This window comes from Kogia breviceps, chromosome 5 (assembly GCF_026419965.1).
Source record: "Kogia breviceps isolate mKogBre1 chromosome 5, mKogBre1 haplotype 1, whole genome shotgun sequence".
In the NCBI taxonomy this organism is placed as follows: domain Eukaryota; kingdom Metazoa; phylum Chordata; class Mammalia; order Artiodactyla; family Physeteridae; genus Kogia; species Kogia breviceps.
In genome coordinates, this window is record NC_081314.1 from 94,181,745 (window position 1) to 94,253,833 (window position 72,089).

At 40.2% G+C, this 72,089-nt stretch overlaps 1 protein-coding gene across 1 annotated transcript; it reads left to right on the plus strand.

Annotated features, from left to right (window-relative positions):
* Positions 1-23,005: 23,005 nt before the first annotated feature.
* Positions 23,006-28,545, plus strand: LOC131756862 (inosine-5'-monophosphate dehydrogenase 1-like). Its single transcript, XM_059063942.2, is given in 5 exon segments — positions 23,006-23,041; positions 24,974-24,977; positions 27,100-27,510; positions 27,513-28,382; positions 28,385-28,545. Coding segments are annotated over 5 exon segments (1,482 nt in total).
* The last annotated feature ends 43,544 nt before the right edge of the window (positions 28,546-72,089 follow it).

The window sequence follows — 72,089 nt, forward strand, 5'->3', positions numbered from 1 at the left end:
ACATTATCAAGATGGAACATAATAGTCAAAAAAGTACTTTGAGAGGAACCTTAAAGATGGCGGAGGAGTAAGAGGTGGAGATCACCTTCCTTCTCACAAATACATCAAAAATATATCTACAGGGGGCTTCCCTGGTGGAGCAGTGGTTGAGAGTCTGCCTGCTGATGCAGGGGACACAGGTTCATGCCCTGGTCTGGGAAGATTCCACATGCCGCAGAGCGGCTGGGCCCATCCGCCATGGCTGCTGAGCCTGCGCGTCCGGAGCCTGTGCTCCACAATGGGAGAGGCCACAACAGTGAGAGGCCCGCATACTGCAAAAAAAAACAAAACAACAACAACAATATATATATATATATATATATATATATATATATATATATATATATATATATATACACACACATGTGGAACATCCCCTACAGAACACATACTGAACTCTGGCAGAAGACCTCAGACTTCCCAAACGGCAAGAAACTCCCCACGTACCTGTGTAGGGCAAAAGAAAAAAGGAAAAACAGAGACAAAAGAATAGGGAAAGGATCTGCCCCTCTGGTAGGGAGCTGTGAGGGAGGAAAAGTTTCCACACACTAGGAAGCCCCTTCAATGGCAGAGACAGGGTGTGGGCAGCGGGGAAGCTTCAGAGCCACAGAGGAGAGCACAGGAACAGGGGTGTGAAGGGCAAAGAGGAGAGATTCCCGCAGAGAGGATCAGTGCCAACCAGCACTCACCAGCCCGAGAGACTTGTCTGCTCACCCGCTGGGGCGGGCGGGGTCTGGGAGTTGAGGCTCTGGCTTCGGAGGTCAGATCCCAGGGAGAGGACTGGGATTGGCTGTGTGAACACAGCCTGAAGGGGGCTAGTGCACCACAGCTAGCAGGGAGGGAGTCCAGATAAAAGTCTGGACCTGCAGAAGAGGCAAGAGACCATTGTTTCAGAGTGCGCAAGGATAGGGGATTAAGAGCACTGCCTAAACGAGCTCCAGAGATGGGAGCGAGCCTCAGCTATCAATGCAGACACCAGAGATGGGCATGAGAGGCCAAGGCTGCTAATGCAGCCATCAGGAAGCCTGTGTGCAAGCACAAGTCACTATCCACACCTCCCCTCCCAGGAGCCTGTGCAGCCTGCCACTGCCAGGGTCCTGTGATCCAGGGACAACTTCCTGGGAGAATGCACGGCGCACCTCAGGCTGGTGCAACATCACGCCAGCCTCTGCCGCCACAGGCTCACCCCCCATACCGTACCCTTCCCTCCCCCGGTCTGAGTGAGCCAGAGCCCCCGAATCAGCTGCTCCTTTAACCCCATCTTGTCTGAGCAAAGAAGAGATGCCCTCGGGCGACCTACATATAGAGGTGGGGCCAAGTCCAAAGCTGAACCCCAAGAGCTGTGCAAACAAAGAAGAGAAAGAGAAATACCTGGCAGTAGCCTCATCAGCAGCAGATTAAATCTCCACAATCACCTTGATGTACCCTGAAACTGTGGGATACCTGAATAGACAAGGAATCATCCCAAAATTGAGGCAGTAGACTTTGGGAGCAACTGTAGACTTGGGGTTTGCTTTCTGGATCTAATTTGTTTCTGGTTTTATGTTTATTTTAGTTTAGTATTTAGAGCTTATTATCATTGGTAGATTTGTTTATTGATTTGGTTGCTTGCTTCCTATTCTTTTTAATATATATATATTTTTCCTTTTTCTCTTTTTCTCTGTATGTATATGCTTCTTTGTCTGATTTTGTCTATATAGCCCTGCTTTTACCATTTGTCCTAGTGTTCTGTCTGTCCTTATTTATGTTCATTTTGTAAAACTTTCAGCTCTTGTTATCATTGGTGGATTTTTTTTTGGTTTGGTTATTCTTTCTCTTTTTTTATTACATTTTTATTTTTAATAATTTTTTTTAATTTTAATTTTTTTTCTTTCATTCTTTCTCTTTTTATCTCCATTTTATTCTGAGCTGAGTTGTTGACCGGGTCTTAGTGCTCTGGCCAGCTGTCAGGCATGGGCCTCTGAGGTGGGAGAGCCGAGTTCAGGACGTTGGTCCACAAGAGACCTCCCAGCCCCATGTTATACCAAACAGCGAAAGCTCTCACAGAGATCTCTATCTCAATTCTAAAACCCAGCTTCACTCAACAACCAGCAACCTACAATGCTGGACACCCTATGCCAAACAACTAGCAAGACAGGAACACAACCCCACCCATTACCAGAGATGCTGCCTAAAATCATAATAAGGTCACAGACACTGCAAAACACACCACCAGAGACGGTCCTGCACACCAGAAAGACAAGATCCAGTCTCAACCACCAGAACACAGGCACCAGTCCCCTCCAACAGGAAGCCTACACAACACACTGAACCAACCTTACCCACTGGGGGTAGACACCAAAAACAACAGGAACTACAAACCTGCAGCCAGCAAAAAGGAAACACTAAACACAATAAGTTAAGCAAAATAAGAAGACAGAGAAACACACAGCAGATGAAGGAGCAAGGTAAAAATCCACCACAATAAACAAATGAAGAGGAAATAGGCAGTCTACCTGAAAAAGAATTCAGAGTAATGATAGTAAAGATGATCCAAAATCTTGGAAATAGAATGGACAAAATAGAAGAAATGTTTGACAAGGACCTAGAAGAAATAAAGAGGAAGCAAAAAATGATGAGCAACACAATAAAATAAATTAAAAATTCTCTACAAGAAAACAATAGCAGAATAACTGAGGCAGAAAAATGGATAAGTGACCTGGAATATAAAATAGTGGAAATAACTACCACAGAGCTGATTAAAGAAAAAAGAATAAAAAGATTTGAGGACAGTCTCAGATACCTCTGGGACAACATTGAATGCACCAGCAGTCGAATTATAGGGGTTCCAGAAGAAGAAGAGAAAAAAGAAAGGTTCTGAGAAAATATTTGAAGAGATTATAGTTGAAAACTTCCCTAATATGGGAAAGGAAATAGTCAATCAAGTCCAGGAAGCACAGAGAGTCCCAAACAAGATAAACCTAAGGAGAAACATGCCAAGACACATATTAATCAAACTATCAAAAATTAAATACAAAGAAAAAATATTAAAGCAGCAAGGGAAAAACAACAAATAACATACAAGGGAATCCCCATAAGGTAAACAGCTGATCTTTCAGCAGAAGCTCTGCAAGCCAGAAAGCAGTGTCAGGACATATTTAAAGTGATGAAAGGGAAAATTCTACAACCAAGATTACTCTACCCAGCAAGGATGTCATTCAGATTTGATGGAGCAATTAAAACCCTTACAGACAAGCAAAAGCTAAGAGAATTCAGCATCACCAAACCAGCTTTACAACAAATGCTAAAGGAACTTCTCTAGGCAGGAAACACAGAGAAGGAAAAGACCTACAATAACAAACCCAAAACAATTAAGAAAACGGTAATAGGAACAAACATATTGATAACTACCTTAAATGCACATGGATTAAGTGCTCCAACCAAAAGACATAGACTAGCTGAATGCATACAAAAACAAGACCCATATATATGCTGTCTAAAAGGGACCCCCTTCAGACCTAGGGACACATACAGACTGAAAGTGAGGGGATGGAAAAAGATACTGCATGCAAATGGAAACCAAAAGAAAGCTGGAGTAGCAATTCTCTATCAGACAAAATAGACTGTAAAATAAAGGCTGTTACAAGAGAGTAAGAAGGACTAAAGGCAAATGCTAACAAACATAAAAGGGGAAATCGACAGTAACACAATCATAGTAGGGGACTTTAACACCCCACTTTCACCAATGGACAGATCATCCAAAAGGAAAATAAATAAGGAAATACAAGCTTTAAATGATACATTAAACAAGATGGGCTTAATTGATATTTATAGGACATTCCTTCCAATAACAACAGAATACACTTTCTTCTCAAGTGCTCATGGAACATTCTCCAGGATAGGTCATATCTTGGGTCACAAAGCAAGCCTGAGTAAATTTAAGAAAATTGAAATCATATCGAGTATCTTGCCTGACCACAATGCTATAAGACTAGATATCTATTACAGAAAAAGAATATGTTAAAAATACAAACACATGGAGGAAACAATACACTACTAAATAACCAAGATATCATGGAAGAAATAAAAGAGGAAATCAAAAAATACATAGAAACTAATGGCAATGAAAACACGATGACCCAAAAACTATGGGATGCAGCAAAAGCAGTTCTAAGAGGGAAGTTTATAGCAATAAATCCTACCTCAAGAAACAAGAAATATCTCAAGTAAACAACCTAACCTTACACCTAAAACAAGTAGAGAAAGAAGAACAAAACAACCCAAAGTTAGTAGAAGGAAAGAAATCATAAAGATCAGATCAGAAATAAATGAAAAAGACATGAAGGAAAAAAGAGCAAAGATCAAAAAAACTAAAACCTTGTCCTTTGAGAAGATAAACAAAATTGATAAACCATTAGCCAGACTTAACAAAAAACAAAAAGGGAGAAGACTCAAATAAATAGAATTAGTAATGAAAAAAGAGAAGTAACAAGTGACACTTCAGAAATACAAGGATCATGAGAGACTACTCCAAGCAACTATATGCCAATAAAATGGACAACCTGGAAGAAATGGACAAATAATTAGAAAAGCACAACCTTCTGAGACTGAACCAAGAAGAAATAGAAAATATAAACAGACCAATCACAAGCACTGAAATTGAGACTGTGAATAAAAATCTTGCAACAAACAAAAGTCCAGGACCAGATGACTTCACAGGCGAATTTTATCAAATATTTAGAGAAGATCTAACACCTATCCTTCTCAACCTCTTCCAAAATATAACAGAGGGAGGAATACTCCCAAACTCATTTTGCGAGGCCACCATCACCCTGATACCAAAACCAGACAAAGATATCACAATAAAGAAAACTACAGGCCAATATCACTGATGAACATAGATGCAAAAATCTTAAACAAAATACTAGCAAACAGAATCCAACAGCACATTAAAAGGATCATACACCATGATCAACTGGAGTTTATCCCAGGAATGCAAGGATTCTTCAATATATGCAAATCAATCAATGTGATACAACTTATCAACAAATTGAAGGATAAAAACCATATGATCATCTCAACAAATTCAGAAAAAGCTTTCAAGAAAATTCAACACCAATTTATGATAAAAACCCTCCAGAAAGTAGGCATAGAGGGAACTTACCTCAACATAATAAAGGTCATATATGACAAACCCACAGCCAGCATTGTTCTCAATGTTGAAAAACTGTAACCGTTTCCTCTAAGATCAGCAACAAGACAAGGTTGTCCACTCTCACCACTATTCAACATAGTTTTGGAAGTTTTAGCCACAGCAATCAGAGAAGAAAAAGAAATAAAAAGAATCCAAATCAGAAAAGAAGTAAAGCTGTCACTGTTTGCAGATGACATGATACTATACATAGAGAATCCTAAGATGTCACCAGAAAACTACTAGAGCTAATCAATGAATTTGGTAAAGTAGCAGGATACAAAATTAATGCACAGAAATCTCTTGCATTCCTATACACTAATGATGAACACTCTGAAAGAGAAATTAAGGAAACACTCCCATTTACCATTGCATCAAAAAGAATAAAATACCTAGGAATAAACCTACCTAAGGAGACAAAAGACTTGTATGCAGAAAATTATAAGACACTGATGAAAGAAATTAAAGAGGATACAAAAAGATGGAGAGATATATCATGTTCTTGGATTGGAAGAATCAACACTGTTAAAATGACTATACTCCCCAAAGGAAACTACAGATTCAGTGCAATCCCTATCAAACTACCAAGGGCATTTTTCACAGAACTAGGACAAAACATTTCACAATTTGAATGGAAACACAAAAGACCCCAAATAGCCAATGCAATCTTGAGAAAGAAAAACAGAGCTGGAGCAATCAGGCTCCCAGACTTCAGACTATACTGCAAAGCTACATAATCAAGACAGTATGGTACTGGCACAAAAATAGAAATATTGATCAATGGAACAGGATAGAAAGCCCAGAGATAAACCCACGCACATATGGTTATCTTATCTTTGATAAAGGAGGCAAGAAAATACAATGGAGAAAGACAGCCTCTTCAAAAAGTGGTGCTGGGGAAACTGGACAGCTACATGTAAAAGAATGAAATTAGAACAGTCCCTAACACCATACACAAAAATAAACTCAAAATGGTTTAAAGACCTAAATGTAAGGCCAGACACTATCAAACTCTTAGAGGAAAACATAGGCAGAACACTATATGACATAAATCACAGCAAGATCCTTTTTGACCCAACTCCTAGAGAAATGGAAATAAAAACAAAAATAAACAAATGGGACCTAATGAAACGTAAAAGCTTTTGTACAGCAAAGGAAAATAAACAAGATGAAAAGACAACCCTCAGAATGGGAGAACATATTTGCAAACAAAGCAACTGACAAAGGATTAATCTCCAAAATATATAAGCATCTCATGCAGCTCAATATTCAAAAAACAAACAACCCAATCCAAAAATGGGCAGAAGACCTAAGTACACATTTCTCCAAAGAATATATACAGATTGCCAACAGACACATAAATGGATGCTCAATATCACTGATCATTAGAGAAATGCAAATCAAAACTACAATGAGGTATCACCTCACATGGGTCAGAATGGCCGTCATCAAAAAATCTACAAACAACAAATGTGGGAGAGGGTGTGAAGAAAAGGGAACCATCTTGCATTGTTGATGGGAATGTAAATTGTTACAGCCACTATGGAGAACAGTATAGAGGTTCCTTCAAAAACTAAAAATAGTTTTAACCATATGACCCAGTAATCCCACTACTGGGCATATACCCAGAGAAAACCATAATTCCAAAAGACACATGCAGCCCAATGTTCATTGCAGCACCATTTACAATAGCCACATCAGGGAAGCAACCTAAACGCCCATCGACAAATGAATGGATAAAGAAGATGTAGCACATATATACAATGGAATATTACTCAGCCATAAAAAGGAATGAAATTGGGTCATTTGTAGATATGTGGATGAATCTAGAGACCATCATACAGAGTGAAGTAAATCAGAAAGAGAAAAACATATATTGTATATTAATGCATATATGTGGAACCTAGAAAAATGGTACAGATGAACTGGTTTGCAGGGCAGAAATTGAGACACAGTTGTAGAGAACAATCATATGGACACCAAGTGTGGAAAGTGGTGGGGGGTTGGGGTGGTGGTATGATGAATTGGGAGATTGAGATTGACTTATATACACTAATATATATATACAATGGATAACTAATAAGAACCTGCTGTATAAAAAAATAAATAAAATTTTTAAAAACCCAGGCAGACTCCAAGTATAATATTCATAATCTCATTACATTCACTATAAAGATAAACAGATTGTTAAGAAACTATTTCTTCCTTGAGGGATTCTGGTGGGGGTGGGAGGTAAGGGAGACAGACAGAAATACAAATAATTGCAGCAGCTTTGTAAATGGTAGAATAGAGATGGTTTAAAACTCTAGGGGAGACAAGAAAAACCATCTGGTGCCTGGGAAGGCACATCTGAATAAAGTCAGATGGATTGGAGTCTACCAAGTCAGCATGATTTGGAGGGGAGAGAAGGGAGAGAAGGTCAATCTAGGGAGAGCTAAAAGCATTGTGAAAAAAAAAATCTACAAACAATAAATGCTGGAGAGGGTGTGGAGGAAAGGGAACCCTCTTACACTGTTGGTGGGAATGTAAATTGATACTGCCACTATGGAGAACAGTACAGAGGTTCCTTGAAAAACTAAAAATAGAACTACCTTACGACCCAGCAATCCCACTGCTGGGCATATAACCAGAGAAAACCATAATTCAAAAAGAGTCATGTGTCACAATGTTCGTTGCAGCACTATTTACAATAGCCAGGACATGGAAGCAACCTAAGTGTCCATCGACAGATGAATGGATAAAGAAGATGTGGCACATATATACAATGGAATATTACTCAGCCATAAAAAGAAATGAAATTGAGTTATTTGCAGTGAGGTGGATGGACCTAGAGACTGTCATACAGAGTGAAGTAAGTCAGAAAGAGAAAAACAAATATGGTATGCTAACACATATATATGGAATCAAAAAAAATAGTTCTTAAGAACCTAGGGGCAGGACTGGAATAAAGAAGCAGATGTAGAGAATGGACCTGAGGACGCAACAAGGGGGTTAGGGTAAACTGGGACGAAGTGAGAGAGTAGCATTGACATATATACACTACCAAATATAAGTAGATAGCTAGTGGGAAGCAGCCGCGTGGCACAGGAGGATCAGCTCAGTGCTTTGTGTCTACCTAGAGGGATGGGATAGGGAGGGTAGGAGAGAGACGCAAGAGCGGGGAGAAATGGGGATAAATGTATATGTATAGCTGATTCACTTTGTTATACAGCAGAAACTAACATACCATTGTAAAGCAATTATACTCCAATAAAGATGTTAAAAAAAAAAAAAGAAAAGCAAGGGAATGGTATAACAAAAGTTATATAGTGTGTGCCTGTGGAAAGACAGGGGCTGTGATGGGAGGGGATACAGGAGGATTTCAATCACAGGCTCTGATCTGTTTCTTAACTTGGGTGGAGGTCTTCAGGGGTCAATTTTCTTCTTCTTCTTTAAATTGTATGTGTGTTTGTGTGTGTGTGTGTGTGTGTGTGTGTAGCCTCCATACTCTTTGACATATTTTACAATATAACATATATAGCAATACACAGTGATGTACAGTATATAATAAAATGTTTCCATACAAACTTTGCTTCATTTAAAGTTGTCAGAGTGAATGAAATGGGAAGATATTTGACATTTGATCTTCTTTTTCCCTTCCTAAATGAAAAACCAAACCTATAATAGTAAACACCTAATTTATTGGAGTATGTTTTACTCTTACACAACTTCCAGAAAATTGAAAAGGCATTTATCACCCCAGTTTCCTGCAGTGTACATTACTGAACTGTTTCTTTTTTGCGGTGTTGTAGCAAAAAGTATTTAAATATTGACATTTGCATTTTGATTATGTCTGACAGGCAGCTTTATACTGATAGTTCAAGTGGTTGCATTTTTTTTTCTGCAACTTCCAATATTATTAAATTTTATGGCTGTCGGCCTGCTTCGAAAGAGAGCATTTTGTCAGTAAATCTTTTGGATTTGCTCTATGTGAAATCAGGAGGACAGGGGAAGGGCTGAAGGAGAGATAATAAATGAAAATACTTAGTATAAGTTTCATGCACTAATCACCACTCAATAAATGGTAGCTACTAATACTATCAATTTCATTACTTTAGGGAAATAAACATCTTATTCCGGGAGACCAGCAATGGGCCTGATTAAGTCTGCAGTGTTAGGGCTGGAGAGAAAGGGACAATTTTGCCAGCAGTAGTCTCTTCAAGTCTTTTAGAAAGGACAATCTGATTCAGTCTTTGAATTTAACCTCTAATTCTCAATGAATAGAAAAAATTGAGAGTAACTTTCCTGGGTAATAAAAAGGAGTTGTTTTTTAAGTACAAATGACAAGAGTGGTGACTGAAAGCTAAAAAATATCTATATACTAATTATGTATTTGCTACGTACCATAACCTTGGGAGGCACTTAGCGTTATTGAGGCACTACGTAATTGTCTTTAAAGGGAAACATAAAAGCTACTCAACCTCATGCATTACATGATTGATTTTTTTACCAATACCCAGAAAAAACAGTTTCTAGTCTGAAGCTATTGGGTAAGTCTACTTAAATGTTAAAATAGTAGCCTTGCTTGCTGTTCCATTCTTGACAAAAGCTAACTGTTATTAACAAATAGCATTACCTAAAATTTTAGAGGTAGATTTGTTATAATTTTAAAATGGTTTTAAACCAGGGAAAATCTAAAGTCTTCAAGTGAGAAAATTAGGGAATATGTTGAAAATTGATCATAAATTCATTTATGTTTTACTTATATATGTTTTAATCTGAGAAAAATGAATATCAAAAGTTATTTCTTTCCCTTAAAAATTTTGCTAAGTGGTAGGCTTGGCAAAAAAAAAAAAAAAAGTGAAAAAGACAGTCCCAACTCTTAAAATGTTTATAACCTGATAGCATATTTAGCAGTAAATTTACATTTTCACATAGTTATGTGATGTTTTACAAATTTGTTTTTGAAAATTCAGGTAGTCAGTTTGGAAATATCTGTTTTCCCTGAATAATAAAGTGCTGAATTATAAAATGTAGGTCCATCTTATTGTGTGACACTTGCCTACGATGTTCAGTGTGTAACTCTTGATTTTAAAATGACACTGTACTCTCATTCCTAAAGCCTAATCAAGTGATCAGAATGTTTTTTGTAAAAGAACAAATAGAATAAGAAATTGCATTGGTAACAGCAAAGGTGGAAACACATAACACAGCCTAGAAACATGGTCATGGAAACATGAGTTTTAAACAATTCTTCCTGGGAATTAAAAATGGAGTCAACTCATAGAAATCACATAAGTAAGTAATTATTTGTACCAAAGGCCATAGAAAGTATTGATTTTATCGAGCTTTATATGAAATGTGGGCACTAGTTTCTTTAGAACTCAATTGTCATAACCTGACTCTCCAGAGTTCTGTCTTAGACCATACATTAAATTTCAAATTGAACAAATGCCAAACACTGAGTTTCAAATGTGGAAGAGGAGCAAGAGGTGGGGGACAGGAGAGGGAAGACGGGCTTAGGAAGGAGCAGAGAGTCCAGGTAATAATGACCAAGAGAATTTGTGTTCATTTCAGCTATCAGCTCACCACTAACAGAAGTCTAGCTCAACCTATAACATTTCCAATCTACAAAGTATAACATAGAAATATAGTTTATAAGGAAACCTGGTCGCTGGGTAGTTTGTTCTTATATATGGCTTCATAGAGGGATGCATTAAGTACCAACATAAATACTGACCAGTTTACAAACTGCTGCTAATTTAGTATAGATTCCAATGTCACTCTGTATATCCTAAAGTATATTAATTAGTAAATTGCAGTGGGATTCATGTGAAAATATTCATTTTTCTCTCAATAAATACTACATTAGAATTAGCCTACAATACCAGAAAATTCCTCGCAATTCTAATTAAGGCATATTAGATATGCATGAATTAACATTGGCATGATAAAAGCCAAATAAATTAATAACTATCGACCACTAATATATGAAGAGACAGCAGAAAAATTGAAAAAGATTAAAATACACTTTGGGAAGAGGCAGTTCCCACACTGTTTATTCAACCATGGAGAGCTGAGTTGTTTTTCCTCATATTTTTGAGATTCACATAAATTTATATCATCCATATGTTTAACAGCTCACCATCAGCTAATGTTTGTTTCTTCTCTACTTGATTTTCCTTTATTCTTTTTGAAATTGAAGCTTGAGACATACCGAAGTCTGGATGTAAACCCTTCAAAAATATTTTTTTAATTATTATATCTCTAGGAGCATAAATAACTCTCCCATGATGATTATTTGCCAGTGTTAAAGTGTATTTGTCAATAGTGGTATTAAAAACAAAACCAGAAAACACATAAAAAGGCTCTGTTGATATTAGAAACAGTCCTGGGGGTGAGTGGAAGATATAAAGTGAACATTTGAATATCAAATAAGGTTTCATGACAGAGAGTATATCTACAAATAAATTTTAGGCCTTAGAAAGCAATAAATATTGCACTTAAGATTCCCAACATGAGCTTCAAAGACAATTTTGCTTTTGGTTGGATGCAGTCTCCACACATACAAAGTGCCAGTGAACTTCCTGAAAAAGGTTGATCCAAGGAACGACCTATATTTGTTTTTGCACATGGAAGTAAAAACACACGTTTTTAAAATATACCATTTTATTGGCAATTTTTTGCCAACAGCAAGAATATGAATGTGTTTAAGCACGCTCACTGAGTATAATTCATACTAGGAATTAGCTTAAATCTCAAGATCCATGAAAGAGATGTTTTTAAGCTCCAATCTCCTCAATTCTCTAATGGCATTTGTAATAAAGCTGTTATCATGCTTTTAAGTTGCAATTATTGCTATAAGATATATACTTATTGATTGATCTTGATAATTAAGGGGCACTAAACCACCTATGAAACACTCACAGAGCTGACCTGGTTCAGAGTTGTTTAAGTTATTTATACTATAGGCTGCACAAAAGAAGATACCACGTTTACAAATATGTGCACCCAAACTAGGGCCACTGATTGGGACTTATAAAAAGTAATTATCCCTACCCAGACTATTATGCACAAATCTAGTATCTCTTAGCACTGTTAATAAAATACTAGTTCATTTTAAATTCCTACTTATATATTTCATTGTAAATACAAATGCTCAAATTTTTTCTTCTCTGATGCAATGTTTATGAGTCTAGTGATAGAACTTTGCAAGAGCCATGTGCCCATGGCTAACTACAAATTTTGGAATATAAAAGTAGATTCTATCAAAAGTTTGTCCTTTGGACAGACTCAGCAAAATGTTCAATTTGTAAACTTCTCATCGTATAAATTACTGAAAAGGTGACACACAGTTAACATTACATGGTGGCAGAAATTCTAAAAATGATTTTCAAAATATAAGAACGTAACTGGGCAGAATTGCCTATAAGTCTTATAAAAAGTCATTAGCTTGCTGCCACTTTCAGTGTTACCTTAATAAACTAACAGTTTCCTTGTGATCACATGCTTACATGTTTATGTGCTGGAGCAAACTCACACCAACCATAGAGAAGCTTGAAATGTACCTTCCCTTTTTTAAAAAAAATTAATTTATTTACTTATTTATTTTTGGCTGCACTGGGTCTTTGTTGCTGAGCATGGGCTTTCTCTAGTTGTGGCGAGCAGGGGCTACTCTTCATTGTGGTGCACGGGCTTCTCATTGCGGTGGCTTCTCTTGTTGCGGAGCACAGGCTCTAGGCATGCGGGCTTCAGTAGTTGTAGCACACAGGGCTCAGTGGTTGTGGCTCATGGGCTCCAGAGTGCGGGCTCTGCTGTGGCACATGGGCCCAGCTGCTCTGCAGCATGTGGGATCTTCCCAGACCAGGGTTTGAACCAGTGTCCCCTGCTTCGGCAGGCAGACTCTCAATCACTGTGCCACCAGGGAAGCCCTACCTTCCTTTTAAAGCAAACAAAAGGTGGCTTTCCAGGAGTTCTGAGTGATCACAGCACACTCCCCAGAACACACACACACACCTTTCTGAATGACTTGAACAGCAAAACACCCCTTCCTCCACCGTAAGTCCTACTTGTGGCTAAGAAGCTTTAAATCCCATGACCCCCTTTCTACATGCGACTTCATGCAGTAAGGGCCTGTATGAAGCTGCACCATCATTTGGTCTAAGCAAGCTGGACCTTTAGGTCACACTGCATGAGTTTAAGTCACCACTCTGCTATTTATTGGCTGCATAATCTTTGATACGTCACTTCATCTCCCTGAACCTCAGTTTCCTCTCTCTACAAAAATATATAACTTTAACTATCTCATAAATATGCTATGAGAATTACATAACCTTAAACATGAAAAATTCTTGGCACTAGGTAAATGATAAATAAATGCTAATTATTGCCTTTTCTCCCTCTCTGTATGTATGTGCATATAAATACTATTGTTAAAATATGTATGTTTATTTAAATATGAATTTATATATTTATATATCTGTATACATGTATGGATATGATACACATGTATAGATATGATACACAGACATATGTGCATACATGTATATATGTATATATATGTGTATATATATATATATATATATATATATATATATATACATATATATATAGTATATCAGTGATCAACAAACTTTTCTGTAAAGAGCCAGATTGTAACTAGTTTAGGATTTGAGGGCTACGCATTCTTCATGGCACCTACTCAACTCGGCTACTGTTGTGCAAAGGCAACCATAGATAAAACATAAGCAAAGGAGCTTGGTTGTGTTGCAATAAAACTTTATTTACAAAAATAGGTGGAGACTAGATTTGGCTGATAGATTGCAAACCCCAATACAGACAATATGTGTAGTGCGGATGCTGCATATATTGTGCATGTACTTATGGGTATACAGATAGATAGATAGATACAGATTAAATATGCTTTTTCTAAAATTTGATTTAGTATATTTTTATGGGATTGTTGGATATCTATATGTTTGTGTGAGAGGGTCTTGTGAATATTTCCCCAAATGAACCTTGGAGAAATGTGTCTGAGTATTTTACTTATAATGGAAATTTCTTTCACAAAGCACAAGTTCTCTGCTACATAATATGCCAAGTACAAATATTTTTTATAGTCCTCTGAAGATGCAAAATTTCCCCACATTGGTAATGATAATAAAATGTGAGTAATAATCATAACATAAGTTTTTAGCATGTACTATATGCTAGGTGCTGTATTAAGACTGATTTACATTACATAGATGCTAACACCTACAGTGCAACTAGACACTATCCCAATTTTATAACAGGAAATAACAGCTACTCCAACTAAAAATTGATGCAAGGAGCAGTTCTGTTTTCTGTTTACACAGTCACAGGGTTTTAAAGCTCTAAAATACTTAGCTTATTCTCTAGATCAAAATTTGCTTTCTTCTCCCCTACTCCATTACTCCATTTTGCATATGAGGAAACTGCAGCCAAGAGAGGTAAAGTGATTAGTTCAAGATTCCTAGGCTAGTGAAAGGAAGACCTGGGACTTAAGTTCATTGCAAGTTTTACATGTAATTACAATGGACTGAGCTCTTAGTCAAATGTAATGAATGAGAATTCTTCATTTCATATCAAAACTACAAGGTCTGGCGCCTAGCTTGATTTCACTTATCCAAAGTTATAGAAAGTTTAAAGCCATACAAACATGCAAGGAAAAAAAATCAGTCTTTGTCAGATTTTAAGATTTCTTTGGAAGTCACAGCACCTATTTGAAAGAATATTCCCTTAGGCCCTCTTTTAAATTCTCACTGTATTTATTCCTTCTTCATTCAATAGCTGATCTCCCCATGATTAGGACCTTGTATAGAATTAATGCAGCCTCTTGGCCTGACTGTAGACCCAGGTCCCTCTACTCTGATAAGAGCATCTCTTTGAAGGCATTAGTGTCCTCTCTCAGCACCTGCCACTGCCCCCTAGCAGCATAATGAACCCAGGCCTATTTACACTCAGGTCTCTGATCTTTGCAGCTACACAACAGACTATTTCCCAACAATTAGCCTGCAGCCCATTAATACTCTGTCTTTAGAAAATCCCCACAGAGAAAGAAAAAAATCACTCTGTTGAAGAAACTGGAATATTGAACTTGTTGCCTCTTTCTTTACCTACTGATTGAGAGTTATTCATTACCTTGACATTCATTGTACTATTGCTAATTCAAATATATCAAAAATAGTTTAATTAAAAGTGTGAGAACCGGCGGACCCTCAAGATGGCAGAGGAGTAAGACATGGAGATCACCTTCCTCCCCACAAATATAGCAGAAATACATCTACATGTGGAACAACTACTACAGAACACCTACTGAATGCTGGCAGAAGAAATCAAACTGCCCAAAAAGCAAGAAACCACCACGTACCTGGGTAGGGCAAAAGAAGAAAGAAAAATCAGAGACAAAAGAACAGGGACAGGATCTGCCCCTCTGGGAGGGAGCTGTGAAGGATGTAAAGTTCCCACACACTAGGAAGCCCCTTCACTGGCAGAGATGAGGGGTGGCGGGGGGAAGCTATGGAGCCATGGAAGAGAGTGCAGCAACAGGGGTGCAGAGGGCAAAGCTGAGAGATTCCCACACAGAAATCAGTGCCGACCAGCACTCACCGGCCTGAGAGGCTTGTCTCCTCAACCGCTGGGGCGGGTGGGGGCTGGGAGCTGAGGCTCGGGTTTCAGAGGTCGGATTCCAGGAAGAGGACTGGGGTTGGCTGCGTGAACACAGCCTGAAGGGGGCTAGCGCACCACAGTTAGCAGGGAGGGAGTCCGGGAAAAGGTCTGGACCTGCAGAAGAGGCAAGAGACCATTGCTTCAGGGTGCGCAAGGAGAGGGGATAAATAGCACTGCCTAAAGGAGCTCCAGGGAGAGGCGCAGGCCACGGCTATCAGCATGGACACCAGAGATGGGCATGAGATGCTAAGGCTGCTGCTGCAGCCACCAAGAAATCTGTGTGCAAGCACAGGTCACTATCCACACCTCCCCTCCTGGGAGCCTGTGCAGCCCGCCACTGCCAGGGTCCTGTGATCCAGGGACAACTTCCCTGGGAGAACGCATGGTGCTCCTCAGGCTGGTGCAACATCATGCCGGCGTCTACAACAGCAGGGTTGCCCCGCATTCCAAACCCCTCCCTCCCCTGGCCTGAGTGAGCCAGAGCCCCCTAATCAGCTGCTACTTTAAGCCCATCCTGTCTGAGAGAAGAACAGACACCCTCAGGTGACCTACACACAGAGGCGGGGCCAAATCCAAAGCTGAACCCCAGGAGCTGTGCTAACAAAGAAGAGAAAGGGAAATCTCTCCCAGCAGCCTCAGCAGCAGTGGATTAAATCTCCACAATCAACTTGACACTTGACGTAACCTGCATCTCTGGAATACCTGAAAAGACAATGAATCATCCCAAAACTGAGGAGGTGGACTTTGGAGGAACTGTAGACTTGGGGTTTGCTTTCTGCATCTAATTTGTTTCCGGTTTCTGGTTATCTTAGTTTAGTGTTTAGAGTTTATTATCATCGGTAAATTTGTTAATTGATTTGGATACTCTCTTCCTTTTTTTAATATATAGATAGATAGATAGATAGATAGATATTTTGTTTTTCTCTTTTGTGAGTGTGCGATTACGTCTGTACAGCTTTGTCTTTACCATTTGTCCTAGAGTTCTGTCTGTCTGTTTTTTTGGTTTTTTATTTTAGCATAGTTTTTAGCACTTGTTATCATTGGTGGATTTGTTTATTAGTTTGGTTGCTCTCTTCCTTCTTTCTCTTTTTTATGACTTTTTAATTTTTAATTTTTTTTTATTTTAATAACTTTATTTTATTTTATTTTCGATCATTTTTTTTTCTCCCTTTTCTTCTGAGCCATGTGGCTGGCAGGGTCTTGGTGTTCCAGCCGGGGGTCACGCATGTGCCTCTGAGGTGGGAGAGCTGAGTTCAGGACACTGGTCCACCAGAGACCTCCCAGCTCCACATAATATCAAATGGCAAAAGTTCTCCCAGAGATCTCCATCACAGTGCTAAGACCCAGCTCCACTCAACAACCAGCAAGCTACAGTGCTGGACACCCTATGCCAACAACTAGCAAGACAGGAACACAACCCCACCCAATAGCAGAGATGCTGCCTAAATCATAGGATCACAGACACCCCAAAACACACCACTGGACATGGTCCTGCCCACCAGAAAGACAAGATCCAGCCTAATCCACCAGAACACAGGCACCAGTCCCCTCCACCAGGAAGCCTACACAACACACTGAACCAACCTTACCCACTGAGGGCAGACACTGAAAACAATGGGAACTATGAACCTGCAGCCAGTAGTTTCAGCACACAGGCTCAGTAGTTGTGGTGCATGGGCTTAGTAATCATGAGAGATTACTACAAGCAACCCTATGCCAATAAAATGGACAACCTGGAAGAAATGGACAAACAATTAGAAAAGCACAACTTTCTGAGACTGAACCAGGAAGAAATAGAAAATATAAACAGACCAATCACAAGCACTGAAATTGAGACTGTGTTTAAAAATCTTCCAACAAACAAAAGTCCAGGACCAGATGGTTTCAAGGATGAATTCTATCAAACATTTAGAGAACAGCTAACACCTATCTTTCTCAAACTCTTCCAAAATATAGCAGAGGGAGGAATACTTCCAAGCTCATTCTATGAGGCCACCATTACCCAGATCCCAAAATCAGACAAAGGTGTCACAAAGAAAGAAAACTACAGGCCAACTTCACTGATGAACGTAGATGCAAAAACCCTCAACAAAATACTAGCAAACAGAATCCAACAACACATTAAAAGGATCATACACCATGATCAAGTGGGGTTTATCCCAGGAGTTCAAGGATTCCTCAATATACCCAAAACAATCAGTATGATAAACCATATTAACAAGTTGAAGGAGAAAAACCCTATGATCATCTCAACAGATGCAGAAAAAGCTTTTGACAAAATCCAACACTGAATTATGATAAAAATCCTCTGGAAAGTAGGCATAGAGGGAACTTACCTCAACATAATAAAGACCATGAATGACAAACCCACATCCAGCATCATTCTCAATGGTGAAAAACTGAAATCATTTCCTCTAAGATCAGAAACAAGACAAGGTTGTCCACTCTCACCATTATTATTCAACATTGTTTTGGAAGTTTTAGCCACAGCAATCAGAGAAGAAAAAGAAATAAAAGGAATCCAAGTCGGAAAAGAAGAAGTAAAGCCGTCACTTTTTGCAGATGACATCATACCATACATAGAAAATCCTAAAGATGCTACCAGAAAACTACTCGAGCTAATCAATGAATTTGGTAAAGTAGCAGGATACAAAATTAATGCACAGAAATCTCTTGCATTCCTATACCCTAATGATGAAACCTCTGAAAGAGAAATTAAGGAAACACTCCCATTTACCATTGCATCAAAAAGAATAAAATACCTAGGAATAAACCTACCTAAGGAGACAAAAGACTTGTATGCAGAAAATTATAAGACACTGATGAAAGAAATTAAAGAGGATACAAAAAGATGGAGAGATATACCATGTTCTTGGATTGGAAGAATCAACACTGTTAAAATGACTATACTCCCCAAAGGAAACTACAGATTCAGTGCAATCCCTATCAAACTACCAAGGGCATTTTTCACAGAACTAGGACAAAACATTTCACAATTTGAATGGAAACACAAAAGACCCCGAATAGCCAATGCAATCTTGAGAAAGAAAAGCGGAGCTGGAGCAATCAGGCTCCCAGACTTCAGACTATACTACAAAGCTACATAATCAAGACAGTATGGTATTGGCACAAAAATAGAAATATTGATCAATGGAACAGGATAGAAAGCCCAGAGATAAACCCACGCACATATGGTTATCTTATCTTTGATAAAGGAGGAAAGAATATACAATGGAGAAAAGACAGCCTCTTCAAAAAGTGGTGCTGGGGAAACTGGACAGCTACATGTAAAAGAAGGAAATTAGAACACTCCCTAACACCATACACAAAAGTAAACTCAAAATGGATTAAAGCCCTAAATGTAAGTCCAGACACTATAAAACTCATAGAGGAAAACATAGGCAGAACACTCTATGACATAAATCACAGCAAGATCCTTTCTGACCCACCTCCTAGAGAAATGGATATAAAAGAAAATAAACAAATGGGAACTAATGAACCTTAAAAGCTTTTGCACAGCAAAGGATGCCATAAACAAGGCGAAAGGACAACCCTCAGAATTGGAGAAAGTATTTGCAAATGAAGCAACTGACAAAGGATTAATCTCCAAAATGTACAAGCAGGTCATGCAGCTCAATATCAAACAAACAAACAACCCAACCCAAAAATGGGCAGAAGACTTAAATAGACCTTTCTCCAAAAAAGATATACAGATTGCCAACAAATACATGAAAGGATGCTCAACACCACTAATCATTAGAGAAATGCAAATGAAAACTACAATGAGGTATCACTTTACACCAGTCAGAATGGCCACCATCAAAAAATCTACAAATTGGGCTTCCCTGGTGGCGCAGTGGTTGAGAATCCGCCTGCCGATGCAGGGGACACGGGTTCGTGCCCCGGTCCAGGAAGATCCCACATGTCGCGGAGCAGCTGGGCCCGTGAGCCATGGCCGCTGAGCCTGCGTGTCGGGAGCCTGTGCTCCGCAACGGGAGAGGCCACAACAGTGAGAGGCCCGCGTACCACAAAAAAAAAAAAAAAAAAAAAATCTACAAATGATAAATGCTGGAGAGGTTGTGGAGAAAAGGGTACCCTCTTGTACCATTGGTGGGAATGTAAATTGATATAGTCACTATGGAGAAAAGTATGCATGTTCCTTGAAAAACTAAAAATAGAACTACCATACAACCCAACAATCCCACTACTGGGCATATACCCTATGAAAACCATAATTCAAAAAGAGTCATATACCATAATGTTCATTGCAGCTCTATTTACAATAGCCAGGACATGGAAGCAACCTAAGTGTCCATCGACAGATGAATGGATATAGAAGATGTGACACATATATACAATGGAATATTACCGAGCCATAAAAAGCAACAAAACTGGGGCATTTGTAGAGACTTGCATGGGCCTAGAGACTGTCATACAGAGTGAAGTAAGTCAGAAAGAGAAAAGCAAATATCGTATATTAACACATGTATGTAGAGCCTAGAAAAATGGTACAGATGAACCAGCTTGCAGGGCAAAAATAGAGACACAGATGTAGAGAATAAACGTATCTACACCAAGGGGGAAAAGTGGTGGGGAGGTGGTGGTGGTGTGATGAATTGGGAGATTGGGATTGACAAGTATACATTGATGTGTGGGAAATGTATAACTAATAAGAACCTGCTGTATAAAAAAATAAATAAAATTCAAAAAAAATCATTCTGAAGAACCTAAGGGCAGGACAGTAATAAAGATGCAGACATAGAGAATGGACGTGAGGACACGGGGAGAGTGGAAGGGTAAGCTGGGACAAAGTGAGAGAGTGGCATGGACATATATACACTACCAAATGTAAAATAGATAGCTAGTGGGAAACAGCTGCATAGCACAGGGAGATCAGCTCAGTGCTTTGTGACCATCTAGAGGGGTAGGATAGGGAGGGTGGGAGGGAGACTCAAGAGGGAGGAGAGGGCTTCCCTGGTGGCGCAGTGGTTGAGAATCCGCCTGCCGATGCAGGGGACATGGGTTCGTGCCCCGGTCCGGGAGGATCCCACATGCCGCGAAGCAGCTGGGCCCGTGAGCCATGGCCACTGAGCCTGCGCGTCCGGAGCCTGTGCTCCACAACGGGAGAGGCCACAACAGTGAGGCCCGCATACCACAAAAAAAAAAAAAAAAAAAAAAAAAAAAGAGGGAGGAGATACGGGGATATATGTATATGTATAGCTGATTCACTTTGATATAATGCAGAAACTAACACACCACTGTAAAGCAATTATACTCCAATAAAGATGTTAAAAAACAAACAAAAAAAATGAGCCACCAAGATAGTTCATGCCGTAAAAATAAAAAGTATGAGAACCCGTAGGATAAAACCAATGGACCAATGCATTTTTTCATTAGTAAGAAATAAATATTTCCATAAGAATTTCAGTATGTTTAGCTATTAAATGTACACTGCATGAAGGAACACACAAACATATTATATAGTCTTTGAACATTAAAATGATACCTAGAATTTAAGTTTTTATATGCTTTATGTTTCACATTAATTAAAGAATAAAGTCAACTTTCTCTATATTTCTATCCTGAAGTAACTTTCTTTTTGTCAGAAGTTCAATTATTATAGCACCACAGTCCCTACTTTTGGTGTTATAAACTGGGCTTTTCAATCTATATTCCAGCTCTAGTTTGACCATAAGCTATAGTAAAGTTTTTCCCTCTGTACACAAGGATTTGTTTCTATTATATACCAGTAGCACCCAGGCCTCTAACTGCCTCCCTGAAGACAACTTATAATACCCTAAAAATCACCCCTATTAAAATAATCAGGAGACCAAAGCAAAATAAGCACATTTGCCATTGTTTTTCAATATTATTGAATTCTTAACATAACCCTGAAAGTGTTAGTAAACATGCTTTTTTTGCAGTAGTTGACAATTTTAGAGAAAAAGAAATGCTCCCCACCCCACTACCATCCTCCTTTGTTAATAGAGAGCTTTTGGTTTTTCTTTTGTTTCTTTTACTTGCTTATGTTATTTATTTGGTTTGTTTTGATTTTCTTATAAGCATTTTGAATATCTTTCATTTTGGTTATACATTAGATCCTAACGTTCTCAAATTTTAATCAAAATGCTATTTTTGGTGTTATTTTAATTATAAACAAACTCTTACTCCTTGGTCTGTTTTCTACCAAAGTGAAACAAGTTGTGGCATTTAATATTTAATTAAAAAGTACCTTGAGGGCTTCCCTGGTGGCGCGGTGGTTGAGAATCTGCCTGCTAATGCAGGGGACACAGGTTTGAGCCCTGGTCTGGGAGGATCCCACATGCCGCAGAGCAACTAGGCCCGTGAGCCACAACTACTGAGCCTGCACGTCTGGAGCCTGTGCTCCGCAACAAGAGAGGCCACGATAGTGAGAGGCCCGCACACCACGATGAAGAGTGGCCCTGGCTTGCCACAACTAGAGAAAGCCCTCGCACAGAAACAAAGACTAACACAGCAAAAATAAATAAATTAATTAATAAACTCCTACCCCCAGTATCTTCTTTAAAAAAAAAAGTACCTTGAACTACATTGTATACCTTTAAACTGTTTTCTCACTCTCCCAGTTAGCAACACATCTTGCTTCAACATTGTGGCTCTCAACTCACAAAAATAAAGTCCTAAAAAAATATTTTACCAGTTACCCAAATATTTATTCTATATTTAATTCATTTTTTTCAATAAATATTTCTTGAATGATTATCATATGCAAGGCACCATGCTAAGCACCGGTCATTCTGGGAATAAAATAAAAGTGGTACCCTCCTCTCAGAGTTTACAAACCAATGAGAAAGACAAAGAATAGTCAAGATAAGTAATAAATAAATATAAATTTTCAAACTAAAAATTTCCGTGGGGGAAATTTCAGTGACAGAAAAGTGGGGCCTTAACACAAATGAGAGAATTAGAAAGTGGTGCTGATCAGGTATCACTTGAACTGAAACTGAAGGGATGGAAAGGAGTTAGTCATTGAAAACAGGAAGTAAAAGAGCTTCAGGAAAAGAGAGCTGTCTGTACAAATAGATGCCCCCAGTGTGGATTATAGCTGGGCATCTCTGAAACATTAAAGATGTCCAGGCTGATAGGGACATGGTGGTCAAGGAACGAGGAGATAAGTTTGAAGAGGTAAGCAGGGAGTCTGTAGTTTATTATAAAGGATTTAGATTTTTTTTTCCCTAAGTACAAAGTAAACCTTCGGAAAATGTAAGTTGGGAAGTGACATAACCAGATTCACACATCCAGATATAAAGATGTAGATATGTACACAAACATACATATATTAAATTTTTAATCACTATACTTGTTCTTTGGAAATGGATTGGAGATAGACAACTATGGAAGCAGAGAGGCCTTTTGGGAGACTATTCTAGAAGTTCTGCCGAGAGATCATGGGCACTTGGGCAAGGATGGTGGCAGCAGGGATGGGAGGAATAGACCAAATTCAATAGATATTTTGGAGGCAAAAATTAAAGAAATTTCTGAGAGGTTGGATGTGGAAGATGAGGGAGAGAAAGGAAACAAGGGACACTGTATCTTTCATCCACTTGGATCAGAAGAGACTGACTATGAGGCTGAGATTTAAAAATTAAAAAAGAAGGATATAGAGTTTGGAGTTGCAGAAGGAAAAGCAGCTGTCCTTTAGCAAAAGAAATGTTCTCCTAATGTCTGCATTAAATACAAGGTGAAAATCAGTAACAAGAGCCTTCTTAGTTTGAATTTGCACCTTAGTACCCAAGTTTGCAGTTCCTTCAGCCACTCTTAATGATTTAAAGAACCTTGGGAATTCCATGGTGGCCCAGTGATTAGGACTCGGCACTTTCATTGTCAGGCCCAGGTTCGATCTCTGGTTGGGGAACTAACATCTCACTAACAATCTCTGGTTGGGGAACTAACATCTCATGGGGTGCAGCCAAAAAATTAAAAAATTTTTAAAAATAAAGAATGTTTATACAACTCTGATATCAAGAGTCATGGCTACCCAGAAAGTAAGGAAGTGCTTAAAAAAGGTTGGGCACAAAGAATAAAAAGGATGGGGACATGTCAAAAGAACAAATGAGGCTCTGCACCAAGTGTGCCCTTTCTTTTTTTGTTTAAGTTAGAGTTGATATGGTTAACATAATATGGGTTCCCAAGGATGCCCACATCCTAATCCCTGTGAATATGTTGCTTTACACAATAAAAGTGATTTTTCAGATGTGATTAAGTTAAGCATCTTGACAGTGCGAGATTATCCTGGCTTATGTATGTGGGCCCAATGTAATCACAAAGGCTTTTTAAGAGGGAGGCAGGAGGGTCAGGATCAGAGAGGAGATATGACAACAGAGGCAGAGGTAGGATTGATGCAGGACCACAAGCCAAGGAATGTGGTCAGCCTTTAGAAGCTAGAAAAGACAATAAAACCAATTATCCCCAAGAGCATCCAGAAGGAACGCAAGCCTCCTGATGCCTTGATTTTAGCCCAAGATTAATTTTTGGACATCTGACCTCCAGAATTGTAAGAGAATAAACCTGTGCTGCTTTAAGCCACTGAGTTTGGGATACTTTGTTACAGAAGCAATAGGGAAGAAAGCAGTTAGCTTTCTGGCACATGACTGAAGGCCTCCTAATCCTACGAACAATTCAAAACCAGTTATGCAGTAAGGAGATCGACCTCCTGGATAGATCCCCACGCTCACGAAAAAATACAGAGCCTCTGGAGTGAGGTTATTAAAAATGTGATTGCAGTTTCAAATTTGATTTTTAAATGGAATCAAGATTGACTTTTGATAGTATAGTTATTTTGAGTATATTTGACCACCACAGAACAATTGTTCATCCAAACAAAATAAAGGTGCTCCTACTGGAACAAATATAGATTTCCTGCAGATCTTGTTAAATATCTACATTGATAACCACCACAAAGTCAAAAAAGTACAGAAGAAAACTCCTATAGGGGCATTTACTAAAAATGTTAAGTTGATTAGAGGAATGCTGAGGTCAATCAAGAATGTAAACTTTATAATGAATGACCTCAAGGTTGACTTTTAGTTTTCTTTTATGTTGACCTGTCCTTCAAAGGAAAGTGAGACAATTTTTTAGAGTAGAAAGAGGCAAGTGTTTGGAATATTGGGAAACAGTCTTCTAATAGAAGGAACATGAAGGGAAACGTCAGTCGTGTATCCATTGCTTGAAGGGAAAAGAGAGTAAATTAGAGAGAAAAGGACTGGAATTGTGCACCTCACAAACCTGCCCATGAGTCCTCTGCTTGGCCATCTGTCCCCTTCCTCATCTCTTATCTCAAATTTAATGTGGAAAATAAGAAAAAAAGACCAAGAGGTAAAGAAGAAAAAAATAGCATGATGGAAGGATAATTCTATTTATTTTCAGCCACTTCAGTTTGGATAAGGCTGCCCTACCAAAGCACTCAATTGGTTGAAGGGAAAAAGTGAACAAAGGAAGAATCAAAAGGACAGTAGAAGCATAAAAGATCAATTAACTTCCTCATACAGTCTAGAAACAATGAATCTCAAAGGAATAATCTAGAAATATTCTTTTATTTGTTCATTTAGCAGTATGTCCAGTTGTTACTATCCCAGTTGCTGGGGACATGGGGAGGGGGAAGGTTGAGATTAGGGAGTAGACACACTAACCCTTCCCTGTGGGAACAGGGACCTGATCATTCTTATTCACTGTTGCATACCCAGCACTGAGACATAACAGGTGCTCAAAAAACATGTGCTGAGTGAAAAAGAAATACAGTGAAGTCAAGGCTAGCCATTCTTATGGAGAAAAGACAGAAAATGAAAGAGTTGATATAACACATGATACTAATCAAATCAATGATACAGGTAATATTTATCTTGGGGTAAGAGAGGACAGAATTTTGTTGTTTCACACCTGAAATAGCAGTGTTTAGTAGCCATTCCCCTACAATCCATGTTAACCTAGCAATTCTCACTGTATTGGGAGCATTGCTGGTATGTCAGTGCCTAAAACGGCACTATCCAATACAGTAGCCATTAGCCACAGATGGCTATTCAGATTTAAATTAATTAACATTTAATTTAATTTAAAATTCTGTTACTTATTTGCATTAGCCACAGTTCGATAGCCACAGGAGCCTAGTGGCTACTATCATCATAGAAAATTCGATTGTACAGCTCTCTTCCACACCATGCTACATTAAAACATAAAAGTAGCCAGAATTTTATAAATGAGAGAAATAAGACATGGTGCATACACACACACACACACACACACACACACACACACACACACACACACACATACACTGAGAGAGCTAAATCTCTCCATATCGACTCAGCATCTAGAGGAGGCAAATCAACTTTGTTTCTAATAAATCTCACTTCCATCCTGAACCTTGAACAACCCAGGTTTGAACTGCATGGGTCTACTTATATACAGATTTTTTTCAATAAATATATTGGAAAATTTCTTGGAGATTTGAGACAATTTGAAAAATATTCATAGACAAACTATATAGCCTAAAATATCAAAAAATAAGAAAAAATTAAGTATGTCACAAATGCATAAAATATATGTAGGAACTAGCCTATTTTATCATTTACTGCCATAAAATATACACATATCCATTATTAAAAAGTTAAAATTTATCAAAACTTATGCACATAAACACTTACAGATTATTAATTCATTAGGGTATGTGCTAGGCTACCATGAAGCAACTGTGTAAATTACTAGGCTACCATAAAGCAATCATATAGCTGCTTCTTCGTTATCAATGCAAGAATCATTATACCTGTAAATAAATATGAATTTCTTTTTCACATTATTTTTTTTCATTGTTTTTTTTGGTCGTGCCACGCGGCATGCCTAATCTTAGTTCCTCGACCAGAGATCAAAGCAGTGCCCCTTGCAGTGGAAGCTGGGAGTCCTGACCACGCGACCACCAGGGAATTCCAATTTATTTCATTTCTGATATCTAGCGTTAGTAGTACATATAACATCTACAGTTTTTTGTTTCATTTAAGACAATAATGGGGGCCAAAGTTGACAAGATGCTAGCAGGGGGCATCAGGGTGGCTCAGTCTTGACATGGCATGGGGCCCAGAGGCTCTGCTCCTCTCCCCACCCGCTGTGATGCTTCCCCTGGCATGGCAGGCCCTGCCCTTTTCAGGGACCCCTCCTCACCCTGTAACATTCACTTTCCTCTCTTCACAAAGATTTCCTGATTCTCCGAGGATTCATAGACTTCACAGCTGATGAGGTGGACCTGATTTCAGCCCTGACTTGGAAGATCATGCTGAAGACGCCATTCATCTCCTCCCCCATGGACACTGTGACAGAGGCTGACATGGCCATTGCAATGGCTCTGATGGGTGGTATCGGTTTCATTCACCACAACTGCATTCCAGGGTTCCAGGCCAACGAGGTCCAGAAGGTCAAGAAGTTTGAACAGGGCTTCATCGCAGACCCCGTGGTGCTGAGTCCCTCACACGCCGTGGGCGAGGCACTGGAGGCCAAGATCCAGCATGGCTTCTTCGGCATCCCCATCACTGAGACAGGCACCATGAGCAGCAAGTTGGTGGGCGTCGTCGCCTCCCAAGACATCGACTTCCTCACCGAGAAGGACCACACACCCTCCTCAGTGAGGTGATGACACTGTGGAATGAGCTGGTGGTGGCTCTAGTGGGTATGACACTGAAAGAGGCAAATGAGATCCTGCAGCACGGCAAGAAAGGGAAGCTGCTCATTGTCAATGATCAAGACGAGCTAGTGGCCACCATTGCCTGCACTGACCTGAAGAAGAACCAGGACTACCCTCTGGCCTCCAAGGATTCCCACAAGCAGCTGCTGTGTGGGGCGGCCATGGGCACCCATGAGGATGACAAATACCACCTGGACCTGCTCACCCAGGCAAGTGCTAATGTCATAGTGCTGGACTCATCCCAAGGGAACTCTATGTATCAGATCGCCATGATGCACCACATCAAGCAGAAGTACCCCCACCTCCAGGTGACTGGGGGAAATGTGGTGACAGCAGCTCAGACCAAGAACCTGATTGACGCTGGTGTGGACGGGCTGCCTGTGGGCATGGGCTGCGGCTCCATCTGCATCATCCAAGACGAAGTGATGACCTGTGGTCAGCCCCAGGGCACTGCCATGAACAAGGTGGCTGAGTACACCCGGCGCTTCGGGGTGCCAGTCATAGCCGATGGTGGCATCCAGACCATGGGGCATGTGGTCAAGGCCCTGGCCCCTGGAGCCTCAACAGTGATGATGGGCTCCCTGCTCACCGCCACCACAGAGGCCCCTGGAGAGTGCTTCTTCTCAGATGGCGTGAGGCTCAAGAAGTACAGGGGCATGGGCTCGCTGGACGCCATGGAGAAGAGCAGCAGCAGCCAGAAGCACTACTTCAGCGAGGGAGAAAAGGTGAAGATCATGCAGGGCGTCTCGGGCTCCATCCAGGACAAAGGCTCCATTCAGAAGTTCGTGCCCTACCTCATAGTGGGATCCAGCACGGCTGCCACGATTTTGGTGTCCGTAGCCTGTCTGTCCTGAGGTCCATGATGTACTCAGGAGAGCTCAAGTTTGAGAAGCAGACCATGTCAGCTCAGATGAAGGGTGGTGTCCACGGCCTGCACTCTGACGAGAAGCGGCTGTACTGAGGACGGTGGTGGAGGCCAAGGCGGCAGAGGGTTTGTGTCCCAGGGTCCCTCTTTGGGCACAGCCTCCCTCCATAACTGAGTCATCCACAGATTTGCACTACTGGTTCCCCAGCTCCTTTCCAGGGAGAGAGGAGGGGAAGCCCTGAGGCTCTGCGGCCCCTCCCTGGGCTTCTGCCACAGGGTCAGGACGGCTCCCAGGCCGTGCTGCCCTGGGAGCCCCCCACGTTCCCCCTTCTTCAGTTCCCCTGAGCCCAGCCAACCTGGGCTCTCAAGCCCTGCGCCTGCCTCAGGTCTTTCTCACTGCAGCCTGATCCAGCCTGGCTCCCACCCCTGGGACAGGTGGCCCCCCGGCTTCTCCTGTAGGGCACCTCCCTCCCTAGCCCCACCCCAGAAGTGGTGCTCTCCTGGCCCTGCCTCTAGCTGCTTCCTGGGCTGCTGCCCCCTCGGCCATGTGGCACTTCTGGGCTCCTGACCTAGGCCAGAAGAAGGTCTCTGCCCCCTTCCCCTGGCCCTGGACTATCCAGGCCCTGCTCCTCAGGCTACCCCATCCCTGGGGAGGAGGCTTCCCATCATTCCTGATTCACCCCATGCCCAGGTGTACCGTTCCTGCCCTCTCCTCTCACCTGCATTTGAAGACTTTAACTTTGCACACTTTGGGGTCACAGCTGTATCACTGTATGGTAAATAATCTGAATAAATCAAGAGGTTTCAATGCCTCTGCAAAATAATAATAATAATAAGGTAGGTACTAACAGATGATTCATCTTGTAAACAGATGACATAAACCTATGATATTGCTAAATATAGTACAGTACAGTAAGAGTATTTTCTATTCCTTATAATTTTCTTAATAACATTTCCTTCTCTCTAGCTTACTTTATTGTAACAATACTGTATATAATACATGTAACATACAAAACATGTGTTAATAGCCTGTTTATCAGTAAGTCTTCCCGTCAACAGTTGGCTATTAGTAGTTAAGTTTTGGGGGAGTCAATAGTTATATATGGATTTTTGACTGCACAAGGGGGTCGGCCCCTCTCACGCCCACATTGTTCAAGGGTCAAATGTATTTTTATTTATTAAGTTAGTAAAGATAATTTTGTACACATAGGTCTAGCAACCACTGGGAAACACCAGAAGTATATATTATCATGTATTTTTACCCAGTCTTTCAAAACCCAATACAATCTTTTTTTTAAAACATCATCTGTCATTCTTTTTTAAAAAAATTTATTTATTTATTTATTTGGCTGCATCAGGTCTTAGTTGCAGCACACGGGATCTTCATTGCGGTATGTGGGATCTTTTGCTGAAGCACACAGGCTTCTCTCTAGTTGTGGCACACAGGCTCAGTAGCTGCGGTGCGTGGGCTTAGTTGCCCCGCAGCATGTTGGATCTTAGTTCCCCGACCAGGGATCGAACCCACGTCCCCTGCATTGGAAGGTGGATTCTTAACCACTGCACCACCAGGGAAGTCTCCCAATACAATCTTATCAAGCGATATCTGCCAAATCCTGACATTTGTGGACTTGCATACACCTGTTATGGACACTGGTTGAAAACCTCGTAGCAAGTTGACAATTCACCTTTAGAATTCCCTGTGTGGTGGAATTTAGTAACAGATCTGTCAAGCCACAATTACCAAGCCAAAGTTGCATTTTATTTCCAAATGCCCATAGAAGCATTTTTATTCAAACTGGCAAGTCTCTGGTTTAAAAAAGTTATTCCTGGGCTTCCCTGGTGGCGCAGTTGTTGAGAGTCCGCCTGCCGATGCAGGGGACATGGGTTCGTGACCCGGCGGGAAGATCCTGCGTGCCACCGAGCGGCTGGGCACCTGAGCCATGGCCGCTGAGCCTGTGCATCCGGAGCCTGTGCTCCGCAACAGGAGAGGCCACAACAGTGAGAGGCCTGCGTACCGCAAAAAAAAAAAAAAAAAAAAAAAAGTTATTCCTTAGATTCTTTCTTCATGAGGTTATCTAATAGACAGAGATTGGTTCACCAATTAGATGAAATCTGCATTTTCCTAAATCATAAAATGAGCTGACTGAGGTTTAGTTTGCTGGAAATCTCTTGGTAAATTATAAAAAGTGAGACATAAACAGGACAAGCACCATTGCATAATGACTAATTACAAAAGTGAATGACTTTATGACAAAATGAGAGATTAATTTGAAAATGCACCTGGAAATGAAAAATAAAACAAAGCTTAAAATAAAAAGAAATATAATACACTAACTTGGATATGTATATATATATTTAATAGCTGTATTTGTTAAATACAAAAGGAAAAGAGGGTCAGACTATGAGTAAATCTGGAAATATTTGCATATCCTCTTTGCCTTAATTAACTCATCCCTACAATGGGTATCAGTGAGTTCTCTCTTCTTAATAAGGATTATATAAGACCACCATGGAAATTAACTTGGGAAAGGATATAACCTTTGGAGAAAGTAGCACTAAATTATTTACAAACTGCCCAAGTTAAAAAGAGTAGAAGATAAAGAACTTTAATTATGCAAGAGGTCAGTAGCTCTTTTGCAAACATGAACATAAAAGGACTTCCACAGGGACTGGCAAATCCTGGACCATTAAACATTCTCCTAAAAACCTAAAACCCTCACTTTGCAGAGGGAACACCAAGTGATCATTCTTTTTTTTTTTTAAATAGATCTTTATTGGAGTATAATTGCTTCACAATACCATGTTAGTTTCTGTTGCACAACAAAGCAAATCAGCCATATGCATAAGAAAGCACAAGAGATCATATTTTCAAATGGCCAATGTAATGAATTATATGATAAAGGTTTTTCATGCCTTACTAATTTTGATGATAGACATTACATTTGATTAGCCTGGTTAAGTGTCCTAAAGTTCTCACACGGTACAAATTAAAGGCCTTCCCCCATATGCTTTAAATACTGGAAGGGAACTCCAATATATAGTTACTGAAGGCAAAAAGGAATTTTAGTAACTTATTTTATAAAAATTTGACTTTGCATTTCTATCAAGAGGCGGAAGCAAGAACCTTGCCCCAAAGATTTGTTGTTAAAATACAGAACATGATACTTTCCTGCCAATGGACCTGCCTAGATGGCAGGGGGGAAAGAAACAACTAGAGTTCCTACTATCCAATATTTGAGGCTAACTTAAATAAATCTCACTGGCATATAATAAAACAGTTTAGTGTTTTATGCTCAACCACTATAACTCAAAAATAATAATAACTATCATTCATTGAGCAGTTAGTTTATGTCAGGCACAAGATTGAGTGCACTGCAAATATAATTAATGGCTGTATTAGATGGTTATTATTATCCCAATATTCAGATTAAAATCTTGAGACTCAGAGTTTAAAACATACAGCATGGTCAAATCACTGGAAACCAGCAGAGATGGGATTTACATAACACAGTCAAATACTGACTCTAAAGTTTGGTTGTTCCTATATTGTTTCTTAAATTGTCCACAAAACATGTTTACGCATTTTTTTCTAATTTAGGAGGAAAACAGATTTTTATTCCCCAGTTTCCTTACTGTTAAAATGATATTGGGGGAATTCCCTGGAGGTCCAGTGGTTAGGACTCCACAATTCCACTGCAGGGGGCCCAGGTTTGATCCCTGGCCAGGGAACTAAGATCCCATAGCCACCTGGGATGCAGCCAAAAAAAAAAAAAAAGAAAAAAAAACTTTAAAAATAAAATGGTATTGGTACTATCTTCTTCGATTGATTCTCATGTAGGTTAAAAGTGAAGTAGATATGTAAACCTCCTTTAAAAATTAACTTTTTGGGCTTCCTTGGTGGCACAATGGTTGAGAATCTGCCTGCCAATGCAGGGGACATGGGTTCGAGCCCTGGTCCAAGAAGATCCCACATGCCCCAGAGCAGCTAAGCCCATGTGCCACAACTGCCGAGCCTGCGCTCTAGATCCCGCGAGCCACAACTACTGAAGCCTGCACACCTAGAGCCTGTGCTCTCCAACAAGAGAAGCCACTGCAATGAGAAGCCCACACACCGCAAGGAACAGTGGCTCCCGCTCGCCACAACTAGAGAAAGCCTGCACGCAGCAACGCAGCCAAAAATAAATTAATTTAATTAATTTATTTTTAAAAAATTAACTTTTTCGGGCTTCCCTGGTGGCGCAGTGGTTAAGAATCCGCCTGCCAATGCAGGGGACATGGGTTCGTGCCCCGGTCCGGGAAGATCCCACATGCCGTGCAGCGGCTGGGCCCGTGAGCCGTGGCCACCGAGCCTGCGCGTCCGGAGTCTGTGCTCCGCGACGGGAGAGGCCACAACAGTGAGAGGCCCGCGTACCACAAAAAAAAAAAAAAAAAAATTAACTTTTTCACAGGTCCTACGAAGGTCTTCTGCCCATCTCAATTCCCCTACAGAAAATGGTGAGGTTTGTTACCTCCAAGACGGAAACCAGCTGGATGTTAAGAAAGGATAGAGGAGATCTCCTTCCTCCTCACAGAGACATCAGAAATACATCTACACGTGGAACTTCTCCTATAGAACACTCACCGAACGCTGGCAGAAGACCTCAGACCTCCCAAAAGGCAAGAAACTCCCCACATACCTGGGTAGGACAAAAGGAAAAAGAATAAACAGAGGCAAAGAATAGGGACGGGACCAACACCAGTGGAAGGGAGCTGTGAAGGAGGAAAGACTCCCACACACTAGAAGCCCCTTCGCGGGCGGAGACTGCGGGTGGCGGAGGGGGAAGCTCCGGAGACGCGGAGGAGAGCGCAGCAACAGGTTGCGGAGGGCAAAGCGGAGAGATTCCCGCAGAGGATCGGTGCCGACTGGCACTCACCAGTCCGAGAGGCTTGTCTGCTCCCTCACCGGAGCGGGCGGGGGCAGGGAGCTGAGGCTCGGGCTTCAGTCGGATTCCAGGGAAAGGTCTGGAGTTGGCAGAGTGAAAACAGCCTGAAGGTGTAGTGCGCCACGGCTGGCCAGGAGGGAGTCCGGTTGAAGTCTGGAGCTGACGAAGAGGCAAGAGACCTTTTCTTCCCTCTTTGCTTCCTCGGGCGCGAGGAGAGGGGATTCAGAGCACCGCGTAAAGGAGCTCCAGAAACGGGCGCGAGCCACGGCTGTCGGCACGGACAGTAGAGACGGGTGTGGGACGCTAAGGTTGCTGCTGCCGCCACCAAGAGGCCTGTGTGTGAGCACAGGTCACTCTCCACACCGCCCCTCCCGGGAGCCCATGCAGCCCGCCACTGCCGGGGTCCCGGGATTCAGGGAGAGCTTCCCCGGGAAAACGCGCGGCACGCCTTGGGCCTGTGCAGCGTCACGTCGGCCTCTGCCGCCGCAGACTCGCCCCGCACCCGTGCCACTCCCTCCCCCCAGCCTGAGTGAGCCGGAGCCCCCGAATCAACTGCTCCTTTAACCCCGTCCTGTCTGAGCGAAGGGCAGATGCCCTCAGACGACCTACGCGCAGAGGCGGGGCCAAGTCCAAAGCTGAACCCCAGGAGCTGTGCGAACAAAGAGGAGAGGGGGAGGTCTCTGCCAACAGCCTCAGAAGCGGCAGATTAAAGCTCCACAATCAACTTGAAGTGCCCTGCATCTGTGGAAAACCTGAATAGACAACAAATCATCCCAAGTTGAGGAGGTGGACTTTGGGAGCAAGATATACTATTATTTTCCCCTTTTTTTCTTTTTGTGAGTGTGCATGTGTGTGCTGCTGTGTGAGATTTTTGTCTGTGTAGCTTTGCTTTCACCATTTGTCCTAGGGTTAGACCAACCCGTTTTTCTGTTTTTTTTTTTTTAATAGAAATTTTTCTTCTTAATAATTATTTTTTATTTTAATAACTATACTTTATCCTACTATATTTTGTCTTCTCCCTTTCTTTCTTCATTTCTTCCTTCCTTTCTTCCCTCCTTCCCTCCTTTCTTCTTTCCTTCCTCCCTTCGTTCCTCCCTTCCTTCCTCCCTTCCTCTCTTCCATCCTCCCCTTCTTCCTCTCCACCTTCTTTCCCTCCTTTCTTGCTTTCTTCCTTCCTTCATTTCTTCCGTCCTTTCTTCGTTCCTTCCCTCCCTCCCTCCTTCCTTCATTCCTTCCTTTTCTTTCCTTTCTATTTCTTCTCCCTTTTATTTTGAGCCGTGTGGATTAAAGGCTCTTGGCGCCCCAGCCAGGTACCAGGGCTGTGTCTCTGAGGTGGGAGAACCAAGCTCAAGACACTAGTCCACAAGAGACGTCCCAGCTCCAAGCAATATCAAACGGTGAAAATCTCCCAGAGATCTCCATCTCAACACGAAGACCCAGCTTCACTCAAGGACCAGCAATGAACAGTGCTGGACACCCTATCCCCAACAAAGAGCAAGACAGGTCTACAGCCCCATCCATTAGCAGAGAGGCTGCCTAAAATCATAATAAGGCTACCAACATCCCCAAACACACCACCAGACGTGGACCTGCCCACCAGAAAGACAAGATCCAGCCTCATCCACCAGAACAGAGGCACAAGTCCCCCCAACCAGGGAACTTACTCAACCCACTGAACCAACCTTAGCTACTGGGGACAGCCACCAAAAACAACGGGAACTATGAACCTGCAGCCTGCAAAAAGGAGACCCCAAACACAGTAAGATAAGCGAAATGAAAAGACAGAAAAACACACAGCAGATGAAGGAGCAAGATAAAAACACACCAGACCTAACAAATGAAGAGGAAATAGGCAGTCTACCTGAAAAAGAATTCAGAATAATGATAGTAAAGATGAACCAAAATCTTGGAAATAGAATAGACAAATTGCAAGAAACAGTTAACAAGGACCTAGAAGAAATAAAGAGGAAGCAAGCAATGATGAGCAACACAATAAATGAAATGAAAAATACTCTAGATGGGATCAATAGCAGAATAACTGAGGCAGAAGGACGGATAAGTGACCTGGAAGATAAAATAGTGGAAATAACTACTGCAGAGCACTATAAAGCAAAAAGAATGAAAAGAACTGAGGAGAGTCTCAGAGACCTCTGGGACAACATTAAATGCACCAACATTCGAATTACAGGGGCCCCAGAAGAAGAACAGAAAAAGAAAGGGACTGAGAAAATATTTGAAGAGATTATAGTTGAAAACTTCCCTAATATAGGATAGGAAATAGTCAATCAAGTCCAGGAAGCACAGAGAGTCCCATACAGGATAAATCCAAGAGGAAACACGCAAAGACACATATTAATCAAACTATCAAAAATTAAATACAAAGAAAACATATTAAAAGCAGCAAGGGAAAAACAACAAATAACACACAAGGGAATCCCCATAAGGTTAACAGCTGATCTTTCAGCAGAAACTCTACAAGCCAGAAGGGAGTGGCAGGACATATTTAAAGTGATGAAGGAAAAAAACCTACAAGCAAGATTACTCTACCCAGCAAGGATCTCATTCAGATTTGATGGAGAAATTAAAACCTTTACAGACAAGCAAAAGCTGAGAGAGTTCGGCACCACCAAACAAGCTCTACAACAAATGCTAAAGAAACTTCTCTAGGCAAGAAACACAAGAGAAGGAAAAGACCTACAAGAATAACCTGAAACAATTAAGTAAATGTTAATAGGAACATACATATCGATAATTACCTTAAATGTAAATGGATTAAATGCTCCCACCAAAAGACACACACTGGCTGAATGGATACAAAAACAAGACCCATATATATGCTGTCTACAAGAGACCCACTTCAGACCTAGGGACACATACAGACTGAAAGTAAGGGGATGGAAAAAGATATTCCATGAAAATGGAAATCAGAAGAAAGCTGGAGTAGCAATTCTCATATCAGACAAAATAGACTTTAAAATAAAGACTATTACAAGAGACAAAGAAGGACACTACATAATGATCAAGGGATCGATCCATGAAGAAGATATAACAATTGTAAATATTTGTGCACCCAATATAGGAGCACCTCAATACTAACAGCCATGAAAGGGGAAATCGACAGTAACACAATCATAGTAGGGGACTTTAACACCCCACTGTCACCAATGGACAGATCATCCAAAATGAAAATAAATAAGGAAACACAAGCTTTAAATGATACATTACACAAGATGGACTTAATTGATATTTATAGGACATTCCATCCAAACACAACAGAATACACACTTTTCTCAAGTGCTCATGGAACATTCTCCAGGATCAATCATATATTGGGTCACAAATCTAGCCTTGGCAAATTTAAGAAAATTGAAATCATATCAAGTATCTTTTCCGACCACAACGCTATGAGACTAGTATCAATTACAGGAAAAGATCTGTAAAAAATACAAACACATGGAGACTAAACAATACACTACTTAATAATGAAGTGATCACTGAAGAAATCAAAGAGGAAATCAAAAAATACTTAGAAACAAATGACAATGGAGACACGACGACCCAAAACCTACGGGATACAGCAAAAGCAGTTCTAAGAGGCAAGTTTATAGCAATACAATCATACCTTAAGAAACAGGAAACATCTCGAATAAACAACCTAACTTTGCACTTAAAGCAATTAGAGAAAGAAGAACAAAAAAACCCCAAATTTAGCAGAAGCAAACAAATCATAAAGATCAGATCAGAAATAAATGAAAAAGAAATGAAGGAAACAATAGCAAAGATCAATAAAACTAAAAGCTGGTTTTTGAGAAGATAAATAAAATTGATAAACCATTAGCCAGACTCATCAAGAAAAAAAGGGAGAAGACTCAAATCAATAGAATTAGAAATGAAAAAGGAGATGTAACAACTGACTCTGCAGAAATACAAAAGATTATTAGAGATTACTACAAGCAACTGTATGACAATAAAATGGACAACCTGGAAGAAATGGACAAATTCTTAGAAATGCACAACCTGCCAAGACTGAACCAGGAAGAAATAGAAAATATGAACAGACCAATCACAAGCACTGAAATTGAAACTGTGATTAAAAATCTTCCAACAAACAAAAGCCCAGGACCAGATGGCTTCACAGGCAAATTCTATCAAACATTTAGAGAAGAGCTAACATCTATCCTTCTCAAACTCTTCCAAAAGTTAGCAGAGGGAGGAACACACCCAAACTCATTCTATGAGGCCACCATCACCCTGATACCAAAACCAGACAAAGACGTCACAAAGAAAGAAAACTACCGGCCAATATCACTGATGAACATAGATGCAAAAATCCTCAACAAAATATTAGCAAACAGAATCCAACAGCACATTAAAAGGATCATACACCATGATCAACTGGGGTTTATCCCAAGAATGCAAGGATTCTTCAGTATACGTAAATCAATCAACGTGATACACCATATCAACAAACTGAAGGAGAAAAACCATATGATCATCTCAATAGATGCAGAGAAAGCTTTTGACAAAATTCAACACTCATTTACGATAAAAACCCTGCAGAAAGTAGGCATAGAGGGAACTTTCCTCAACATAATAAAGACCATATATGACAAACCCACAGCTAGCATTGTTCTCAATGGTGAAAAACTGAAACCATTTCCACTAAGATCAGGAACAAGACAAGGTTGCCCACTCTCACCACTCTTATTCAACAGTTTTGGAAGTTCTAGCCACAGCAATCAGGGAAGAAAAAGAAATAAAAGGAATCCAAATAGGAAAAGAAGAAGTAAAGCTGTCACTGTTTGCAGATGACATGATACTATACATAGAGAATACTAAGGATGCTACCAGAAAACTACTAGAGCTAATCAATGAATTTGGTAAAGTTGCAGGATACAAATTTAATGCACAGAAATCTCTGGCATTCTTATACACTAATGATGAAAAATCTGAGAGTGAAATTAAGAAAACACTCCCATTTACCATTGCAACAAAAAGAATAAAATATCTAGGAATAAACCTACCTAAGGAGACAAAAGACCTGTATGCAGAAAAGTATAAGACACTGATGAAAGAAATTAAAGATGATACAAATAGGTGGAGAAATATACCATGTTCTTGAATTGGAAGAATCAACATTGTGAAAATGACTCTACTACCCAAAGCAATCCACAGATTCAATGCTATCCATATCAAATTACCACTGGCATTTTTTACAGAACTAGAACAAAAAATTTCACAATTTGTATGGAAACACAACAGACCCCGAATAGCCAAAGCAATCTTGAGAACGAAAAATGGAGCTGGAGGAATCAGGCTCCCTGACTTCAGACTCTACTACAAGGCTACAGTAATCAAGACAATATGGTACTGGCACAAAAACAGAAATATAGATCAATGGAACAGCATAGAAAGCCCAGAGATAAACCCACACACATATGGTCACCTTATCTTTGATAAAGGAGGGAAGGATATACAGTGGAGAAAAGATAGCCTCTTCAATAAGTGGTGCTGGGAAAACTGGACAGCTATCTGTAAAAGTATGAAATTAGAACATTCCCTAATACCACACACAAAAATAAACTCAAAATGGGTTAAAGACCTAAATGTAAGGCCAGACACTATCAAACTCTTAGAGGAAAACATAGGCAGAACACTCTATGACATCAATCACAACAAGATCCTTTTTGACCCATCTCCTAGAGAAATGGAAATAAAAACAAAAATAAACAAATGGGACCTAATGAAACTCAAAAGCTTTTGCACAGCAAAAGATACCATAAACAAGACCAAAAGACAGCCCTCAGAATGTGAGGAAATATTTGCAAATGAAGCAACTGACAAAGGATTAACCTCCAAAATTTTTAAGCAACTCACGCAGCTCAATAACAAAAAGACAAACAACCCAATCCAAAAATGGGCAGAAGAACTAAATAGACATTTCTCCAAAGAAGATATACAGATTGCTAACAAACACATGAAAGAATGCTCAACATCATTAATCATTAGAGAAATGCAAATCAAAACTACAAGAGATATCATCTCGCACCGGTCAGATTGGCCATCATCAAAAACTCTAGAAACAATAAATGCTGGAGAGGGTGTGGAGAAAAGGGAACCCTCTTGCACTGCTGGTGGGAATGTAAATTGATACAGCCACTATGGAGAACAGTATGGAGGTTCCTTAAAATACTAAATATAGAACTACCATATGACCCAGCAATCCCACTACTGGGCATATACCCTGAGAAAACCATAATTCAAAAAGAGTCATGTACCAAAATGTTCATTGCAGCTCTATTTACGATAGCCAGGACATGGAAGCAACCTAAGTGTCCATCAACAGATGAATGGATAAAGAAGATGTGGCACATATATACAATGGAATATTAGCCATAAAAAGAAATGAAACCGAGTTATTTGTAATGAAGTGGATAGACCTGGAGTCTGTCATACAGAGTGAAGTAAGTCAGAAAGAGTAAAACAAATACCGTATGCTAACACATATATATGGAATCTAAAAAAAAAAAAATGTCATGAAGAGATTAGTGGTAGGATGAGAATAAAACACAGACCTACTAGAGCATGGACTTGAGGATATGGGGAGGGGGAAGGGTAAGCTGTGACGATGTGAGAGAGTGGCAGGGCCATATACACACTACCAAATGTAAATTAGATAGCTAGTGGGAAGCTGCAGCATAGCACAGGGAGTTCACCTCTGTGCTTTGTGACCACCTAGAGGGGTGGGATAGGGAGGGTGGGACGGAGGGTGACACAAGAGGGAAGAGATATGGGAACATATGTATATGTATAGCTGATTCACTTTGTTGTAAAGGAGAAACTAACACACTATTGTAAAACAGTTATACTCAAATAAAGATGTTAAAAATTTTTTTTAATTAAAAAAATAAATTAATTAAAATAAAATAAAATAAAATAAACTCAAAATGTATTAGAGACCTAAATGTAAGAACGGACACTATAAAACTCTTAGAGGAAAACATAGGAAGAACACTCTATGACATAAATCACAGCAAGATCTTTTTTGATCCACCTCCTAGAGTAATGGAAATAAAAACAAAAATAAACAAATGGGACCTACTGAAACTTAAATCTTTTGCACAGCAAATGAAACCATAAAAAAGACAAAAAGACAACCCTCAAAATGGGAGAAAATATTTGCAAACGGATCAACGGACCAAGGATTAATTTCCAAAATATATAAACAGCTCATGCAGCTCAATATTAAAAAACAACTCAATCCAAAAATGGGCAGAAGACCTAAATAGACATTTCTCCAAAGAAGACATACAGATGGCCAAGAAGCACATGAAACGCTGCTCAGCATACCTAATTATTAGAGAAATGCAAGTCAAAACTACATTGAGGTGTCACCTCACACCAGTTAGAATGGGCATCATCAGAATATATACAAACTGCTAATGCTGGAGAGGGTGTGGAGAAAAGGGAACCCTCTTGCCCTGTTGGTGGGAATGTCAACTGATGCAGCCACTATGGAGAACAGTATGGAGGTTCCTTAAAAAAACAAAAATAGGGGCTTCCCTGGTGGTGCAGTGGTTGAGAATCTGCCTGCCAATGCAGGGGACACTGGTTCGAGCTGTGGTCTGGGAAGATCCCACATGCCACGGAGCAACTAGGCACATGAGCCACAACTATTGAGCTTGCGTGTCTGGAGTCTGTGCTCCATAACAAGAGAGGCTGCGACAGTGAGAGGCCTGCACACCATGATGAAGAGTGGCCCTCACTTGCCACAAACAGAGAAAGCCCTCACACAGACAAGAAGACCCAACACAGCCAAAAATTAATTAATTAATTAATTAATTTTTAAAAAATTGAATCACCATATGACCCAGCAATCCCACTACTAGACACATACCCAGAGAAAACCATAATTCAAAAAGACACAAGCACCCCAATGTTCATTGCACTACTTACAGTAGCCAGGTCATGGAAGCAACCTAAATGCCCATCGACAGGTGAATAGATAAAGAAGAAGTGGTACATATATACAATGGAATACAACTCAGCCATAAAAAGAATGAAATTGGGTCATTTGTAGAGACGTGGATGGATCTAGAGACTCTCATACAGAGTGAAGTAAGTCAGAAAGAGAAAAACAAATATCGTTCTGCATATATGTGGAACATAGAAAAATGGTACAGATGAACCAGTTTTCAGGGCAGAAATTGAGACACAGATGTAAAGAACGAATGTATGAATACCAAGGGGGGAAAGTGGCAGGGAGTGGGGTGGTGGTGTGATGAATTGGGAGATTTATATTGACATGTATACACTGATGTGTATAAAATGGATGACTAATAAGAACCTGCTGTATAAAAAAATAAAATAAAATTCAAAAATTAAACAAACAAACAAAAAACACAAGAGATAACTAGTGTTGATGAAGATGTGGGGAAAAGGAAATACTGGTGCACTCTTGGTGGGCATGTAAATTGGTGCAGCCACTATGGAAAACAGTATGGACATTCCTCAAAGAATTAAAACTAGAACTACCATATGATACAACAATTCCACTTCTGGATATATATCCAAAGGAAATTAAATCACTCTCTCAAAGAGATATCTGCATTCCCCTGTTCATTTCAGCATTATTCACAACAGCCAGGATATGGAAACAACCTAAATATCCATCAATGGATGAATAGATATAAGGAGATGTGATATCTACCTACCTATCTATCTATCTATCTATCTATCTATCTATCTATCTATCTATCTATAAACACACACACACACACACACACACACACAGAATATTATTCAGCCATGAGAAAGAAGGAAATCCTCCTACCATTTTCAAGAACATGGATGGAACTTGAGGGTGTTACACAAAGTGAATTAAGTCAGACAAAGAAAGAGAAATATTTCATGATATCACTTACATGTAGATCCTTAAAAAGCTGAATTCACAGAAATAGAATGGTAGTTGCCATGGCTGCGGGGATTAGGGAAATGGAGAGATACTGGTCAAAGGATACAGACTTCTAGTTATGAGATGAGTAAGTTCTGGGGCTCTAATGTACAGCATGGTTACTATTGTTAATAAAATCCATCATATACCTGAAAGCTGCTAATTGAGTAAATCTTAAATGTTCTCACCACACACAAAAAAAAGAATTATATGAGGTGCTGGAAGTATTAACTAACCCAACTGTAGTAATTATTTCATGATACAATATATACATGTACCAACTTATCATGTTATATACCTTAAACTTATAAAATTTTATATGTTATATATCAATTATATCCAAATAAAACTGTGGGGTAAAAAAATAATCAGATGGAACAATCTCCAGAGCTTACATAAGGTCAGGAAGTGTCCATATTCCCATCAGTCAGCATGGAAAGAAATCTTAATACATGATGCATGGAGTAGAGTTCCTCAGAAGGGTGTTGCCTCAGTGCTAGGACCAAATGTTCTGAAATCACCTAACAAATTTAAAAGCAAGCCTCAAAAAGATAAAATTGTTTCCAGATAACTGCTTCCCAGAGAAAAAAAGAACAAAAATATTTAAAGGAATACAAACAACTCCAGTACCAACAACATAAAATTCAAAATATATACCTGGCATCTGATCAAAACTTACAAAGTATGCAAAGAAGTAAGAAAAATATATATATATGACACATAACAAAGAGAAAGGTTAATTATTGGAGATAGACACAGAAATGACGGAAATAAAAGAATTAATAGAGGGGTTTCCCTGGCAGTCCAGTGGTTAGGACTCGATGCTTTCACTGCATGGGCCTAGGTTCAATCCCTGGTCAGGTAACTAATAAGATCCTGCAAGCCACGTGGCTCAGCCAAAAATAAATAAATAAATAATAGACAAGATATTAACACAGCTATTAAAAATATACCCCACATATTAAAGAAGGTAAAGGTTAAGTGTGGTAAAGAGAGACAGAAAATATTTTAAAAGGCAGGAGTTGACTTCAAGAGATGATAAACTCAATACTTGAAAAGAAAAAAAAGCATTAGATGAAATTAACAGTAGACACTACAGAAAAAAAGATTAGTGAACTTGAAATGACAGCAATAGAAAATAGATAGGTAGATAGATAAATAGGTACAATAGATAAACAGAGCACAGAACATCAATGAGCAGTGGGACAACATCAAGAAGCCTAATAGGGTTTCCCTGGTGCCTCAGTGGTTAAGAATCTGCCTGCCAATGCAGGAGACATGGGTTCGAGCCCTCGTCCGGGAAGATCCCACATGCTGCAGAACAACTAAGCCCATAAGCCACAACTACTGAGCCCATGAGCAACAACTACTGAAGCCCGTGCACCTAGAGCCTGTGCTCTGCAACAAGAGAAGCTACCGCAATGAGAAGCCCATGCAGTGCAACAAAGAGTAGCCCCTGCTCACTGTAACTAGAGAACAGCCCACGCACAGTAGAGAAGACCCAATGCAGGCAAAAATAAATAAATAAATTTATTTTTTTAAAAAAGACGCCTAATATACATGTAACTAGAGTATCAGAAGGAAAGGTGAGAAAAGAACTTTTGAAAAAATAACAGCAAAATTTTTTCTAGATTTGATGAAACCTCTTAACCCCCATATCCAAGAAGCTCAGTGAATACCACACAAAAAATATATATGAAGAAAATTACACCAAGGCACATCATAGGCACATCAATTTGATTTAAATTAATTATATTATTTTTCTATTGCAGCATATCATTTTATCCCAAAACTTAATAGCTGGAAATTTTAAAAAACATTTGTTATTTCACAGTTTCTGAAGGTCAGGAGTCCAGGACTAGATTGACTGGTTTTGGGGATTTTTTTGGCCACACAGCATGTGGGATCTTTCCTGACCCCACGCCCCCTGCAGTGGAATCATAGACTCTTAACCACTGGCCCACCAGGCAAGTCCAATGACTGGTTGGTTTTGATTCAGGATTTCTCACAAGGTTGGAGTTAAGTTGTTGGCTAGGGATGGGGGTCATCTGGGATTGGAGGATCTACTTCCAAGCTAAATCACATAGTTGTTGGCAGGCCTCTGTTTCTTGCTGAGTTGGCCAGATACCTCAGTTCCTCATGACTTGGGTCCCTCTACAGACTGACTGAGTCATCTTCATGACATGGCAGCTTCCTCTGAACTTCTGAGCAAGTGATGAGAGATAGAGGTAGAGACAGAGATGTGAGAGAGACACAGAGAGACAGAGGGAGAGACAGAGAGAGAGAAAAACTACTTATGGTACAAGATGGAAACCAGTCTTTCTATATTCTAGTTTTGAAAGTGACATACCATCACTTCTGCCATATTCTACTTGTTAAAAACAAGTCACTAAATTTTGTCTACACTCAAGGGGAGATTAACTAATCTTCACTTCTTGAAGAGAAGTAACAAAAAAATTGTGGAATTTGTTAAAACCATGACAGAGTGATGAAGAGAAGATTTCCTAAAAGCAGCCAGAGGAAAGACACACAGTGTAGCAAGGATGATAAGAATGATAGCAGGCTTCTCATTCGAAACACTGCAAACCAGAAGACAGTAGAGCAACATTCTTAAAATACTGAAAAATAATCTTAACCTCAAATGTTTTAATCTGTGAAAATATATTTCAAAATAATTGTGAAATAACTTGTTTTTCAAACATACGACAGCTGAGAAAATTCATCACCAGCAGACCACCCTCACAATGACAATTATAAAACCCTTCAAGAAGAAGGAAAATAATATCAGATGGAAATTTAGAACTATGTAAAAGAATAGTGAGGAAAAGAAATGGTAAATATAAAAAAAAATTATTTTTTAAATCTTGTAAAAAATGATTGACAATTTAAATAAAAAATAAAACATATTGAAGGATTTATGTCATATTTAAAAGTAAAATGTATTAAAAACTATAGCAAAAGGCCAAGAAATATACTGTTTTGGTGTACATGCTAAGAGAAAGTATGTAGTTTAGGTGAAGTGGTATAATACTTGAAGTTCTGAGTGTGAATTTAAGATATAAACTTCAAACCATAGGGGAAAGGGTGGATTGGGAGTTTGGGACTAGCAATCAAACTATTACATGCAGAATGGATAAATAACAAGGGCCTATTATATAGCACAGGGAACTATATTCAAAATCCTGTGATAAACCATAATGGAAAAGAATATGAAAAAGAATATATATAGGTATAACTGAATCACTTTCCTATATAGCAGAAATTAACACAACAATGTAAGTCAACTATACTTCAATAAAATAAATTTAAAATAAAGATAATAAAAGTAAACTATAAACCATAGGGAAATCACTTTTAAAAAATCTGTAGGGCTTCCCTGGTGGTGCAGTGGTTGAGAATCTGCCTGCCGATGCAGGGGACACAGGTTCGTGCCCCGGTCCAGGAGGATCCCACATGCTGCAGAGCGGCTGGGCCCGTGAGCCATGGCCACTGAGCCTGTGCGTCCAGAGCCTGTGCTCCGCAACGGGAGAGGCCACAACAGTGAGAGGCCCACATACCACCAAAAAAAAAAAAAAAAAAAAAAAAATCTATAGAGTCAATATAATGTCAATCAAAATACAAGCAGGATTTTTGTGGAAACTGACAAACTGATTTTTATATAGAAATGCAAAGGAGTTAGAATGTACAAGACAATTTTATAAAAAGAATAGCAAAGTTGCAGAATTTAATTATCTAATTTTAAGATTTATTATAAAGCTATAGCAATCAAGACAGCGTGATATTGACATTGAGACATATAGATTAATAGAATAGAATACCAAGCTATAAAGAGACACATATATCTAAGACAGTTGATTTTCTACGAGGATGCCAAAGCAATTCAATGAGAAAAGGATAATCTTTTCAACAAATGGAGTTGGAACAATTAGAAAGTCATATGGAAAGAAAGAGGGGCAAGGGGAGGGAGGGAGGGAAAGAAAGATGGAAGGATGGAAGGAAGGAAGGAAGGGAAATCCAATCATTTCCTCAAACCATATACAAAAATTCCCATTTTCTCAAACAACATACGTGTGTTTTCCTCAAAACCATATATAAAGCTATTAAACTTATACAAGAAAACATAGGAACTTCCCTGGTGGTACAGTGGTTAAGCATCTGTCTTCCAATGCAGGGGATGCAGGTTGGATCCCTGGTTGGTGAGCTCAGATCCCACATGTCAAGGGCCAAATAGGCCCACATGCTGCAACTACTGAGCCTATATGCCACAACTACTGAGCCCACAGTGCTCTGGAGCCTACGCACCACAACTAGAGTGCCCGTGCACCACAACTAGATAGAAGCCCGTGCGCCACAACGAAAGCTCCTGCGAGCCACAACTAATACCCGACGCAGCCAAAACTAAATAAATAAACATTTAAATCAAAAAAATAAAACATAGAAGGGAGTCTCAATGATCTCAGATTATGCAACAATCTCTCAAATAGAACACAAAAAGCAAATTACAGAGGAAAAAAATTGGTACTTCAGACTTCATCAAAATTTAAAACCGTTAGGCCTTCCCTGGTGGTGCAGTGGTTAAGAATCCACCTACCAATGCAGGTGACACTGGTTCGAGCCCTGGTCCAGGAAGATTCCACATGCCACAGAGCAACTAAGCCTGTGAGCCACAACTACTGAGCCTGTGCTCTAGAGCCCACAAGTCACAGCTACTGAAGCCCGCACGCCTAGAGCTCAGGCTCCACAACAAGAGAAGCCACTGCAATGAGAAGCGCACACACCGCAATGAAGAGCAGCCCCTGCTTGCCGCAACTAGAGAAAGCCCGTGTGCAGCAACAAAGACACAACACAGCCAAAAACTAATAATAAAAATAAGAAGAAGAAGAAGAAATTCACGAATCTTGATTGGTTCATAGATTTAAAAAAAATTAAAACGTTTATACTCTCAGTAACATAGAAAACGAAAAGGCAAGCTGAATACTGGACAGAATATTTGCAAAGTTTACAATCTGACAAATGATTTGTTTCTAGAATATATAAAGAATTCTTTTTTTTTTTTTTTTTTTTTTTTTTTTGCTGTACACGGGCCTCTCACTGTTGTGGCCACTCCCGTTGCGGAGCACAGGCTCCGGACGCGCAGGCTCAGCAGCCATGGCTCATGGGCCCAGCTGCTCCCCGGCATGCATCAGTAGGCAGATTCTCAACCACTGCGCCACCAGGGAAGCCCCTATAAAGAATTCTTATAACTCAACAGTAAGAAGACAACTGAGCCAATAAAAACAGGTAGAATATTTGAATGAACACTTCACTAAAAAGACACAGGAATGTTAAATAAGGCACAAAAAATGTTTAACATCATTTGTTCTTAGGAAAATGCAAATTAAATCATAAATGGTACCATTATGCATACTGTAAAATGGGTGCAGCTAAAAAAGACTAACCATGCCAAGTGTTGGTCAGGACATCAAACAATGGAAGTATTTTTATGTTGCTGGGTGAATCTAAACACTACAAACAATTTGATAATTTAGCAGTTTCTTAAAGCTCAACATATATCAACTGTGTAATCCAGCCATTCCAAGAGAATTAAGAATATGTCCATACAAGGATGTGTACATAAACTTGTGCAAAGACTTGTACCTGTTCTTGGAAACTTTGTAATAGTCCCAAACTAGGAAAAAACAAATGTCCATCAATAGGTGAATGGGTAAACAAACTGGCAAATCAGTAAAATAGAACACTATTCAGCAATAAAAATAATGATCTATTAATATACTCAACATCATGGATGAATCTCAAAATAATTACAGAGTAAAAGAAGCCAGACCCCACCAAAAAAATACATCTGTACAATTCCATTTATATAAAATTCAAGAATAAAATGAAAAGTAATCTATAATGTCAGAAATCAAATTAGTGGCTTCCTGAGGATGGGGGGAGAGGAAGTGAGAGAGACAGGATTTTTAAGAACTACAAGGAAAGTTGGGGTTTCATTTTATTGATTGCAGTGGATTTTTTCACTGTATATACACACTAGAACTCCTCAAACAGTATGCTTTAAATATATGCTATTTATTATGTGTCACGTACACCTCAATAAAGCTGTAATAAAATAATAATTAATGATAATAATATATTACAAGTAGTTCAATAAAATAAGAATTTATGAGTCCGTACTGATATAAGTAAATAAATACAAAGAGAAAGCTCTATCTTAAGTCAAATTTCAACTAACTAATAAATGTAGAAGGAATAATAGATTTAGAATATTAATTCAGCAATCACCATTGAAATAAGTGATTCAGGTAAAAGATATCAATAGATGTTAAAATCATGGGGTAAAATTCTGATGAGAAAAGAAAATCCAAAATCTATTCATTCCTTATTAACGCATTTTAAAGTGGAGAAATATAATGGATACTATTTTGACCAAGTGACAAAAGTTAATATCCTTGGTAATGAGAAAAATTGATGTCCTGGGCCTCCTGTTATGAGGCATTGAAAAGAAAACAGCATCATTTCTGTGGTATTCACTTCAAAAAGTATATCCTGAATCTAGCCATGAAGAAACATCAGAGAGATCCAAACTGAAGGAAATTCTATAAAATAACTGACCTATACACTTCAAAAATGCCAAAATCATGAAACACAAAGGAAAACTAAGGAAGAACAGATTGAAAGGAACTAAACAGACATGACAACTAAATACAATGCATGATTCTGGATTGGATTTTGAACGAGAAAGGAAAGGAGGGAAAGGCAGTAAGTTTGTTATTACTGTTCCTTTCTATACGTAACATTATTAGACAGCTGGAGGAATTTGCGTGGACTTTGTGGATTAAATAAAAGTACTGTTGCCATGTTAATGTCCTAAATTAAATGAGGGTACTGAAGTTACATGTGAGAGTGTCCTTGTTTTTAGTCAATATACCCTGAAGTATTTAGGGGTAATTTGGCAACATGTCTGCAATTTAATCTCAAATGTTTCAGAAAGAAAATAATGATATATGGGAGAAAATGAAAAGACAAATGTAAACTGTTGATACTTAGGAAACCTGGGTGAAGGGTGTAGTTCTTTGTATCATTATTAATTTGTATTTGTCTTGCAAATCTTCCTTGAGTATGAAATTATTTTAAAATAAAATGTTAAAAACTGACAAATGTCGGGGGATTTGGGCAAAGGGTATATGAGAGTTCTTTTCATTATTCTTGCATTCTTTTCTGTAGGTTTGAAATTAGTTTCCCCCCAGAAAAACACAGGTAATGGAAACATCGGGAAGATGAAGGAGAGATGCTTCTTTGGGGTCTGGCCTAACCCAGTTGTTCATACTCAACACAGGTGCACGGGATGCCTATCCTGTGCCAGGCACTGTATTAGTGTCTGAGGATGTAGACTTGAATAGAATGGGCATGGTCTGGAGCTTGTTAGCATTAGGGAGTCCAAGGTGACCAGCAACCTCTGTACTAAAGTCCTTGATGAAACCAAACAAAAGAAAAGGAGAATCTGCAGTAGTAGGCATCCCACTTAAATCTCTGGATAACAGCACTGTTGTTGCATAAAGCCCTTAAGTACATCCAGTTATTTTCTGAAAATTACTTGTGTAGCATTTCATCTAGAAAAGATTCATCATCTAATTCCACATCACAAAATCTCATGTCCAATAGTGTCACCTGTAGAAAGAAAAAGCAACAACTTTATAAACAAACCTTACCCCCTGTATGGATTAAATGTTTGTGTCCCCTAAAATTCACATGTTGAAACTCTAAACCCCAAAGTGATGGTTTTGGAAGTGGGGCCTTTGGGAAGTGATAAAGGTTAGATTACATCATGAGGGTAGGGCCCTCATGATGAGATTAGTGACCCTATAAAATGAGGAAGAGGAACAGAGAGGAAAGGCCATATGAGTCCACAGTGAGATGGCAGCTGTCTGCAAGTCCTGAAAAGAGCTCTCACCAGAACCCAGCAGGCTGGCACCTTAATCTCTGACTTCCATTATCCAGAACTAGGAGAAAATAAATTTCTGTTGTTTAGGTCACCCAGATGGTATTTTATTATGGCATCTGGAGTTGATTAAGACATTGATTTTTCCTCTTCCCTTTCCAATTCAGGATCCAATCCAGGATTGACTGTTGTACTTAATTGTCAAGTCTCTTTGAATAATATCTGTCAGCATTATGAACAAATAAGTGAACTAGAAGGGAAGTGGCTACAAAGGAAGTTTTACAAAAAAGGTTTTTCTTTCAACTAAAATAATAATAATAACAATAATGGCTAACCCTATTTTTTTTAGATTTTTTTCATTTCTCATTGCAACTTTCCTAGAAAGTAAAACTCTACAGTTATTTTGTGGGCAAACAGAAAACAAATGTAAGTCTGAATGTCATGAATGTGAAAGAAGGGAAGTTATTTTCCCCTGACACGATGACATACTCTAAGTTAGCAAACTTCAGTGCAGCACAGCTGGGGACAAGGCTATGGTAGAAGGGAGTGATGAAGCCAATATGAATAAAAGAAAGGCAGGAAAATGGTTGCTTCTGCCAGAAACTCACCATGTCCTGGGTCTACTGACTGTCTTCAGCTTTGTAATACCATGACTAACTCTTTCTTAAAAACACTTACCAGACACTAGCCAGTGTGTTAAGTGCTTTAGGAAGCTTATCTAATTATATCCTCCCAATAGTACATGAAGTGGTTTCTGCTATTACTTCCATCCTCTCATTTGTTAATAGCTTACAGAAGTGAAGTTACTTTCTCAAAGTCATAGCAGTATTTAAGTGGTAGAGCTAAGGAGAATTCTCTAGAACAGTGCCTTTTAAATATACACACAAGTCACTGAGGGATCTTGTTAAAATGCAGATACTGATTCTGTATGTCTGGAGGAGGACTATGATTCTGCATTTCTAATAAGCTCCCAGGTGATGTTAATGCTGTGTTCTACTAAACACACTTTGAATAACAATGCTCTGGAAGTTTATAATGGCTAAGTGTGCCTGGCATATAAGTGCCCACTAGATATTTCTTGAATTATTTAACAAATTAGGAGAGAAAAAAAAGAGATTCTAAAAATCTGTTGTTGACTTCATTCTTAATCAGCAAGTCTTGATTGTTACAGCTTTTCTCCACAAGGATGTTATAAAATTAAATATTTCATGGGAGATCTGGAAGATTTTCAGGTACCAGATTCTACACAGTTACAAAGAATACAATGCTGGAAAGCTGAAAGCAGACCATCACCATATAGAGAACACTTTACCTATGGTGTGTCTACTTAGTTGTAGTGTAATGTCAGCAGACTCTATTCTCTTCTCCTCCTTCTTTCGACCTGGCTGGTGAGAATGTTAGGAATTAATAAAATGTCTCACCCTCTAACTATCATATGAGGCTACAAGGGCTGCAAAAATCCTGTCAGGAAGAGAAGATTCACTGGGAACAAAGTTGAAGACCAATGATAGCCAGCATTCCTCCTAAGGGTATGTGGATAGAAAAACTTCACATCAAAGCAAGTCACTGATATGGCAACTGCACATTATTGTTTTAGAGCACAAACTAAGTATAAGTACGGGTTAGTGTGTAACAACTTCCAGAAAGAGTTCAGTTTTGAAACTCTTAAAAACTATTAACAGTCTAGCCATTTTAAAAAAATTGCTCAAGGTATAAATGGCATGCCATAAACTGTACATCACATATTGAAAGTACAATTTTATAAGTTTTGACAAATGTATACACCCATGCAACCATCATCAAAATCAAATTGATGAACAAATCTTTCACTCACCTACCAAAAATTTCCCCATGACTCTTGGCTATCTCAGCCTACTCCCGTTCCTAGGCAACTGTTAAACTGCTTTATATCACTGTAGATGAATTTGGGTTTTGTATGTACTCTTTTTTTTATCTGGCTCCCTTCACTTGGCATAATTATTTTGACATTCATTCATTTTGTTGCATGACTCTGTAGTTCACTGCTTTTATTGCTGAGTAGTTTTTATTGTATGGCTATTCCAAGGTTTGTTGATGGGCATGTGTATTGTTTCCATTTTTTTGATATTACAAGTAAAGCTGTTGTGATGACATTGTCATTTTCATCTTTAAAAGTTCACTTTGGGTCTTTAAAAACTCTTCCAATGTCTCTATTTTACTTTTCTTTTTAACGTGAGATGGCAGCATATTTTATTTATTTATTTATTTATTTATTTATTAACATTTTTATTGGAGTATAATTGCTTTACACTGTTGTGTTGGTTTCTGCTGTATAACAAAGTGAATCAGCTACATATATACATATATCCCCATAACCCCTCCCTCTTGTCTCTCCCTCCCACCCTCCATATCCCACCTCTCTAGGTGGTCACAAAACACCGAGCTGATATCCCTGTGCTATGCGGCCACTTCCCACTACCTATTTTACATTGGTAGTGTATATATGTCCATGTCACTCTCTCACTTCGTCCCAGCTTACCCTTCCCCCGCCCCATGTCCTCAAGTTCATTCTCTACATCTATGTCCTTATTCCTGTCCTTCCCCTAAGTTCATCAGAACCATTTTTTTTTCAGATTCCATATATATGTGTTAGCATACGGTATTTGTTTTTCTCTTTCTGACTTACTTCACTCTGTATGACAGCCTCTAGGTCCATCCACCACACTACAAATAACTCAATTTCATTTCTTTTAATGGCTGAGTAATATTCCATTGTATATATGTGCCACATCTTCTTTATCCATCAACTGTCGATGGACACTTAGGTTGCTTCCATGTCCTGGCTATTATAAATAGTGCTGCAATGAACACTGTGGTATGACTCTTTTTTTTTTTAATGCTTTACGTGGGCCTCTCACTGTTGTGGCCTCTCCTGTTGCAGAGCACAGGCTCCACACACGCAGGCTCAGAGGGCCATGGCTCATGAGCCCAGCCACTCCGCGGCATGTGGGAACCTTCCCGGACCGGGGCACAAACCCATGTCCCCTGCATCGGCAGGTGGACTCTCAACTACTGCGCCACCAGGGAGGCCTGATGACTCTATTTAATTATAGTTTTCTCAGGGTATACGCCCAGTAGTGGGATTGCTGGGTCATATGGTAGTTCTTTTTTAGTTTTTTAAGGAACTTCCATACTGTTCTCCATAGTGGCTTTATCAATTTACATTCCCACCAACAGTGCAAGAGGGTTCCCTTTTCTCCACACCCTTTCCAGCATTTATCGTTTGTAGATTTTTTGATGATGGTCATTCTGACTGGTGTGAGGTGATACCTCATTGTAGTTTTGGTTTTTTTTTTTGCGGTACGCAGGGCTCTCACTGTTGTGGCCTCTCCCATTGCGGAGCACAGGCTCCAGACGTGCAGCCTCAGCGGCCATGGCTCACGGGCCCAGCTGCTCCGCGGCATGTGGGATCTTCCCGGACCGGAGCACGAACCCATGTCCCCTGCATCGGCAGGTGGACTCTCAACCACTGCGCCACCAGGGAAGCCCCTCACTGTAGTTTTGATTTACATTTCTCTAATGATTAGTGAAGTTGAGCATTCTTTCATGTGTTTGTTGGCAATATGTATATCTTCTTTGGAGAAAAATCTGTTTAGGTCTTCTGCCCATTTTTGGATTGGGTTGTTTGTTTGATATTGAGCTGCATGAGCTGCTTGTATATTTTGGAGATTAATCCTTTGTCAGTTGCTTTGTTTGCAAATATTTTCTCCCATTCTGAGGGTAGTCCTTTCATCTCATTTATGGTTTCCTTTGCTGTACAAAAGCTTTTAAGTTTAATTAGGTCCCATTGTTTATTTTTGTTTTTATTTCCATTTCTCTAGGAGGTGGGTCAAAAAGGATCTTGCTGTGATTTATGTCATAGAGTGTTCTGCCTATGTTTTCCTCTAAGAGTTTGATAGTGTCTGGCCTTACTTTTAGGTCTTTAATCCATTTTGAGTTTATTTTTATGTATGGTGTTAGGGACTGTTCTAATTTCATTCTTTTCCATGTAGTTGTCCAGTTTTCCCAGCACCACTTATTGAAGAGGCTGTCTTTTCTCTGTTGTATATTCTTGCCTCCTTTATCAAAAATAAGATGACCATATGTGCATGGGTTTATCTCTGGGCTTTCATTCCTATTCCATTGATCTATATTTCTGTTTTTGTGCCAATACCATATTGTCTTGATTACTATAGATTTGTAGTATAGTCTAAAGTCAGGGAGCCTGATTCTTCCAGCTCTGCTTTTCTTTCTCAAGATTGCATTGGCTATTTAAGGTCTTTTGTGTACCCATATAAATTGTGAAATTTTTTGTTCTAGTTCTATGAAAAATGCCATTGGTAGTTTGATAGTGATTGCATTGAATCTGTAGATTGCTTTGGGTAGTACAGTCATCTTCACAATGTTGATTCTTCCAATCCAAGAACATGGTATATCTCTCTATCTGTTTGTATCATCTTTAATTTCTTTCATCAGTGTCTTATAGTTTTCTGTATACAGGTCTTTTGTCTCCTTAGGTAGGTTTATTCCTAGGTATTTTATTATTTTTGTTGCAGTGGTAAATGGGAGTGTTTCCTTAATTTTCTTTCAGATTTTTCATCGTTAGTGTATAGGAATGCAAGAGGTACTATACTTATTTTTTTAAATCCATGTATAAGCGGACCCGTGCAGTTCAAGCCTGTATTGTTGAAGGGTCAACTGTACTCCCAGCACTGATCCAGGTACAAATTCTCACCCAGAAAAAAAGGCATTGAAGAATCCCGTAGAGTCACCGTTTATATACCTTGTGCAATAGAGAAATCTCAGCCACCTCCCAGCTTTCTCTACTCTAGGCCTGATAATGCCACTCTCAGAGCACATTCAACCCAAAAGTGGGGAATGCAGGTAAGAAATAAGGAGGACACTGCCCTTCAATATTTCCATTTTATGGTCCCTATATTCCATCAAGTGAAATGCACACCCCTTATGAGTGGAACAAGATGGTCTACTCATGGCAGAGTCTCCCCAGTACTTGTTCCCACTTCCCTCCAGTTTTTTCTAGCTTTCAAATATTGTACTCTTTTCTCTGCTTCACAGCTTGTCTTCTTCTTTGGGGTTTGTTCTAGAATTCCTCCTTCAGGACTATGGTAATGGAAGGGAGAGGAATATGGAAATAATAAAAATGCTAAAATAGCTTCAAAAGTTCACCAAAATATTTCCCAAGTAGCAGCTTTAAAAGATTAAGTTGTTGACCCATTAATTTGAAGTTTATAGCTCTGCTATTCTCAGAGAGCATAATTTTAAAAATATAATTTTCAAAAGAAATGATAGCAGTAAATTCCTCCAAATGGGGATTATAAACACAACCATCCTGCTTTGTTCACTAATGTGATATCCTATTGAGTCCTAACTCCATGAGGAAGATCTGGAAATAATATCCTAATGTGAATATGGTCTTTTGGGCTTTCAAAAACCTAGCAGCTAAGGACAAGTTCAAGAACTAGGAGCGGGCTGTGCCTTAAATGCAGGAACATTTGTTACTGTCTTCTTTTTAGATGATCACACCTCAACTTGGGCAAACACTATCCTTCAGACACTCCAGTTACTTTTCCATTACTTCCCTTCTCCTCAGATTTGCTCTTTACGATCATTTCCTAAGGCACAACAACACTTTACTTTTACTGCCTCTGGGCTCACAATGCCTAGCCTAGCTCTTTTATGTTAAAGGGAGGCCCTAACATACAACATTTTATTCCTTGTCTAGGTCTTGCCTGCCACCACAGTAGACTGACCATGCAGTTAAGATGAACCCCAGTTGTCCACTAGCTGGTTAGCTGTGGAAAAGCTATTTAACATCTCTAAGCCTCAGTTAACTCATCTAAAAAAACGAGGATAAGATTAAGATTTAGATTTAGAATTACTATAAGATGATATATTAATTCATTTAATCCTCCCCAGAGCCATATAAAGGAGGTATTACCACTCCCATTTTACAGATGAGGAGATAGGTGCTGAGAGGATGAATAACCTCCCCAAAGTCACACAGCTACAAAATGGCAGCCTGAGATTGTAGGCATATGGCTGAGGTACATGGCCCCTGGGTATAAACTTTATATCTCTCTGCTCTACTGCCTCATATACTTGTTTAGTTAATATTATCTTTACTGCTTGGGAATTTAGGGTAGTGGTCAGATTGTAACTGAAATGTTTAGCTAAAGATGGGCCTGATGTTTACAAAGAAAGAAAAGTAATGGAAGCCTCTAACCATCATGGGAGTAATTCATTCTCATTTAGTAAATGAGGGCTAGGCACTGTTATAGAGGATGAATATGCAGCTACAGATGAGACAAAATTTTATGGTTTTACCTCTGTACCTTTACACATGCTACTCCTTTTGCTGAGAATGTACCTATACACACACACACACACACACACACACACACACACACACACACACACACACATACACTCTGTAGTCTGGTCAATCCTCACTTTCTCCGCTCAGTAGTAAAACACAGCTATTGCTCAAACTATTCTGAATTGCTACCTTCTGCACACATCTCAGATTCCCTAATTAAACTCAAAGAGGAACAAAAGAAGAACATTTTTTAAATGATAAAGAAAAAGAAAGAAAAGAAAAAGGATGCATTTGTGGAGGTGCCAAAGGAAAGAAGCCAAAAACAAAATTTGAGATGAAAAGATAGTATTAAAGAAGAGTGAAAAAGATGAGACCACGAAGCAGTTTAGTAATATTTTTAGTACATGAAGGACTTTTACATGGAGAATAAAAATAGACTCTTCTCCTTAGGGAGTTGTAAGGGAGGAAATTGTTTTCAGTGAAAGTGGTAGAGAGAGAGAGTCAGCTAGCTTTTATTGGGCGCTTCCCATAGGCAGGGCATAATCACAACTATCAAGGGGCTTACAATTTAATGGGAAAGACAGCTTGCACATAAAAAGATGACTAGTAATCAACTTAATGGAACAGACTGCAAGAGCAATGAATGCAGAGAAGGGAGAGATTTCAATGAGTTCATTGGCTGAGATAGAAAGGAAACACTTCACTAAAGAGATAAAATGGTAGAGTCTTAATGAAAACCAAGGACTCAGGCACAGGGAAGAGCAGTAGAAAATGGCATAAAACACTATTGGAATGTCTGAAAAATGCATTTTTAGAGGCTCCTCCCTAAAGTCAACTTCACTTCTCCACCAGAACCTGTGCCAGCAGCAAATCTCTTCTCTCCATTTTTTTTTCGCTCCTCTTTCCACTGGATAATTTCATCAACATTGTTTTCTATCGTCTAAAACACAAAATCAAAACTACTTCCATTCTAATTTTTGTTCCATCTCTCCTTTTTCTCTTCCAGTTTTATTGAGATGTAATTGACATACAGCACTATGTAAGTTTAAGGTGCACAGCGTACGGATTTGACATAAATACATCATGAAATGATTGCCACAAGTTTAGTGACTTTCCATCATATGTATATATAAATTAAAGAAATAGAAAAAAAATTTTTTTCCTTCTCATGAGAACACTTAGGATTTACTCTGTTAACAACTTTCATATATAACATTCAGCTGTCTTCATTATATTTATCATGTTGGACATTATAGCCTTAGTACTTATTTATCTTAGAAGCAGAAGTTTGTGTGGTAACTTTTGACCATCTTCATTCAAGTCCCCCTCCCCCCACCTCCCACTTCTGGTAACCACAAATCTGATTTCTTTTTCTATGAGTTTATTTGCTTTTGAAGTATAATTGACTTACATACAACACTACGATAATTCCTAGTATACAACGTAGTGAGTCGATACTCGTATACATTTCAAAATGATCACCATGATAAGTCTAGTTAATCTCTGTCACCATATAAAGATATTATATAGTTATTTACTATATTCCCCACACTGTACATTTCATGCCCGTGACTCATTTATTTTATAACTGAAAGTTTGTACCTTTTAATTGCCCTCACCTATTTGTGTCCTCCCTTTCTCCTTTTTCTTATGGGAACATTTTTAAAAATCATTGTCTATACATTCTGTCTACTATTCCTCTCCTTGCATTCTCTCTAGATCCCACTACAATAAGGCCGACCTCACACCAAACTGCTCCTATCAGGCCTCCAGGGACATTTGCATGGCTAAATTCAGTGTTTAGTTCTCGGGTCTCATCTCACTTATCTGACTCAGTTGATGCCTCTTTCCATGAAATGCTTTCTGACCTGGCTCTCAGGACACCAAGCTCCACTCCCTTGGTGATCTCATTCAGTCTCACGGTTTTAAATATCATCTATATGCTAATGACCCTGACACTCATATCTCCTCCTAATTCCTCACTTGTGTATCCAACTACCTGATACCTCTCTGTAAATGTTCAAAGGCATCTCAAATTTAACAAATCCAGGATTACATTTCTAACATTCCTTAACATTCCTTCCCGTAATTCTACTCCTTTTACAATGTTCCTATTGCTATCCTTGATAAATGGCAGCTCTTCTTCAGTTGCTCAGGCCCAAAATCCTAGAGTCATCATTGAACTCATCTTCTTCTCACCCTGCATCCAGCTCAGTAAATCATGATAGCACATCTTTCAAATATATCCATAATTTGGAGCTCCTTTCAATACCTCCTACTACTGTCTAAGTCACTACCATCTCTCACCTGAATTATGACAAAGCTGCTAATTTGTTTCTCTCTTTACACTCCTCCAGTCTACTCTCAACACAGTAGCCAAAACATCCACATAAAATGCCAGTCAGACCAGGGCGCACTTTCACACAAATGTCTCCAGTGCCTTTCCAGCTCACTCACAGGGAAGAGGCAACGTCCTTTCTCTGACCTATCACACTCACAGGGTCTGCTCTGCCTATTTTACTTCTCTGACCTCGTCTAATGCATTCAGATTTGTTCACCCTGTGCCAACCCCTCTGGCCTCTTCTCATTCCTAGGACACACCAGGCATGTTTCTGCTTATGGGCCTTTGGGCTTGCTGTTTGTTCCCTCTGCTTAGAATGTGCTTCTTGGGAATTCCCTGGCAGTCCAGTGGTTAGGACACCAAGCTTTCACTGACAGGACCTGTGTTTGATCCCTAGTCGGGGAACTAAGATCCTGCAAGCTGCCAAGTAGCCAAAAAAAAAAAAAAAAAAAAAAGAATGTGCTTCTCTCTTTCAGATATCTACATGGGTAGACTCCTCAGTTTCTTCAGAACTCTGCTCTTATGCCGCTTTCTTAGAAAGGGCTTTCTTGACCACCGATCTAAAATTTTGAACTCTTCCCCAAATTTTCTAACTTCCTTCCCTATTTTTCCCATTAGCACTTATTAGTTTATTATACAATATTTTATCTACCCCATTAGAATCTAAGCTAGCAGGACTTACCTGGTGGCACAGTGGTTAAGAATCCACCTGCCAATTCAGGGGACACAGGTTTGATCCCTGGTCCAGGAAGATCCCACATGCCTCGGAGCAACTAAGCCCCATGCACCACAACTACTGAGCCTGCGCTCTAGAGCCCGCGAGCCACAACTACTGAAGCCTACGTGCCTAGAGCCCGTGCTCCGCAACAAGAGAAGCCACCACAATGAGAAGCCCATGCACCACAACGAAGAATAGCCCCCGCTTGCCGCAACAAGAGAAAGCTCCCACGCAGAAACCAAGACCCAATGCAGCCAAAAATAAATAAATAAAATAAATTTATTTAAAAATATTTTTTTGGGCTTCCCTGGTGGCGCAGTGGTTGAGAATCCGCCTGCCGATGCAGGGGATACGGGTTCATGCCCCGGTCCGGGAAGATCCCACATGCCGCGGAGCGGCTGGGCCCGTGAGCCATGGCCGCTGAGCCTGTGCGTCCGGAGCCTGCGCTCCGCAACGGGAGAGGCCACAACAGTGAGAGGCCCACGTACCACCACCAAAAAAAAATAATAATAAATAAATAAAATAAAACTATTTTTTTAAAAAAGAATCTAAGCTAGCTCCTTGATGGCAGGGCTTTGCTGCTGTGTCCCCAAGTACTCTGACAGTAACAATAAATATTTTCTCAATGAATGAATGTTGGCAAACATTCATATTAAATAGAACTTCTATTCAGGAATGAATTGTTTCATATAGCCTATAAGCCAAGCTTAAAACTGAAGAGTTTCTTTTTTCCATATCACATCTTCAACTTATGCATTTGGCAGGCCATAAAAGGAATAACCTAGAGATAACTTTTTATTAATACATTCTCATTATTGCCTATCGAAAGTGATATTTTGTCATGCATTTAAAAAAACAATGATGGGCTTCCCTGGTGGCGCAGTGGTTGAGAGTCTGCCTGCCGATGCTGGGGACGTGGGTTCGTGCCCTGGTCTGGGAAGATCCCACGTGCCGCGGAGCGGCTGGGCCCATGAGCCATGGCCGCTGAGCCTGTGCGTCCAGAGCCTGTGCTCCGCAACGGGAGAGGCCACAGCAGTGAGAGGCCCGCGTAACGAAAAAAATAAATAAATAAATAATTTAAAAACACAATGATAATGTTATAATATTTATACTTCAATGGCTTTTGGTGATGTAGAACATATGCATATTAAACTAATTGGGTGTGAAATTTGGAGAATTGTTTAAATCTCTTTAAGAAAATAATCCATAAAATAATCCACATACTCTCCAAAATAACGATACTGTATTACGTTAAACCTAAGGTGCCATCGATAGTATAGCTCACCATTATATTATCCATCACTAAGAAAAAGAAAAAAGAAAAAATACCACTCATTTAATTATGACAAAATGTTTTTCTATCACTTAGAATTTTTATTTTATGCCTATTAAAACATTTTTCGGATTTACTTGGACATAAATTTCTATCATATAGCATTTTTGCACTTATATAAAAAGCATGATATAAGTGAAATATATCTGTCAAGGTATTTCTAGTACTTTGCATTCAAAGCCTGACTCGTTTGAATCACTTCTCAACTTGGTCCCATGGATGCCAATGTTTTCACACCAATTTCATCCATTTCTCCAGCAGAGCAAAAAAAATACTCAACCGTGACCTCTGGGCGCTTTCCTGATCTTACTATAAAGTGTCAGTGTGTGGTTTCCAAACTACAAGCAGGAGTTATACAGTCTTTTTCAAATATTCCTGAAATGGCCTGTTGATTGAAACTTTGAGTTGCAGTTTTGCAGTAATGCCACCAGGAATAATCTGAGACTCCCAGGTCCCAGCCATGGTAACAAGGTCATGTCTGCCCCTCTCTGGTTGACAGTTATTATAAGATACCCTAGATTGTGAGGCATATCTCAATTTTAAAATGTTAAAATGTGCAAAAATGTGATACATAACATATGGTAACAAACTTCACTTTGTTTTCATTAGGTACCAGTAGGAGAATCACCCTGTTTGGTTTTGGTATGAGTGAACTGTTACTCTCCTTACTAAGTGCTGTGACACACAGACTCTATCTTTTATTACTCAATGGCGTGGAAAGACTTTAGTTTAGGCAATACCTTTAGACTCATGTGGATGTTGCTATCAGAGGTTAATATAAGAGAGCTAAGGTCAACAGAAACAGAAGCCCCATTCAGGCTGAACCACATGCAGAGAAAATATCATAAGTTTAACTAAGAGGGATGTCATGGGTCAATTTGGTTTTGCGTGACCACTTGTAAATATAAGATTCTGTGAATCTTCCAGATATTTTTTCTACTGAACTAAGTTATAAGAGCAAGTGGCTTAAATAGAGAAATTTAGGAATTCACAGTTTAATATGCTTATGTTAAAAAAAGAAAAAAAATTCAGATATCATCATTTAGCATTTATTGAGTTCCTTAGGTCTTATAACAGGTTATGAAATACAGTATTAAAGGTAATCCTATAATCCTCAGGAAAAAATGTTGACCTTTTCAACCCCAGCATGAAAAGATGGGGCTGCCTGTATTATAAGTCAATTCACACTTTTAGAAAATCCATTAAAATAGCTGGATATAACGTTCAAATCTCTTAGACTCCTTTGGTACAAAACAGGGATTAGAAACCTAACTATAGAGAATGTTTTAGACCTGTGCATGCTTACTCTTAAATTCAAGGTTGCAAGAGTGTTCCCTGATGAAGAGAGCACTGTAATATGTTTTCCTTCTAGCATAATAATAGCACAATAATAATAAATATATTTATACCTATTTAAATATCTAAATATATTTTTAAATATTAAAATATAGACATATTTATTTAATAAATATATATTATTAAATATTTATATATTGTATATTATAAATATTTATATAAAATATTGATATTTGAATAAATATATTTATTATTAAATAAATAATAAAATAAGAACTATTTAAATAAATTTATCTGATACATAAGTGCCTCTTTGTATTCCAGGAGAAGGGAAGAAACTAAAGATAATTGTCAGTATTCTACTAGACTCTTGACAGGGATCATCTCATTTCATTCTCACAGTATATTTATGAGATGGGAGATTTTGGAAACGAAGGCTTGGGAAACCTAGGTCTCATGTCTGAGACCATGAGGCTAGTGGAATCAGGGCTGAGACTGGAACCCAGTCTGCTTAGCCTTCTCAGTTTATGCTCTTTTACAACCTCACACCCGCTAACAGATTATTAGGCTACCAAAAGTGATGCTTTCTGCCTCCATATAATCCTAGATTTCTCAAAGAGAAATAGGTTTTTAAAAAGTCAATCCATATTGAGACACAGGCAGAGGTTCTATTTCTATCCACCTTGCTAATAAGCTGAACAGTCCAGTTCCTGAACGGTTTCTAGAATGCTCTCTGGCCGTAGGTTGCTTTGCTGACACTACTAATTAGATCCTTTCCCAGGACCCAATCCAGACCATCCGGGAACCTTCAACCTCCCCTCTTCACTCTACCACTCTCCTCTTTGCCTGCCCCTCTGCCTTCTCCAATACTGGATAGCTGGAGATGAAAAAACCTAATAGAGGAGACAGTGTTCCTGACCCCTAGTTTCAGAGCCTAGAGTCCTGGGGATTTACAATTGGGTTTATACCTGGAAAGATTAAGCAGCTTCCTGTAGCTTCACCCATAATTGTGAGGAGTCTTGCAAATCCAACTAAAATTCAAGGTGTTTTAACTACAGTACCCTGCAGCAGCCATGCTTCTATAGAACGGACCCCTGGTTCTTTTCCAGATGCGATTTATTCCCCCTTGTTTCTTCTCATTCTATGTATTAAGACAGCAACAGGAAATCTCTTAGGCTTTCCTTCTCCCTCCCAGATACTCTCTTAATAGCGCCGAATGTTGCCAGGTGTTAGCAACAAAATTGAAGAGGGACAATTAGAGTCTCTCCAAGCTGTTGTTGTTACTTAGGGTGCATCTAATATTTTACATGAGCAACTTGCAGTGCAGTTGCCTTTATTCAACTATTCCAGACATTTTAAAAGATGCTGAATGATTTACTCTTTTCCAAGCCCCAAACAAAGCCTCCCTCTGTGCTGTGCACATTTAAGCTGCTAATACCAAGAAAATTAAGCCTGGGGGAGTCATGATTCAAACTGAAACCCTCCATTGAAAGTGCCTGTGCTAGCTGGAGTGTACTCAGCTTCATGTTGTGATAAAGCAGATAAGTAGCTCTGCTTTAACACCAAAGAAACGGAGCAAGTGCTTTAGACGGTAATTCCCACGCCTTTAAAAGCAGGTGCACATGTTCATCAACAGGTTCAACTCATTTACCTAGAAAATGGGAATGGTTTTAATTAACAGATAACTTCTGAAAAAAATAAATAAAGACTGCTTTGGGGTTTCCTGGTGGCACAGTGGTTAAGAATCTGCCTGCCAATACAGGGGACATGGGTTCAAGCCCTGGTCCGGGAAGATCCCATACGACGAGGAGCAACTAAGCCCGTGCACCACAACTACTGAGCCTGCGCTCTAGAGCCCACGAGCCACAACTACTGAAGCCCACACACCTAGGCCCATGCTCTGCAACAAGAGAAGCCACTGCAGTGAGAAGCCCGCACACCGCAATGAAGAGTAGCCCCCGCTCGCCGCAACTAGAGAAAGCCTGCGGGAAGCAACGAAGATCCAACAAAGCCAAAAAATTTAAAAAGACTGCTTTCTCTACCGTTGTTGCTTAATTAGCTTTATCACAAAAGAAAGCTGGAAACTCATAGCTAGTAAGTTTCATAACCGTGACAGGAAGTGTGTCCTGGAGGGACAGGGGTCTCAGAATAACTTATGACCAATCTTATATTTTGGCCAGTGGGTTAGTTAGGGATATGAGTCATACAACCAGGTGCCGCCATCTCCTTTCAATCCTGCCGGTCAGTGGAAAAAAAAAAAAAAAGAATCAAACCACAAAAGGTAACTGAGTTTCCCAAAGTATAAATGGTCGTGAGGGCCTAATTACGACCCTGGGAGACATCTGATATTTGGAACTCAACAGACCTAGTTTGAAAGTTAACCTGGAATTTGTAGACCAAACAATGGATGGAGAAACAGACGAAGAAATTAGATTTCTCTGCTACTGTTTGCTTTGAGCTATTCTATGTGCTTTACAGTTAACTCTCACCAAGCCCTTTGGGAGATAAGTATTTTTACACCAACTTAAAAGATGTTGCAAACAGGGTGTACAGAGCCTCTGACTTTGGTCACACACAAACACAAGGTGAACCAACCCCAAAACCATATACTAATCATCATGTGCAGGTGGAGTGCACAGTCTGGCTTCTTTCCACTCTCCATGTTGAGTTTTGCTTTTTTTACAAGCACTATTCTGGGAGGGAAAAAAATTTAGCCTGTATTAATAATGTTTTTGAATACACATGTAGTTATGCTTAAATGTGTTTCAATTCTAAAAATTATAGGAGCACTAGTAGCAAAGAAGACGTGACTGGAAATCCAGAAATGAGAGCAAATCAGAATACCTCAGTATTGGAATTAGAAGAGACAAGATATCATTTTGTGGCCTTCTACAAAAATTATCAGTTTATCAAATTATCAATTTCCTTTACAGCATTCCCAGAGAGAAATGTCACCACTTACTTCTAAATTGTGCCTCAGGTTCCCACCACTGAACTAGGAACTTAATTATTAACAGAAAATCAAATATGGTATCTCCACATATTCCAGCCCCTATCCCCAACTCCCACTCCATGGTCCAAGTCCATTTGCACCAGCCCATTTTTGAGCAGTTGAGGGCAAGGCTCAGTTCCCAAATCTCACTGTGTAAAGTATTAATGTAAACATTAATCTATGTAGAATATGATAATTTTATTGCTCCAGGTTTAGCTAGCCTGGGGCATTTGCTCTCTATTCCATTTTGGTGGTGGTGGTGATGGCGGTGTATGTGTGTGTTTGTGTGTGTGGAGGGCTATTGACAAAGGATGCTGCAAATTTAAAACTTTATGAAATTTCTGAAGATCTTTTTTCTTAAACTAAAAAAGGTCTTTTAGACAAAACACTTCATTTTCATACTCCCAGACTTTTAATACTTGAATCTCCTCATTTTCTTTACAATTAAAACCAGTGTGTAAATACTTTTATTAAAATGCAGAAGGTTTGTGCTGTTCGAGGCTTTTCAAGAGCTTAGAGAATGGTAGGTTTATTTGCAGCTATCTCATATTGATTTTTCTGTCATCTTTAGGATTAACCGATTTGTGTCAAATACGATTTTTGTACTACCTGCATCAGAGAGAATTTCAAAACCTCAAAAGAGAACTTAAAGAAATAAAAAATATATAGAAAGTATCATAGCTAATAAATATTTATTTTGCTTTGCAACTTATTCCAAAGAGATTTCTTAAAAGTATGAATGAAACGCATGGTTGAGGAAATTAACCAACCAAAGGAGAAAAGTAAAAACTATTCATTCAGAGCTTGCTAGAGCAATGGTGCATTGGTTCAAACACCTGAGAGCTTCGCCGGTGAAATCTGAAACTGACCCGCAAACAGGGAGGGCAAGGAGAGGACAAATACGTAGGCCACTCCAGACTGGTAGGTGGTAGGTTTAACAAGCAACGCGGGGGGGAAGCAACGGAATTTACGAGGCTTGTCGTGGGCCTCCGCAAAAGTAGATCTCCGCACCCGCCATCAGAATCTTAAAAGTTTATACTAAAGCCTTACCTGGGTTCAGTCATGTACATGGTCGAAACGGTCTCAACAACACCTTGCTCTCTCAAGGCTGCATCGTTGAACACAGCTCTGGCTGTAGGAAGGGTGGGTAGAAGGTACATTCCAAGGCGGGCTGGGGGCGCGACGGTGAGCGGCTTCTGATTCCCCGGATCCAGCTTCCAGGTCAACCGGCGGTCTTTTTTTTTTTTTTTTTTTTTTTTTTTTTTTTTTTTTGCGGTACGCGGGCCTCTCACTGTTGTGGCCTCTCCCGTTGCGGAGCACAGGCTCCGGACGCGCAGGCCCAGCGGCCATGGCTCACGGGCTTAGTTGCTCCGCGGCATGTGGGATCTTCCCGGACCAGGGCACGAACCCGTGTCTCCTGCATCGGCAGGCGGACTCTCAACCACTGCGCCACCAGGGAAGCCCCAACCGGCAGTCTTGTCCTCTGCATGACCTCCTGGAACACTGCACCCCTCGTGACCGGCTCTTCCGATCTCACAGCCCCCCTCTTCGGCAATGTGCCCTGAGCAGTCAGCCACCTTCCACTAGCTTGGAGGTGGGTCATTAGGTGGTTATCGGGCGGCCCTGGAGGCAGATACCACAGCAACAACAGAGGCACATACAAGAGAAAACACAGATCAGAATAATGATTCCCAAAATAAGTAACGATTTTTTTCCACCAAGAGCCTCCTGATCTGAACCACTGATTTATTAAATCCCCTGGGCTGAGGGTCAGATCACTCAAGATGTTCACTTCTGTCTTCATATGAGTTAATAAAGATGATACCTTAGCAGACTCATCAGGTATCAACACACAACACTGTGGATAATGGCACAGGTGCCTCTTTGCAAGGCTGTAATAATGTCCGAGGCCATTGTACTCTTGGTATCATGTCCAAATGACAAGAGAATTTCCATGTTCAGTAAAGATAGGCTTTGCCAGCTGCCATTAAGTTTTGCTGGGTGAATTTAGTAAGGGCATCTATGCGTGGTATAACGTCCTCCAGGCCAGAGGAGGATAAGAACCAGAGGCCAAATGACTGTACCAGTGGAAAACAGAACGTGATCATCTGGCCTTGCGGAGAAGGAGTTAGGCAATTTTTGTTACCTTGGGCAGATTCTCCCCTATTCCAGGGAAAACCCAGGGTGCAACGCCACAACCTCCCAGGTGAAAGCCATGGCTACCTATTTGGGGATACCCCATAAACACCTGGGAGGTGCGGCCAATCAGTGCGAAACCCATCACCATCCTTTAATATGACAGAATGACTACACAGTTCAGATGATATCCATCCCATATCTCTGGTGTAATTGGGTTGGTTCTGTTTAGAGGGATTTTTCTGTTCCCAGCATAGAGGTACCTGGGTTCAAACGTTCATAACCCCGGGTGAGCTACATGAACCCATCCCAAATCTGAGTGTAGCCACCCGTGGCTCTGATGGTGGTGTTACGGGGACCTTTCCAGTCAGCAGTTCGATGGGTTCCTTGTGTAATTTGACAGAAAAACAATACCTATGCCCAGTGTTATTGGTAGCAGTAAGGCTTCAGGATCAGTATTGGTAATATCAGGTGAATTAAGACCACTAGTGGGGCTTCCCTGGTGGCGCAGTGGTTAAGAGTCCGCCTGCTGATGCAGGGGACACGGGTTCGTGCCCTGGTCCGGGAAGATCCCACATGCCGCGGAGCGGCTGGGCCCGTGAGCCATGGCCACTGAGCCTGTGCAACAGTGAGAGGCCCGCGTAATGCAAAAAAAAAAAAAAAAAAAAAGACCACTAGTACTGAGAATTCCCTGGTGGTACAGTGGTTAGGGCTCTCCGCTTTCACTGACGGGTTCAATCCCTGGTGGGAGAACTAAGATCCCTCAAGCTGCATGGTACAGCCAAAAAAAAAAAAAAAAAAAAGACTAGTAGTCCTAGTTTGTTCTCTTTCAATATATTGCTATAGGGCCTTCCAATGCCCTCCCTGGAGTGATGACGCCAGCCATGGCAATCCTGATGAGCTAGAGAGGGGGCAGCAGCCCACATACCCATCAGCTGGATTGATTGCTTTACCGAGCACGCATGTGGGCCCACTGTAGAAAGGTATTTCCATCATGTGCCCATCCCTTGACCAGATACCACAGAGCAGCAGAAGTCTAAGGTGGAAAAGACAGATACTTAGTAGGAACTTACATGGGAAGGTCTTCCCCTTGTATAAAAATGACATCTGTGGCCTGATCCTCAGATGTTAATATGGCAGCAGCTTTAGGAATCTGATCTGGTTGTGTATACCACACACATTGGCCAGGGGAGGCAGCACTGAGAGGCGTGAGGAGATGGACTGGGGTAGGATATGCCAGATCAAGACCCCCACCTTCTCCCTCTTTCAATGTTGTGTGTTCCATTCAGGTACAGTGCATTTCAACGGGTCCAGCTTGCAGTAAAACAACGGGTCCTAGTGGACACTGAGTAGTTCTCCCTCACCCAGAGGGAGCAAGTAACTCACCCATCCCGGTGAGATGTCCTATTGCAAATTCCCGTAGGTAATGCTTTTCCCAGGTGTGCTGGGGCTTGGTGTTCTCAGCAGCATAGCACATGGGTTCACACTGAGAGTCAGGGCAATGGCTGTCTCCCATGACTTCCATACCTTTACGGTGCTGGGTGTCTCAGTAAGGGTACCCAGTCTGGCATATGGTGCAACAGGCCCTACTTGTTAATCATTCAAATGTATTAAAGCCTGGGACAGTACTTTAGTCCTCCCAGCCAATTTAATTTAATCTGCTGCTTTAATATCCTATTTTTCCTTTCTACCAACTCTGCTGCTTACAGGGTCTAGGGGAGATGGAACCTCCATTCAACGTCATGTTTTTTTGCCCAGTCTTACATATCATGACCTTTGAAATGGGACCCCACCCATCACTGTCTATTCAGCAAGGGTAAGGGTATCCATACATGGTACTCAGCTTCTCTAATCCCCTAACAGTGGCAGCCTGGTTTGCATGGTGACAGGGGAAAGCCTGGGTTAGGCCAGATGCCCAAACAAAACAAGGCATATTTGGAACCCTCACTCAGCGGGAAGAGGCCAATATAAACAATTGCCCAATCCCTCACCAGATGGGAACTCCAAGTGGATGGCCCTTGGCATTCTTTAGCAACAATGCCTTAGGCATTACTTAGAACACATAGGACATGCTGTTACTGCATTAATGAAGTCACTGTATTTCGAGGGCAATCCGGCATCCTTGGCAATATGCCATCCCACCCAGGCACTATGGTGGCCACTCTATACACGCAATCTGCTGTATCTACTGAAGGGTCAGTTGCTACAGCTTGTAGGGAGCTAGGTCATGTCAGCGCCTTATCAGCTGGGGCACAGAAGGCAGTGAGACTACCTCAGTCTCTAGCAGGCAAACCTAAATGTCTTTCCCCATATCCTGACCCCACAATGGCTTATTCATGATCAGTCACCTCTTGGCTTCCCATTGTCGAAGTCATTTAGTTAATCCCTTTAGAACAGTCCAACTGTCGATGCAAAGAATTAACGGCCAGGGCTCAAGAGTGAGCTTCAGCCAAACCACTGAGTTGAGCCCACTGGCTGCTGTGGTTTGTTCCTGTTTCCATCCAGATGGTGTCAGTGTTGGGCTGAATAGCAACTGCAGTCCCTGTGGATGGGTTGCCCCCAGTAGACCATCTGTATAGCGGGTGTCAGCGGGAATTCCCCCACTCCCTCTCTACAGGCTGCACGGGCCTCCGCAGGAACAGGGGGATCTATGTTTGGAGGATCAACATACTCCACAGGGCCTAGTAGCACCCACAGTGGCTGGTGGACACAGTGCTCCTCTGCTGCAAGTAGGCCACTCAGTCACCCTGGGAGTATGAGCCATGGCAGAGGTGGGTGGATGGAATGTATTCTCAACCCACCACCCCTTCATAGGAAAGGAAGTTCTTACCATGATAAGAACTTACCATGATATGAACTTCCTCAGGAAGGAAGTTCCTTTATGAGAGGCTCTACCTGGAGGAATGCTGTGTACACTGGTAGGAGCTGTTGCTCTACGGGGTATTTGGGGTATCTGCCCCTTCCAGAGCTGGGACCAAAATCCTAGGGGTGCTCTCTCCTTCTGTTGTCTCTGCTACAATGCCCAGCCCATTCTTTCCAGAGTCACACACATCTACCCAGATGGTACCCTGCTTGGGAGATGCCCAGAGCTTTAGTCTGCTTCACTGGTATTTTTGGCTTCTCAAAGGTGGCTTGATGCTCTGATTCCCAGTCCTACATGTGCTCTTTCCTTACCAGGTGGTATAGGGGATGGAGGCACTGTGCCAGGTGAGGAATAAAAGTCCTCCAAAGCCCCCAAATCCCTACATAGGCTTGTACCTCTTTCATGTTTTGCGGGGGCTAAATAGGCTAGTACTTTATCAATCACAGTTTCTAGGACAACTCGGATCTTACCCAACCAAATGACTCCCAAAAACTTTACAGCAGTGCCTGGGCCTTGAATTTTCTGTGGGTTTACTGTCCATCCTCTCACTCATAGATGTTCCAACAAGGTCTGCAGCAGAGGCAAGCGTTCACATGTTAACAGTTTATCATTAACACAATGAGCCCATTTTACTAACGTGGGGAAGGAGAACAGAGATACATCTCAGGCTACCATCCCATGACATATGGTGGGGCTGGGCAGATAGCCTTGGGGAAGCACTTGAAAAATCCATTGTCCCTCCCCTGTGAAGGAAAATTGATCTTGTGACTCAGTGACAAGGGGTATACTAAAAAGAACATTTGCTAAGTCCAGTACAGTAGGATACACTCCTAGGACCAGGGCCAAGGCATCTAAGATGGTGGCAATGTTGAACACAGCCACATGGATGGGGCCACTACCTTGTTCAGTTCTCTGTAGTTCATGGTCATCCGCCATGAGCCATCTGGCTTTTTTCCAGCTACGCTGAGCTGTTGAAAGCACTATGGGCAGGATGTACAATGCCCACCCAGTGCAGTGCTTCGATAGTTTCTCCTATTTCCCTTTGCCCCCAGGCAATTTATATTGTTTGATAGTTACCATTCTTCACAGGGGATGGCACCTTACCGGTTCTCAGTTGGTGTTTCCCCTCAGTACTGGTTTGATTACTCATTGAAAGCAGAATTCACTGACAGAGGTTTGCAGAGTTTGACCTTGTTAGGATATCAATGCCCAGTATATTCTCTGGTATTGAAGAGATAAAAACCTAGTGTTCTCATAGGGGAGAACACCCAATTTTCAGTGCCAAAGGGACATTTTTGACCATAACAGTTGATGCTCCATAACCATCAATGGCACTGAGGGGTCCAGAAAACTTCCGGGAGTGACCATGTATTGGAATACATTTGATTCCAATATCAACAGAGCCATCCCCTTTTACTTGTTTCTGGAGTTCAGTGTATAGTGAGTTCAACATGAAGCCTCCAGTCACCTCCAACAGCCCTCCCTGGAGGCTGTCTTGGCCTGCATCCTATGCCTGGGCTGTGCAGGCACCCACTCCGAGTAGGACTGTATCCCTGAGGCCTCTGATGGAGCAGGTGGGGCATCAGGAATAGTAGGGGCAGGAGGAGCAGCTCTGAACTGCTCTTCAGGTTTTAAGGCTTTCCACAGGCCAACTAATGCATCATTGGGTTGCTGGTCTATTTTTTTCAGGTGGGGTCCTGGTAGCAATGAGGTCAAGCTACATTTGTTTCCAGGTTACTTTTACCAGACTCTGTATAGAGGATTGGGATAGCATTTTGGCTTTTCAAGTTCC